The sequence below is a fragment of the Nicotiana tomentosiformis genome, chromosome 2 (genome assembly GCF_000390325.3).
Source record: "Nicotiana tomentosiformis chromosome 2, ASM39032v3, whole genome shotgun sequence".
Lineage (NCBI taxonomy): Eukaryota > Viridiplantae > Streptophyta > Magnoliopsida > Solanales > Solanaceae > Nicotiana > Nicotiana tomentosiformis.
The window spans coordinates 60256133-60328221 of NC_090813.1; the positions used below are offsets into that span (position 1 = coordinate 60256133).

The 72089-nt window shown below is 36.8% G+C and overlaps 3 protein-coding genes across 4 annotated transcripts; 2 read left to right on the forward strand and 1 right to left on the reverse strand.

Annotated features, from left to right (window-relative positions):
• Window positions 1-9272: 9272 nt before the first annotated feature.
• On the forward strand, window positions 9273-15130 carry LOC104097810 (mannosyl-oligosaccharide 1,2-alpha-mannosidase MNS3). Its single transcript, XM_070195421.1, has 6 exons — window positions 9273-9593; window positions 10786-11744; window positions 12724-12976; window positions 13521-13718; window positions 14158-14306; window positions 14402-15130. Exons 1-6 carry the CDS (start codon window positions 9516-9518, stop codon window positions 14652-14654), a joined length of 1890 nt encoding a protein of 629 aa, XP_070051522.1. The 5' UTR covers window positions 9273-9515; the 3' UTR covers window positions 14655-15130.
• On the reverse strand, window positions 15015-19117 carry LOC104097809 (potassium channel KAT3-like). 2 transcript variants are annotated; one of them, XM_009604428.4, is made up of 11 exons: window positions 18031-19117; window positions 17724-17942; window positions 17479-17640; window positions 17320-17377; window positions 16897-17214; window positions 16567-16806; window positions 16377-16475; window positions 16240-16272; window positions 15957-16142; window positions 15390-15825; window positions 15015-15301 (listed from the first exon to the last, which is right to left on the reverse strand). In XM_009604428.4, exons 1-11 carry the CDS (start codon window positions 18207-18209, stop codon window positions 15195-15197), a joined length of 2037 nt encoding a protein of 678 aa, XP_009602723.1. In that variant the 5' UTR covers window positions 18210-19117; the 3' UTR covers window positions 15015-15194. The 2 variants fall into 2 exon arrangements, with proteins under 2 accessions (XP_009602723.1, XP_009602722.1); XM_009604427.4 differs by having other exon boundaries at window positions 15390-15834; window positions 18031-19093.
• Window positions 19118-31316: 12199 nt separating this feature from the next.
• On the forward strand, window positions 31317-32415 carry LOC138904891 (uncharacterized). The gene is made up of 3 exons (XM_070193389.1): window positions 31317-31701; window positions 31747-31895; window positions 31987-32415. The coding sequence occupies exons 1-3, from the start codon at window positions 31317-31319 to the stop codon at window positions 32413-32415; spliced, it is 963 nt and encodes a 320-aa protein (XP_070049490.1).
• Window positions 32416-72089: the final 39674 nt, after the last annotated feature.

Below are 72089 nucleotides of genomic sequence, written 5' to 3' on the forward strand. Positions count from 1 at the left end.
CGTTGTCTATACCCTTTGACTACGAGCCTTGCCTTGAATTTATCAATAGTGCCATCATCTTTGATTTTTCTCTTAAAAATCCATTTAGAACCCAAAGGTTTATTTCCAGGAGGAAGATCAACCAATTCCCATGTATGGTTGTTCAATATGGATTCTATTTCACTATTGACTGCCTCTTTCCAAAACAATGATTCCGAAGAAGTCATAGCTTCTTTAAATGTTTGAGGCTCATTCTCCAATAAGAAAGTCACAAAATCTGGTCCAAATGAAGTAGACGTTCTTTGACGTTTACTACGTCTTGGATTCTCCTGATTACATGTACTTTCTTTTGTTTCTTCCCGAGGTCGTTTAGATCCTTCACCAAACGACTCACATTCCTTTTTATACGGATATATATTTTCAAAAAACTCAGCATTATCTGATTCTATAACCGTATTATTATGAATGTCGGGATTTTCTGATTTATGAACCAGAAATCGATATGCTTTACTATTTGTCGCATATCCTATGAAAACACAATCAACGGTTTTCGGTCCTATCTTTACCCTTTTGGGTTTAGGAACTTGCACTTTTGCCAAACACCCCCACACTTTAAAATAATTCAAGTTGGGCTTCCTTCCTTTCCATTGTTCATAAGGAATGGATTGTGTTTTGCTATGGGGCACTCGATTTAATATTCGATTAGCCGTAAGAATGGCTTCCCCCCACAAGTTCTGTGGCAAACCAGAACTTATCAACAACGCATTCATCATCTCCTTTAATGTGCGATTCTTTCTTTCCGCAATCCCATTAGATTGGGGCGTGTAAGGGCTGTTGTTTGATGAATAATTCCATATTCTAAACATATTTCTTCAAAAGGAGATTCATATTCACCACCCCTATCACTTCTTATCATTTTTACTTTCTTGTTAAGTTGCGTTTCAACTTCATTTTTGTATTGCCTGAATGCGTCTATTGCTTCATCTTTACTATTCAGTAAGTAAACATAGCAATATCGAGTACCATCGTCAATAAAAGTTATGAAATACTTCTTTCCACCGCGAGATGGTATTGACTTCATGTCACAAATATCTGTGTGAATTAAGTCTAAAGGATTTGAATTCCTTTCAACTGACTTATAAGGATGTTTAACATACTTACATTCCACACATATTTGACATTTTGATTTTTCGCATTCAAACTTGGGCAGTACTTCCAAGTTAATCATTTTCCGCAAGGTTTTATAATTGACATGACCCAAACGTACATGCCATAAATCATTTGACTCAAGTAAGTAAGAAGAAGCTGAAATATTATTATTATTTTCAACAACCATTACATTTAGGTTGAAAAGGCCCTCTGTGAGGTAACCTTTTCCCACAAATATTTCATTCTTACTAATTACAACCTTGTTGGATACAAAAACGTACTTAAAACCGTGCTTAACAAGAAGTCCAGTAGAGACTAAATTCTTTCTCATTTCGGGAACATGAAGGACATTGTTCAAAGTCATGACCTTGCCAGAAGTCATTTTTAGAAATACCTTCCCATATCCTTCAACTTTTGCTGTTGAAGCATTTCCCATATAAACTGTCTCTCCGGGTTCAGCAAGAGCATAGGTAGCAAAAGCCTCTCTAACTGCACAAACATGGCGAGTGGCTCCTGAATCAAACCACCACAGTTTAGGATTTCCCACCAAGTTACATTCAGAGAGCATGGCACACAAGTTATCAACATCATCATGGTTTACTACCATGTTTGCTTGACCCCTTTTCTTGTCTTTCTTCGGAGCACGACACTCCGTAGATTTGTGTCCGGTTTTTCCACAGTTGTAGCAGTTTCCACTGAACCGCTTCTTGCTTGGGTTGTATTTCGGACCAGAAGCCTTCTTCCTCTTTTTGTTAGCTTCAACAATATTTGCTCCCATTATTGTTGAATTTCCACGGCCTCTCCTTTCAGCAGCTTTATTGTCCTCTTCGATTCTCAACCGAACAATGAGATCTTCAAGGGACATTTCCTTTCGTTTGTGTTTCAAATAATTTTTGAAGTCCTTCCACAACGGAGGCAACTTCTCAATCATTGCTGCTACTTGGAATGCTTCGTTGATTACAAGACCTTCAGCAAGTAGATCATGAATAATCACTTGCAATTCCTGGACTTGAGTAATAACAGACTTGCTATCTATCATTTTGTAGTCCAGAAATTTTGCGGCAACGAATTTCTTCATCCCGGCATCTTCAGTCTTATATTTCTTTTCAAGCGCATTCCACAATTCTTTGGATGTCTCCATGCTACTGTATACATTATACAGATTATCATCCAGTCCGCTAAGAATATAATTCTTGCATAAAAAATCAGAATGCTTCCACGCTTCAATCACGAGAAAGCGTTCATTATCTGGAGTTTTATCCGGCAGATCAGGAACATCTTCCTTGATGAACTTCTGTAGACATAACGTAGTTAAGTAGAAGAACATCTTCTGCTGCCAGCGTTTGAAATCAATCCCGGAAAATTTTCCGGGTTTTTCTGCCGGTGCCAACGCCGGTGTTCGGCTTGTCGTTGCGTTGGCAGTCGCCATCGGAACAGCTTGGTTTTCGTTTTCAGTCATCATCTTTTCTGTAAAAGAATGACACAAACAAACGTTTAATACACGTTTTCAAACTGGAGTAAAAATCACGTAGATTTTAATATCCAACAAAACGCCACGAAGGCTTAACTCTCCAAAACGGGAGTACACAAACCACAAAGGTTTTAGTTTGCAGAATAATAAGAATAACACAAGTACAGAAATAAATATTAAATTCCTTAAGATTGTTATTCCCGGTCAATATTGCTGTATTTGTAAATATTAATTCTGCAAAATATAAGTTAACGTAATGAAACAATAATAATAAATTCGAGCCCACTGAATTCACAGTGTTTCCTTAAGGAATTTAATCCCCTCCTAGTACCCAAGGTAATGGATTATTTCCTCCCAGGATAGAACGAATAACACACTGGTGTAGCGGTACTTCAAACCCCAGTGTTTCGGCGAACACAAAGTTCGGTAGCAAATCACACTTACAGTTGCTTTGTTTGAAGTTAAAAAAACAATGCAGAACGAAGGAGTATATACTCAGAAAAACGTATGGAAGTTCTGAGAGGAAGGAGTGCAATGTATAGCCAATTTGTTGAGCGAATTGTATGTTGAGTTGAGTATCTTTCTTCAACATTTGCTGCTCATATATATAGCAGCCAAGAAGGAGTGCAAGACCAAACGTCCACCCTTCATGGTGGATCAAGCATTACATATTTGTGGAGCAAGCACTTCATATTTGTGGAGCAAGCACTTCATGGTGGGAAGACCATTATCCGGCTGCCAAATTATCAATACACGGATTGGAAAATATCCGTTTACAAATACGGATAATCTTACGTTAATATTTACTATTAACAAATAAATTTGGTCCAAAAAATTAATCAATCAATCGATCATTTGACCAAATCCAAATCCAAATCCGAAGCCGAAGCCGAAGCCGTAGCCGTAGCCGAAGCCGAGCCGAGCGAGCGACGACGACGACGACGCGAGGCTTGCTTTCTTCTTAACTCTTTAAGAGCTACAAGAAGAGCAATTATATATATACCCACCAAAAATGTCTTCCACTTCCAATATGGGACAATGTCTCATTGTTAAGAGGGGAAAACTTAAAATTTTACTCAAAATTTCATTTTCCCTCCATTTCCCATTCACCCTCATTTTAAGAATATTACATCTTAAAAATAGAACCTCAACAATTAAGTTGCTGATTTAATTCTGGGAATTAAGATCAATAAGACTCCTCAAGGTCTGGCATTGTCACAATCTCATTATATTAAGACAGTACTTGAAAAATTCAAGCACTTGGGCTTTAAAGTTGCAAAGACTCCAATTGACGTGAATCTTGCATTAGCAAAGAACAAAGGCCAAAGCATATCACAATTGGATTATGCTCGTGTATTGGGATGCTTAATGTATATCATGAATTGTACACGACCAGACATAGCTTGTGCTATAAGTAAACTGAGTCGATATACGAGCAATCCAGGCCAATCTCATTGGATGGCAATGAAACGAGTTTTGGGATATTTAGAACATACCTAGAACTTTGAATTGCACTACAGTAATTTCCCTGCGGTGATTGAGGGATACTGTGATGCAAATTGGATCACCGGTTCAACTGATTCTAAGTCCACGAGTGGATATGTATTCACTATTGGTGGAGGAGCGGTATCTTGAAAGTCGTCCAAACAAACATGTATTGCCCGCTCTACAATGGAGGCTGAATTCATAGCCTTAGATAAAGCCGGTGAAGAAGCTGAATGGCTCCGGAATTTCTTGGAAGACATTCCATTTTGGCCCAAACCGTTGGCACCAATATGCATACATTGTGATAGTCAAGCGGCAATTGGAAGGGCTGGGAGCGTCATGTATAACGGTAAATCTCGTCATATACGACGAAGACATAAAACCGTTAGGCAATTACTCTCTAGAGGAATTATCACAATTGACTATGTAAAGTCAAGTGATAATGTGTCGGATCCACTTACAAAAGGCCTAACTAGAGAGGTAGTTGAGAAATCATCAAGGGGAATGGGGCTATGGCCGAGAACAAGTCATTGTGGCGGTAACTCTACCTAGAAGACTGGAGATCCCAAGATCTAGGTTCAAAGAGATCAAACAAAGTCATTAATGACGGTTCAACATTGTCAAATAAAATTTTAGTCCATTCTCGTGATGAGACAATGTTCAGTACCAAGGATAAAGCATTAAGGCTTTTTAATGATTTCTAAATTTGATACGGGGTATATCAAATAGTGTATCTACAGGATGACACGTTTAGGAATCACCTATTTAAGTGTGAAGTGTGAGCCGCTTCAAGGAGAACTTTGTAAGGCCAGTTCTCTACGCACTTATGAAACCAGGCGGTGTTCATGGCTGAAACGAACACAACAATGAGAACCAAAGACGGTTAAGGGTTGATTGTGTGACTTATGGTTGTCTAGGTATACACCAAAGATCGACGGTTCAAAGATATCAAATCTACCGATTGACCGAGTATATCCGACATAAGTTTACTACGGAAAGTTCAAAGGGAAACCTACTTATCCAGATGCAATTAATCCTTGCTTGTAAATCACACAGTTTTTCATGCATACTTCCGTGATATAGCCATTCCCCATTCATGTGGGGGATTGTTGAGGTTTTATTTTTAAGATGTAATATTCTTAAAATGAGGGTGAATGGGAAATGGAGGAAAAATGAAATTTTGAGTAAAATTTTAAGTTTCCCCCTCTTAACAATGAGACATTGTCCCATATTGGAAGTGGAAGACATTTTTGGTGGGTATATATATAATTGCTCTTCTTGTAGCTCTTAAAGAGTTAAGAAGAAAGCAAGCCTCGCGCCGTCGTCGTCGCTCGCTCGCTCGGCTCGGCTCGGCTTCGGCTACGGCTACGGCTACGACTTCGGATTTGGATTTGGATTTGGATTTGGATTTGGTCAAATGATCGATTGATTGATTAATTTTTTGGACCAAATTTATTTGTTAATAGTAAATATTAACGTAAGATTATCCGTATTTGTAACGGATATTTTCCAATCCGTGTATTGATAATTTGGCAGCCGGATAATGGTCTTCCCACCATGAAGTGCTTGCTCCACAAACATGTAATGCTTGCTCCACCATGAAGGGTGGACGTTTGGTCTTGCACTCCTTCTTGGCTGCTATATATATGAGCAGCAAATGTTGAAGAAAGATACTCAACTCAACATACAATTCGCTCAACAAATTGGCTATACATTGCACTCCTTCCTCTCAGAACTTCCATACGTTTTTCTGAGTATATACTCCTTCGTTCTGCATTGTTTTTTTAACTTCAAACAAAGCAACTGTAAGTGTGATTTGCTACCGAACTTTGTGTTCGCCGAAACACTGGGGTTTGAAGTACCGCTACACCAGTGTGTTATTCGTTCTATCCTGGGAGGAAATAATCCATTACCTTGGGTACTAGGAGGGGATTAAATTCCTTAAGGAAACACTGTGAATTCAGTGGGCTCAAATTTATTATTATTGTTTCATTACGTTAACTTATATTTTGCAGAATTAATATTTATAAATACAGCAATATTGACCGGGAATAACAAGCTACACAGTGGGGACTCGATCTTGTCACCTATCTAATAATATGTACGGAGTAGTATCTTTCTCGCTGGACCAAAGGAACGTGTTCCTCCATTTATTATTGAAAATTTTATCTCGTATAGCAAATGAATATACCTTATTTATTATAAATCAAAATCATTTTAAAATATTATTTTCTATAGTTACCTTTTATATTTTATAGTAAAATAAGTATTTTATGGTATATACTACCATTGAGACATGAAATATGCTATTTATGATTTTCCTCTCTTAGATAACTGGACATACTTATTTTTAAGGGATTATCGTTACTGTATTTATTAATACATGGCGCGAATACATGTGAATACATGCACGTACAACTGGACTACCATGATTTTAGGCGTTTTTGCAAATACATGGTGCGAATACATGTGAATACATGCGCGTACAGCTGGATTGCCCTGATTTTAGGCGATTTTTATTGTTGTATTGATGAATACAGCAGCGTGAATACATGTGAATACATGCGCGTACAGTTGGACTGCCCTGATTTTAGGCGCTTTTTACTGTTGTATTCATGAATAGATGGCGCGAATACATGTGAATACATGCGCGTACAGCTGGACTGCCCTGATTTTAGGTGCGTTTTGCTGTTGTACATGTGAATACACTACCGTAACAACTGAATAGTAGGTATAGAAAGTAATTATGTATATGAAATTAATAGCCACTAAACAATAGTGATTTCTGAAAATTTCTCTTTATTATTATGTCGTTATCATTTTAATACATATAATTGACCAATGTAAATCCGCCCCTGGGTCTAAGGTTTTCCTTTTAGAGGTAAAACTAGATCGGATTTGGGGTAAGACCACCGAGAAAAATTGGAGGTTTTCTCCTCTTTTGTGTGTGGGGGGGAGGGTTTAGTTACGAGGTTTTAGGCCTTCATGGCCTTTTACAATATTGAATTTAAAAAAATATCTTTTTTAGATCTCTTACCTTCAAAAAAAAGATTATTTATGTGTAAAAACAAATCTATCATGTATTAAAAAAAAAGATATGGTCATAAAACTAAATAGAAGTTTGTAATGAGTTACCAACTCAATTACCCCTTAAGAGGTTTTAGACTTTGTAAGGAGACCGAGTCCAATAGATTCTAAAATGGTTTGTCATTAGAATTTCCAATTATGACAAACCAAACAGAGAGATTTGTGATCAACGATAAGATATTTTACCGTTACATTTTGTTTCAACTTCACCGTTTTGTTTATTCGTTCATACTTTATTAACAAGTCACTAGATATTCTAATGACAATCATTTTTTCGGGGTATTTGCAGACGTAATCTATATTTGTGCTATCTTTTAATCTGTATCATATTTTAAAAAATTATTGATTTGGTAGCCAGCTGACAAAAAATCCGTAATAATATGATAATTACACCCCTGACAAAAGATGTAAAACCTGCATCACACATTAATCGCGTGAGATCTCCTCCTCTCCTATCACCTTGAAGCTAAAACTTCATGCCAATATAGCATGAAGTTGTTTCACATTGAAGGCAAAACTTCATGCTAATGCATGCTGAAGTTATTTATCCTGTAGTCTACAGTTTTGTCATGAGTTTTATCCGAAACTTCAGTCTAAACATGCTGAAATTTTTAGTTCATTTGCTAAAATTTTAGACTAAACATGCTTAAGTTTTTTAGTTCATTTGCTAAAATTTCAGAATAAACATGCTTAAGTTATTTAGTTCATTTGCTAAAATTTCAGACTAAATATGCTTAAATTTTTTAGTTTATTTACTAAAATTTCAGACTAAACATGCTTAAGTTATTTAGTTCATTTGCTAAAATTTCAGACTAAACATACTTAAGTTATTTAGTTCATTTGCTAAAATTTCAGACTAAACATGCTTAAGTTTTTGTGTTGCAGTATATAATTTTCTAATGAGTTTTTGCTAATGCATGTTTAAGTTATTTAGGTCATTTGCTAAAACTTGAGACTAAACATGCTTAAGTTTTTGTCTTGCAGTATGTAATTTTCTAATTAGTTTTTTCTAATGTATGCTGGAGTTATTTAGTTCATTTGTTAAAACTTCATACCAAAACATGCTAAAGTTTTGCCCTGCAGTCTACAACTTTGCCAATAGTCTTTTATTAAAGAAGGATAAAATCGTTTTTTTAAAATGCTTTTAACAAAAAAAATGGGTACAGATGCAAACAGAAAAATAAAACGGGTATAAGTTAAAAAGAACGACCAAATAAGACGCTCCATGCAATTTTTACCATTTTTTACGTCCCAAAACCTACCCTATTTATTGACAGGATCTTTATAAAAATAGCCGATACTTTTCCTAGTTGGTATACGTAGATAATTCACTGATTTTATGCGACTATACATACTATTAAATTTGGATATGCATATACTATACATCATCTGCTATTTTTAATTTCAGCGGTTGAGTATACGGTTATTTAGGTTAATTCTTCTTTATTGGCCACGGTTTAAAGAGGGCCCCATTTGGGCGTGGACTGCTACTCTGTTAGTAGATTACCTCAATTTTCAACACTAGATATAGAAGAGGATGTGTACTATTAGTAGATTGCCTCAATTTTCAACACCACTCTTATTACTATTAATCGGATCCTGTTAGTTTTCGATTGAATCTGTTTACTTATACTATAAAACTAAACGCTTTTCATAGTTGGAGGCTGATTATTAGTGCTTCAAGTTGGAGAATATGAGATCTAAGGGCATGGTGAAATTATAAAAATTTTCTCTTTGAGTTTCGAACACTATATTATTTAAATAAAAAATAAATAATTTCATAAACCTTTTCCAAATCTCATTATAGATTAAAATATTACATTTACCTCTCATGCTTTGATTCCTTTTGTAACATTAATGTATCAAAATTTATAATTTAACTAGTTTATGCTTTCTAATATAATTTGGTAGTAATATTTATACAAATAAGCGGACATATTCACTATTTACTTTTTCTACCCAGTATTATGTTTACATATTATATATAAATTATAGGTATATCATATATTTGTTGGCTATTTTTATTTTAAACAGGTATTATAGTTAATTCTCTTATAATTTATTGTTTAATTGGTTTTGTAACTATTTTGGCCCTTTTCTCAAAGACCACCACTCACAAGTCTTTCACAACGAATCAAAAGCACGAGTCTTCCATCTTTGTCCACCTCCGAATTCCCGCAACACCGATTCTCATCTGGGCGAGTATAATAACATTCTCTATATACGCGCGCTTTAGTATAGTGGATAAATGTACACGCGTATGATTGTAGTTTGAGTCTGCTTTAAGGCAGAGCATAATTGAGAATCTGAAGTTGGTTGTAATTTGTTTTTTCTTGATCTAGAGATGTCGAATTCATTGCCTTACTCGGTGAAAGATGTGCATTATGATAACGCCAAGTTCCGCCAACGATCCGTATCTCAGGTCAGCTCAATCAAACTTTGTACCTTTGAATCTTGTTTTCATTTTCGAAATTATCTTGATTTCTCTGTTAAATGGATTACAGGATCGATTTTTTAATAAAAGGATTGGTTTTTCTGAGTTTGTTAAGGTTTATTCATAGGATATAGTGGAAATGCCCTGATTAGTTTGAAGAGAGAGAAAAATTGTTTTTTTGGTCTTATATGAACTAAAATTTGCTTATTATGACTGGTGCAATTGTGGAATTGAATCCAAAATTGATGCGGAAAGTAACAGCCAATCCGGTAAAAAGAGAAAAAATTTATATACCTCTAATACTGCAAGTGGATATAAATAGAGGCAAGTCAAACATTTGTTCTTCTTGAACTTGATTTGATATATAACTAGCGTAAAAGATTATGTTTAAATATTAAATTTCCTAATTTATGAAGAAGGCTCAAATAGGCTTTGACATTGAGCTGATCATATCACTTGTACCACTTGAAGCATGTTTTTTCCCTTTTTTGTGCTTAGTTAATTATTAATACCATCTTTTTAGCTATCTTATTGAATCTCTAAGTGGAGCTTCAGATTGGTATATTTTTATGCTTTTTAACCGTGGTCAATCTCATTTTGAAAGTTTTCTTTTAGTTCATCTTCTTGTGGGTTTGGGGGATGGGGGTGGGGGGAAGGATTTAGCTTTTGGACCTTGGTATGCACTTCATTTCATGAAAGGGTGCTGCAACAGTGTTGTACTTGCACGAAACCGCCTTTCTGCTACATAACTTATTTATGTTGTGAATCTTAGTATGCGGACACATTGAAAAGCATTATTATATCTCAGCCTATAAAAACTACAGACGAAAAAAAGATAGTAACTTTGGTTGAAGGCTGGTGATTACTATATTTTAATTGCCATTTCAACTAGTATAAGATTTGGACTTCATTGCCATGTGATAAATGCACGATGTTATTGCTAACATATTTGAGTAGACTACGTAAAAGCAATTAATGCAGCTATAGATAAGATCTTTTTCGTCTTTTATTATCTCTGACCATTTTCCTTGCAATGTTGATTCACCTATAAGTTCTTCCTGGTAAATTTGAGATAACTCCCAAGATCATTTTCACTCCTTGAAAAGAGTCTTTATATTTCTGCAGCAGAATTATGTATTTTCTTGTACACTGAAATTTTATAGTTTCCTCATTTTTTCAGGTAATTTCTCAGGTTCTATTAACCAGTAATGGAAAACGTGATTATTTAAAATGTAGCACTGGGAAATTTCTTGTGTTACTGATGATTGGTGGTTTAGCATATCTAATACTGGCTCATAAAAGTGATGTCCATCCTGTATCTGATGGTGTAGCAAAAAATGATGGATCTAAGGAAGGAGAAAATATCATGACTCATGGAAGCGGCAAATTCAGGAGATTTTGGAGAAAACCACCTAGACTTCCACCTCGGTTATCTCCCGATGAAATAAGTAGTAGGAATAGATCTATTCAAGAGTCTACGAAAAGAGCTGAGCCTGAATGGATAGCAAGACAACAGAAGGTTAAAGAGGCATTTATCCATGCCTGGTCTGGCTACAAATCCTATGCCATGGGTTTTGATGAACTTATGCCCTTGAGCCATAGAGGGGTTGACGGTTTAGGAGGTTTGGGAGCTACAGTTATCGATGCTTTAGACACGGCTATGATTATGGGAGCTGATGAGGTCGTATATGAAGCAGGCTCGTGGATTGAGAAACATCTTACTGAGAAGATTGAAGGGAAAGGCCAAGTTAATCTCTTTGAAACTACAATACGAGTTCTAGGGGGTCTTTTGAGTGCTTATCACTTAAGTGGTGGGAATCAAGGGGGAATTCCAGGACACAAGGGGCCTAAACCATCTATTTACCTGGAAAATGCTAGGAACTTGGCTGATCGTCTACTTACTGCTTTTACAACAAGTCCCTCCGATATTCCATACAGTGATGTTGTCCTGCGTGAAAAGTCTGCACATCCTGCCCCTGATGGTCTGAGTAGCACTGCTGAAGTTGCAACTCTACAGCTTGAATTCAATTATCTTAGTTATCTAACAGGTGATGCGAAGTATAGCATAGAAGCCATGAAGGTTCTACAACATATAAAGACTTTGCCAAAGGTGGAGGGACTGGTCCCTATATACATAAGGTAAGTAACTAAACTCCTATTTTCCTATTCCAGGACTTGTGTAGGCAGATGTTTGCCCAGCTAATATCTGAATAGTAATTATATCATGTGCTGCAATTATTCCAGTATCTTGAAATGTGTCTTCTTTACCTGTTATTATTGTTTTGGGAGCTATACATATCTCAACTTCCAACAATGTAGGGCATTCAACGCAATGGTAACAGAGCCATATGATAAAAGCCTTTTCTATGTTCTGTCTGTTTCTTATTTTCTTGTAAAGTATATATAGCTCTTCTGGCAAAATTAACTGTTAAAACCAAATTATGATGAAAACAGTTTGCAGTTCACTCTATGTCTCTAGAATCAATAAACTTCTTTTAATTATTCTTTTCCCCTCCTATTCAACATGCAGGAAAACCATAACAGTTTTTCTATATCCAGTTGTATCTATGTTGTTGGTTACTGTTTTATTTCCTGATTATACAATAAGATTTACTATTAAACTAAACTAATTAAACTAATTTGTTCCATTGCCAATTCCTTCTTCACTATCTATTATATTAGAAAGATGCAATCATGTTTTCCAGAAATCTCACCACAACCCTTCCAAAAAAAAAGAAGAAAAAAGAACATCTCTGCAATAGTTCAGTAGCTTTATTTGCATATCTACACTCATGATTCCCTAACATATAAAAGAGTAGCATTTAGTTGTGGTTAGGGTCTCTTAATGAGTCAATGTGCAAATATCTTGTTCACTTGCTTCAGACATGCTTCCACTACCACATCTTTTGTTCCTTGTTCTCAGCCACTTCCGTTGATATTTGTGCCATTTCTTTGCCACATAAATATCTCTCAGCCAAAAGCTGCAATTTAACCGTGCAGAGTACAAGTCTAAGAATGAGTGGAGTTTGGATTTTTTTCATTAGTGTTTACTGTTGGATTAGAAAATATAGAACTGTTATACCCATTGACTTTTCGTTTGTGCTTATGATGATGTCAGCCCTCAATCTGGAGACTTTAGTGGAGACAATATTAGACTTGGATCTCGTGGTGATAGCTACTATGAGTATCTTATTAAAGTGTGGCTTCAGCAGCGAGGAACTAACTGTTCATACTTGTACGATATGTATGTCGAAGCAATTAAAGGTGTCAGGCACCTTCTTGTACGCAAATCTGTTCCAAACGGCTTGCTCTTTGTGGGAGAATTGCCTTATGGGCGAGAAGGTGGTTTCAGTCCAAAGATGGATCACCTGGTATGCCATTTCTGTTATTATTCTTTTCTAGCTGTGATTCAGAAACCAAAGATGGAAAAGTCGAAATGGGACTGACAAGGAATCAGCTGCATGATGCCAAATTTATCTGCAGTAAAGAAAGAAAGAAAAAAAGATCATCCCAACCTACATTTCAATACTCTCCTTAATATACTTAGCCAATTCTATAATTTAAATTTTGTATGTTTATAGAAGGTTTTCAAATTTATCAATCATTTTTCTCACTCAAGAGTTTAACGTACTAAAATCGCTGGCCATAAGTTTCACTTTTCTCTTCTGCCTGTGTTGATTTATGATGGATTACAAGTGGCAGACATTGAGATACCTTTACCTACCGACCTAGCTATATATTTTAGTAATGTGTTTTTTATTAAAGTGTCTAGTCTTGATTTAGAGGAAAACATACTTTTCGTGCCTCTTTCTTTTTTATTCACAATGAAATTTACATTCCTAAATATATGAAAGTTTGATTTTAGATATTGATGTCTGTTCTTATAAGTTTGATATCATTTGACATCATCCTCAGGTGTGTTTCCTTCCCGGTACCCTGGCCCTTGGCGCTACAAAGGGGTTCACAAAGGAAAGGGCTATGAAAGAGAACTTGCTCACTTTTGAAGATATGGAAAACCTAAAGCTTGCTGAAGATCTGGCTAAGACATGCGTGGAAATATACTCAGTAACCTTTACTGGCCTTGCTCCAGAAATAGCTTATTTCAATATTGAGGTGAGTTAAACATTTTTTATTTCTTTCATCACTTTTGGCAACTGTTATGTAAAGTGCTGCTTTCAGTTTTCCCCTGTCGATCTTCAAATTATTTTTTGAGGAGGGGGAGTTTGTGAAAATTTGAAAAATCTTGTTTCATACTCTAAACTTCTTATGTATGTATAATGTCAATTATTCTAGATGCAACACATATTTAGTGGTTGTAAAAGATGTAAGAATAACTTAATGCTAGTCCAATCAATCAAACAAATCTGGCACACAATCAGAGTGAGATTGTGCCTATTACAACTTGAATGATCTAATTTCATCAATAGAGAGACGTAAGATAAATTGACGATAGTGTTCATATATCAAACCCGTCTTGAGTATTCTCTATTTTGACATAATTGGAAAATTCTTGCATTCTAATGTTTTTTGTTATCTTGTTTTCTTCAAGCAGGGAAATTCTGAAGGTGGCCCTGGTGGTGGAAACAAAAGTTCGAAATATTTGAATGACATAATCATAAAGCCTGCCGATCGTCACAATCTTTTGCGTCCCGAAACCGTTGAATCATTGTTTGTACTCTATCGTATTACTGGCGATTCAAAGTATGTTCTTATTTTTCAGTTGATTTATGAACTTTGATATATATATATTCACTTTATGTTTTTTTACAGATAAGTTTTGTTGATTTGGTGGATAGGTATCGTGAATGGGGGTGGCAAATTTTTGAGGCATTTGAGAAGTACACAAAAGTCGATTCTGGAGGTTACACTTCTCTTGACGATGTCACTGTGCTTCCTCCACGAAGAAGAGACAAGATGGAGACATTTTTCTTGGGTGAAACACTCAAATACCTCTATTTGCTGTTTGGTAATAGCACCACAATCCCGTTGGATGAGTATGTATTCAACACAGAAGCTCATCCTATCCCAATAATTTCTAGAAGTCAGTGATACTACGTTTGCGAGAAGAATTTTTTCAATATTGGCGGATGCAGAGGACCCATGAGAACATTTTTCAGCAAGCGCAGATGGAATTCGAACTTATTTTAATCGGTTTATTAGGTTGCAAGTGACCTCATGGAAGCTTATTCATAAATGTTAATTTAGATGGAGCTCGCTGAAATTTTCATCTGAAGCTTGTCAATTGATACTTCTGGAACTTCTATCAAGAGCAAGACTTGAGGCAGGAAATTCTTGTTAAACATCTTGTTTGTGTAGAGCACACGAGATAGTTGCAATTTTAAAAGTTGTATGTTATTCATGAAAAGAACAGGGTATATAGTGTAATCCTTCTGTAGTGAGTCGAAGATATTCTTGAAACTGATGTATTAATTTGCAATTTTGATTTCTCCCTTTGGAGATACAAAGATTGATCATTTAGCCTAACATTTACAAAATGAGATCAATATACAATTGCTTGTATCCTCTGAGCATTCTCTAAATTTCTCATAATTTTCCTTTAGGATTATATTCAATGCTCAAGGATTCTTGTTAAAGGAAAAACAAATGGTCGCCATCTCTGATGACATCAATGTCATCTATTTCAGCATCCTCTGCACTTACAGCTCTCTTGAAATTGTAGCCTCCAAATCTTTGACCTGCAGTTGCACAAAATTGCAGTGTGAGATAAAAAAAATGGCATAACAATGTGGTTCTTTAATTTTCCTAAAATGAAAAGTAATTTACCTGCTACTCTGAATAGCTCTTCTAGTGAATCAGGTAGAATTATTAGCTTCCCAAACTGGCCTTGCAATGATTCGTTCTTTTTCATGTGAATGGTTACTCTCTTATTGGTGGATTTTGTCACTTTAGAACCACTTGAAATGGTACTACAAGAGTTAGAACAACAGGGGACCTCAGGCTTCAGTTGACAGCTCTTTGTTCCCTTCTCATCTGGTCCAATGAGCTCAACTTTCTGCTCATTTAGTTCCTTCTTATTTTCAAGATTTAATGACACATCATTCATGCTTTTGTTTATTTCTTGTACATCATCTCCCTCTTGCTTCTTAACTCTAGCTTCCAAATTGTTTATATCTATGCTAGTCAGTGCTGTATTATGATGTCTTTTGATTTCTGGCCCTCCATTTGTTTGGTGGTCCACATAACCAAAGCCTCCGAATCCCTGCAGATTCTGATGTTTTTTAAACAAAAAGATATGTTTTGTGAATGTCGTTTTTCCTAAGCAATAACAATAGTGGATTTACCAGGAAAAGTTGCGTGAGAAGGAAGTTGTTCATAATCTGGGAAACTTACCAGCAAAAGATTGTTCATAACTACCCGTTCATCTTCTGGATTTGCGCGAAGAATGTTCATCAATGCTGTCCTGCTTAGCCGTAGAATTTGAGAAATCTCAGTAGTTCGAACAGCAAATGGCTGTGGTCTCCCACATAAAACACCTATTTCTCCAAATAGTTCCCCTGCAACAGCCTTTCCTATTATCTGTTTCGAAACAAGATTGAGTCAAGATAAGTTATATGCTAAACTTGTGACTTTCTTGTTGGAAAAATGGATATATTAGTTGTGTATTAATACATACTTGCTCTAGCCCTTCAATTTGTGCTATCAGTTCCTGCAGCAATGATTTATAAAATACTGATATAAGTACATGAAAAGCACAGTTTTTCTAAGGTTTCAAGTAACTATATACATACTCAATCTATAAAACTAACTTACCACTGCTCCTGAAACTATTATATACAGATCTGTTGGAGCCTCATTCTGCAAAATCACATCTTGCTTGGGAGGGAAGTATTCAGCTTCCATTTCAGGAACCTTAAAGAGGGAAAATTTAAGTATCACACTGTTAAACTCCAATGCAGACATCCACAAAAAGAAAAAGAGAGAATGGAGGGGAGAAACTTACTAGTTGGAAAAGGAGGTTTGGTGAAACACCTTGGAACAAACGAACATTTTGAACTATAGGAAAAAAAAGGTGATGTGCAATGCTTGTTCGGATAGCTTTGGGCAGGCCATTGAGAGTCTCATCTTGTTTCAATGCTTCAGTTCTGAACTTGAGACATATGTGAGACAAAACCTGATCTTGTACCCTTGGAGGCAACTGATTCCTTTTCGCAAATTCTTGGGCTGCTTTCACTGTATCCCTCTGCAAAACAAAAATTCCCAAGTTTAATTTCTATTGGAGAAGTATGAACTTTAACACACGATTTGTGGGGAGAGAGGGAGAGAAGCGTACAAAGTTTCTGGTGCGGCTGGTCCAATGAACAACAAGATTAGTCATGTTTCCAATGATGTAAGAAGTCAATCCCAAGTTGAATAACATGTAAAAAATGTCAAACAACATTTCCCTTGAGTTCTCAGCATGCAAATCCCCATAACCAGTTGTTGTCATCGTTACAATAGACCAATATAGTGAAGTTATATATCTGTCCCCAACGCTTTGTTTCTTGAAATCAGGATTTACAGCACCAATCCATGTTTTTCTTGGATCAGGATATCTATCTGCAATCATATAGTTAAAGCATCCAGCACAGTGCACTGCAAACAATGTTACCTGAACTCAAAAAACAACCAAATACTAGTGGTCAACATGCTATACATATAAAAAAATTCATTTTTTTTTTGGATTCAAGAATAAATCAAGGCATTCAGGTCTTACTGATATGAGTTTTGTGCATCTTGTCCAGAAGTAGTTAAACCGGATATCCTTCTCAAGTCTGAAGGAAAGCAAACCGGCTTATATGTGAGAATTGGTTCCAGCATTAAAGCATTTCATAATTCATGTGTAGAAGAAACCAAATACAGGTGGTGTTTGGACCTTGCAAACAGGGCACTGACTCGTCTGAGACGCCAAAGTCTGAGCATGCTGAGCAACTTGAAGCCAACTCCACCGCTTTCTTTGTGATCCGTGAAAAGGAGGATCAAGGATTGAAATGGTACAGTGGAGCATACATCAAATATGAACCAACTTGACAAGTACCTGTTACGATTTACATGTTACAACTATATATCTATTTTCTTGAAGTTAGACATGTAAATACTGACTTAGAACTACAAGTTTACCTTATTGCAATTTTCTTAGGTTCATCAACAAGAAGATAGGACTCTCGATGAAGATACGCGACGAAGAAGGTAAGGAAAATGTCAATAGCAAAGAAGCAGTTGACAATGTGGTCAATGATGAATAAAGCATCATCTTCCTTGTATGACAAGAATGCAAACTCAAATGGAGAAATCCAGGCTGAGTATATGACCAAAACAACTAGAAACATCTCCCAACACCTGAAATAACTCTCCAAAAAACTCAATTACAATCATAAGCTTGACTAAACTTCTATGTAACAGGGGTGAGAGATAAATTAGTTATTACCTATAGCGGGGATTGAAAGGCGAAATGATGAATTTTCGAAGCTTTGTAGCATAGTTAATTCTAGCTCCAAGCGAAGGGAGAAGATCACTTGAGAAGAAACCATTACTGGTTTCTGTATTCATTTGGAACTCGTCCACACAAAACCGTTGCAAGCAGTTTTTAGCATAAGAAAAAGACATTATATTACTTCTTTTTGGTGAGGCCTGTGATGTGGGAGGTGGGGTTTTACACTTTCTTGGAAAGGCAAATGTATAATAGAGAGTCTGTTAAAAACAACAAGTCTTTTTGGTGGTAAACTCCCTAGTACAAGGAGCCTTTATATATATAGGTGAAGAAGCGGTTGGCACACACGGGTCAAGTCTTCTTTAATATGATTCTTTTAAAAAGCATTCAACTTTAAGAACGTGACTATGCTGCTTCTATGGTATCATTAAGGAAAGGAAAAGAAAAGAAAAATTAGGAAGAAGGTGAAAAGAAATATAGTAATATTTGTTGAGTTATTTTTTAACCAAGAAAATGTAATGGAAATACAGACAGATTTTGATTGATAAAACTGAGCAAATACGGCTGTTAAAGTGGCAGACATGAGTTAGCTTCATTATAATGCAGCAGCAGCAGAGAGAAGTTAATTTCTAAGATAATAAGGAGGGAGAGGAAGGAAGGAAAATGGGGTTGGCTTGTAATGGTAATAGTAATGGTGGTGGGAGCTCCACCATTTTTTAAGAATAAGCATTTCTTGAAAGGACAGATTTTGAGTGAAAACCAGTTGGGTGTTTTCATATCATTTTCTAGAATTGGACCAACAAATTTTAGTAGGATTCTGGGAGGGGACTATTTCGTGGAAAACACGTGGACCAATAAGATGAAACTTTAGTTTTAACAAAACTCTCTCTCTCTTTTTTTTTTTCGTTTCCCTCTCTCCTTCCTTTCTTTAAAACTTAAAGACACAATTTTTCTAACCTTGAGTTTGATAATGCTGCTACGAAAAAGAGAAGGAAAAAAAAGGATGCTAGTGTTGTTTTTTGCAGTACAATCAGAACCATACGTGCTGGAATAGATGCCCTCCATATATCCAGCCGTTCTCTCTCTCTCTGTTTCGTATCTCTTCATTATGTATTGGGCCTCTTAGTGATAAAGCAAAAGGGAATTCGAAGTTGAAAAAATGAGTATCTAAAGTTGAAATTGGAAGAGAAGAGTATTTTGAAGTTAAAATTGTGTTTAGATATGATTTATTTGAAAAAAAGAAGTGATAATTCTCTATTTTAAGTTGAAGACAAATTAATGGACAGAATTGTAAAATAAATGTTGACCGCAAAATGATATCTTATTATTTGCATATTGAAAGTATGTCCACACCAACATGTTGTTTGTTGATATTTGCCCGACCATTGTCTTCTCCATATATAGCTTCAAAGTGATAGATGTTTGGAGTTCATTAAATCCCTTTTCTACACTTATTGTCACAAATCTTTGAATTTGACCATATGTTACTTAGTAATTTTGTTTAGTTCTTCTTAGTAGAAGGCGAAATGATAGAGACAGGTGCAGAGGTGGTTCATACAAATAAATCACACGCACACATGCATGAAATTTCTTCGAAAATGAAGTTTTGTCTAGGTGGAAGATATTAAATGGAAAAGGTATCGTTTTTGTTTACTATTTGTTAAAGGGAAAGACCTAAGGCACAAGGAGAGAGGACCCCGTTTTGTTTTTTATTATAGTTTATTCAACATTGTTTTACTATATTTAGAATAGTAGATCTCACCCGTAGAATAGTGGGATTGCCACATGTAATTAATCTGCACTACCATTGAGCAAAACTGGACCCAAAGTCATTGGAGCGGATCTCATCCCGTTTTGGTAGGCCTTAAGAAGGAATTTTATCCAGAAAATCACACTATTTGTGGTAAGGATGAAAATCTTTTGCCGACTTTGCATTATAGCAAAAATCAAACTCCATTTAATTGGGACATGTCACATGTGTGTTGTATTTGGTGGATTGGAGAAAAAAGAGAAAAAGAGACAATAATTTTCTTTTTCTTTTCATTCTCTTTTATGTTTCTATAACATAAATTAATAAGGACTCACATCAGTGGCGAAACCAGAAAATTCAACAAGGGTGTTCAAATCTTTGTCAGTGGGCTATGTAAGGGTGTTCAAAGTCTATTTTTAATCAATAACAAGTAATATTTTACCTTCGCCGAAAAATTATACTCCGTATAAGATATGTAAGGGGCATTAGTCGGAAAACAAGTAATTGATTATACTCCGTAATCAATAACAAGTAATATTTTCCGGCCATTATTCTCCGTAGCTTCGCCCCTGACTCACATATACAGTGTTTGCATGCGTGTATTTGCCATAAAAAAGAGGCATTAGTCGGTTCTGGAAATTAACGGGATGGTACATTTTTTTTTATGGTGATGATTTATCACAAAGAAGCCATTCATCTAGTAAGAAAATTTGGTGAAGCAGTATAAGGCAAGAAAGATCGACTTCTACATATTGTTCGTTGACCTAGAAAAAACTTACGATAAAGTCCTAAAGGAAGTTCTATATATGGAGATGGTTGGAAGCTAAAGGTGTACTTGTAACATACACTAGGACACTTAATGACATGCATGGTGGGGCTAAGACCTGGTTAGGACATTCGGAGAAGACATTCCCCATTCGTGATGGGGTTGCACCAAGGATCACCCATAGCCTATTTTTATTTGCCTTAGCGATGGATCAATTGACGTGACATATTCAAGGGGAGGTGCTATGGTGCATGTTATTTGCAGATGACATAGTAATGAATGACGAGACGTGAGGCGGGGTTAATATTAGGCTGAAGGTTTGGAGACAAACCCTGGAGTCTAAAGGTTTCTAGATGAGCAGGACTAAATACTTGGAGTGCAAGTTCAGTGACGTCACTCGTGAGGCTGGCGTGGAAGTGAGGCTTGATACATAAGTCATCCCCAAGAAAGGAAGTTTCAAGTATCTAGGGTTAGTAATCCAAGATAATGAGAAGATTGACGATAATGTCACACATCGTATTAGAGGGGTGGATGAAGTGGAGGCTCGTATCAGGTGTCTTGTGTAATAAGAATATGCCACCAAGACTTAAAAGGAAAGTTCTTGAGAGTGGTGGTTAGACCGACTATATTGTATGCGGTAGAGTATTGGCCAGTCAAAAACTCTCATGTCCAGAAGATGAAAGTAGCGAATATGAGGATATTGAGATGTTTGTGTAGGCACATTATGAGAGATAGGGTCAGAAATAAAAATATTTGTAGCAAGGTGGGGGTAGCTCCATGGTAGACAAATGCGGGAAGCAAGACTAGGATGATTGAGGCATGTTAAGAGGAGATGCGCATATGCTCTATTGAGGAGGTATGAGAGGTTATCAATGGTGGGTCCAAAGAGAGATAAAGGTCGTAGGACGAAGAAGTACTGAGGATAGGGCTGTTTATCGGGCGGTTATTTACTCTTAACGGTTCGGTTTATCGATTATCGGCTTTTAAATATATTAATCCGCTAGTCACCCGATAAGATATCAAGCAAATTGGTATCGGTTTAGCTATTATCGGGCGGTTTACCGGCCTATTTGAATCTGTATTACATAGGCCTATAGGTAGTTGGATACTGGATTTTTCCAAATACTTTACTTCTACTTTTATTACCAGTGAAACTTTATTACATGGCAACTGACCAAGGATTTGAACATCCCATTTACGCATTGAATCTGACTACAGATAATAGCATGTTCTCTGCTAAATGGAGTAAATGATAAATACATCTATGCAACACATCAGAGAAGCTAAAATTATAGCAGATATGTTTTCTAAAAGCCCGTTTGGATATAAGAAAAATTTTACTTTTTTTCAAAAAAAAATTATTATTTTTCGAAATCAGTGTTTGGCCATAAATTTTTAAATTTTCACTTGAAGATGGATTTTGGAATTTTTCGAAAAATTAAAAAATTTCAAAAAGCTTTTTTTCAAAATTTTCACTCAGATCACTCACAAAACTTCAAAAACAAACCAAAATTATATTCATGTCCAAACACAACTCTAGTTTTTAAATTTTTACTTGAAAAATAATTTTACTTTTTTTCGAAATTTTACAATGTAAAAAATGTCCAAATGCCCACTAAATATGTTTATAATAATAACTGTACAATAGTCGCCTTGTTTAGTATTTGACTATTACATGTATTAATGACCTTTAAATTAGGTACTAAGGAAAAGAGTTATATTTAATATCTTGTACCAATATTTAGTCTTTATATATAAAGCATATCCACTTTACCTTCTGCTGCTCTGGCTATGGCCGTAACTGACTGTTGGGTTCTGAGATTAGAGGAAACGAGGAAAAAATTAGAGAAGAGAATGGGAAGCGAGGCGTTGTGGTGTTGTGTTGACTGTTTCCTCAACCTTCAGAGAGTAGAGAGTCTGAGAGTGTGAGGCGACGCAAGAGGGAGAGGCGAGAGGGCTGGGTTTTGAGATCTCAGGAAAATTAGAAATTAGGAATTTAGATTTTAGGGTTTCTAATAGTGGATAAGTGGAAGGGATATTTAATATACATATGGATAAGAATATATAAATATAAAAATTCTTCGCGGGTTAACGGTTTATCCGATAAGAAAATTGAAAAATTTGCTCCCAAACCGATAAGCCGTTAATAATAAAATTTCAATCCGTTCCCTACACGTTAATCCGATACCAATAAGCCATTAAGACACTTTTGCGGTTCGGTTTTCGGTTTCGGTTCGGTTTTGAACACCCCTAATTGAAGAGAGGTGATTAGGTATGACATGACATATCTTCAGCTTACTGATCGAGGACATGACTCTTAATAGGATGTGTGGAGGTCGAGAATTATGGTAGAAGGTTAGTAGGTAATCGAACATTTTTCCTGCCCATGCATGTAGTTTTAGTATTATTCTCATATTTCTTATTTTTAGATTGTCTATTATTACCCGATGTTGCTTTTACTTCGGTTCTATTATTATTTGTTGTTGTCATTGCTTCTTTTTCCTTGACTTCCTCATTACTGTATTTTCTTTTCTAAATTGTTGTATTTACGCTTGTCTTGAGGCGAGGGTGTATTGGAAATAGCCTCTCTACCTGCACAAGGTAGGGGTAAGGTCTACGTACACACTATCCTCTTTAGATCCACTTGTGGGATTACACTACGTATGATATTGTTGTTAATGTATGATGATTCATCATGAAATTTTTAAATAGATTTATATGATAGACTAAAACATAGTAGTGATTGTTATTGATGTAGTACATTATTTTATTATACGTTCTCGAATTATGAGGCCAAAGATCGTAGGTTATAGAATGCCTTGAGACTGTTACCTAACCATGAAGGTTCCTGGAATAACTTGTGCAAACCAACTTTAATTATATGAAGAAAATCTTGCGTTGTTTGCGATATATTTTGGGTGAATGGGCTATATTTCTCATTTGTTTTTATGTTCCACTTTTAGTTCTCTTTATTATTTAATAGTACAATAAACTTCTTCAGTTAATTGCTTCTAATCTTTTATACTAAAAGTATTTCGTTTAGAAAAAAACTTTATCAATATACCACTATCAATTTTCGGATCGATTTAATTAATTTCTGTTAAGAGAAAAAATTAAATGGACGATCAATAGACCGTGACTTCATATAGTCACCGATTGATCAGACGCTTATAACTTAATCATATACCACTTATTAGTACTTTTTTGCTTTACTTTTTAGTCCGAAAGTAGTGATTTTTATTTTCGAATCTAATAAAAATGAGTGAATTGCAGGCATGCCGGAGGATGTGAGCTCAATGAAGAAATCTAACTCAAAGAGTAGAAGTTCCAACTCAAATAGTCAAAGAAGAGAAGTGCAAAGAGTTGTGCGGTCCGCAAAATTTATTATGCGGCCGCAAAGAAAAATGTGGCCGCAGACTAACTCTTGAAGCTTTAGAGGATCTTAGCAAAAGAGTGGTCCGCATTCCAAATTGTGCGGCCGCAGAAGCTGTTCGCACTGACAAACTTGAAAGATTAGAGAAGATGCAAAAGACCAAGTCTGAAGTCTCCTTGAAGCGCGGTCCGCAGCCAAATTGTGCGGCTGCAGAAGGTGAAGTATGGCCGCAGAAGTTATTGCACGGTCGCAGAATCGCTCGTACTACAAAAGCAACAACTGCAAGTACGGACCGCAGATGAATTGTGGCTGCAGAACTTGTCGAAGGGCATTTTTGTTAACGAATTTTAGAGCACTATAAATAAATGAGAAACACTTTTTTAGGGCAACTTTTGTACTGTAGCAGCCGGTAGCGATTAGGCTTTAACCATTTGGGGCAAGTTGTGACTACAATTAGAGAAGACTCATAAATTTCACCTTTGAATTTTAGTTTTATGTCTTCAATTACTTCTTCTTTTCCATTTATTATATCTATGATTATGGGTAGATAGATTTTAACTAGGGTTGTGACCCAACTCTAGTGTGTAGAACTTATGGTTATCTAATAATAATGCTTGTTATTGATTGGATGTATGTTATTTAGCGTTGTTTATGATTTATTTCTAGAATTAATGGTTGCAAACATTGATTCATGTCTATTTGACTTAGTTCTTACTTGAGAGAAAGGAACCTAGTCTATGAAAACTTGGCTAGCAAGAAATTGAACTATTTGAAGTTTTGATTAGTTTGATTAAATGATTTGAACTAGAGATAGGGATAATCCCACTTGGACTCATATCAATTGGTTAGAATGATTCTCATTTGGTCTTGAGAAAGCTAATTTAGGTATAATCACTCTTTGATCGAGAGGTATTGAGTGGGTATTTGAGCATTAGGAGTCATAATACACCCCGATCTACCAAACAAGTATTGATTTACTCTACCCATTAGGTTTACACCTAGGTGAAGGTTACATCCCTAAGCTTTTCCCTTATTTCATAAAAACATCAAAAATATTTCACTCACTATTTGCTTGCTTGTTAAGTTAGTTCAATCTCTTAGCAGTCAATTTAGATAATAATTTTCCACTATTGTTTGAAAGTTTAATCTAGTTATTTCAATTATTCTCTTAAGTATTTACCTTAGCACCAATCTAAATTTCATGTGAATTCGACCCGAACTTGTTTTGTTTTTTATAATTATAACGATCGTTTCATACTCTTTAATTGGGTGTGAATTGGACGTGATCAATGTTCTTAAGGACGAACGAGCAAATTGCACATTGGAGCTAATGAGCTTTTTACTTTGGATTGAAATCAATATTATTAAAACATGATGGATATCCTCTACTTGTGGTCCAAAACTTACAGAAGAATAAATGAGTAAAGTCTTCTTCTTCCTCTTCTTCTTCTTCTGTAAAACGAATTAAAAGATGTAAAGAATCACGTGAGAATATCCTCTACTTGTGGTCTAGTATATATAAAATCTTACCCACCAAAGAGACAAAAAACTTTACCCACCCAGTTGCTTCATCCTCTCAAAAGGAACAAAGCAAAAGGAGCTAAAGGATATTGCATAGAGAGCTCAAATGACGATAGAACTCTCTATAATAGTCATGTTTGTTTTGATATTTTTAAGTTTTTATAGTGAATAATTGTTATACATATATAAAAGTATTTAATATTTAAATATTTTTTAATTGTTATAGATAAAACGTATCTAAAAATCCAATTTTTTTTTAATACTACATATAAAAAATAAAAAAATTATTTAAATTTAAAAATTCAAAAAATATACATATCTTATTAGATAAATATTTAAAAAAAAATATGTTATTAATAAATTCATAACTAAAAGGTCTGGAATAGAGATAGTGATCTAACTAGTTTATATCCAGAAGAGAACTAGCTACAAATAGTATTCGTATTGTTAACATCCACAGCTAGGAATACTGGTCCTTATCTTTTTTTTCGTTTTTTATTGCTATTTTTGTATTATTCTATCCGTTTTAATTTTGTTAGTAGTGGCCGTTGACGGATTCGGCAAAGGGCAAAGAGGGGCTTTCTTTGATATATAACCGCCACGTGCATCACATGTGAATTAGTGGGGGGAGGACCTATAGAGTTTGGCTAAGTTTGGGTGTAATTAGGTGATATCCACACCACTCGTTTCCTCAGCTGCAAATCCATTCATGTTTAGTACTCCCTCCATCTTAAGTTCACATGATACTTGATCCCTTTTAATTTTTTTTAACTTATTTTCTTTTTAGTACATATTAAAATAATGATTCTTTTTTATTTTTAAAAATAATTTATCTTATACAATGATTTATAGCCATATAAAATATATATGTGCCTCATTTTACGGCACAAGTTCAAAAGAATGATGATGTATACAAAAGTAAATTAACTTTAAATTTTTTATTTTATTCTTAATGACATACTTTTATAACTACAAAAATGACATGACATGTTTAAAATTACAAGTTCTAAAAATCTTTTTTTCTTTCTTAAATTGTATATCCAGTCGAATTGTGTACACAAATTGAAACAAAAGAATAATATAAGAAAAGAAAATGAAGGACAAGTATCACTTTTAGTCCGCGGTCGAAATTATTTATATCCTGTAGCCGCAAAAACATATAAAATTTGTATATTTTAATATATATATATATATATATATATATATAAACACAATTATACAATGTCATTCTCTAAAAATGAAAAAGAATATACTTACCGGCAACTTGGCCTCACCCCTCCCTAGCTAGATTCTATATACGGGCAAAATCTTCATTGCACTTTTTACTTCAAATTTGGTAGAACCTACTCATGATCCCTGTGAGTCTCTTAATTGACCATCAAACTCCCTCCCTCCACCCGTCGCGGGGTCAAAAGAAAAAATAATTTATTATATTTCAAAAATATATTTTTTAAATAGAATTGTATTTAAGGTGAATGTCTATATTTTAAAGAGATTTTAGGGTTTGTTACTTTGTGGCTAAATTATTTTTCACTTTTTTCCTATAAATAGAGAAGTTATATTTCATTGTAATTTATCCCCAATCAATAAGAACTCTCTCTACTTTTCTATGCAGTAATCTTCTTCTTCTCTTATTATTTCATAACACGTTATCATCACGAGATTCTAACCAATTGAGTAGAGGCATCTGCTTTGGTCATCAGGCTTTGAGATACATGCATTGTGCTCAACGTGTATGTAATATTGAGCATAATGATTGTCAATTGTTCCATGAACTTCCTTGAGAAATAAATTCTGGATTGAAGGTAAGTATTTTACCTTAATTTTTTCTTCTAAACTCTTGAAATTTATAATTTAATTTTAAATACAAGCAAAGACAACAAAGTTTGATTATAACTCTAATAGAGTTTGTAAGAAATTATAACTACTCGAAGTGGTAAAATTTCCTTGTCCTGCCATGATCAAATTCATGTATCATTGTGAGCACAAAAAGTGAAAATCCATCCCATTGAATTTGTTTCATTCTCATTTCCTTAAGAGAATGTGGTAGCAATATATAATAAATCTAAAAGAAGACGAAATTATTACCGTGGAGGTATCAATGGACGTGGACGTGACAATAGACGAAATTATAATCGTCATCATTATGGTAATGAGAATAATACAAATTCTCAAAATAATCCTTCACTTTGTGAAAGTAATATTTGTCATCGATTTGACATGAGATTTTGTAAAGCACATATAGATGATTATGGTCCATTCATGATGTGAATATGATAACATATGATTTATGAATACATATTTATTCTTGGAAGAATATGAATGTGCTAGTGGTAGTGAATATGCCACACTCACCTCTAGAAGAAGGTTTAAGATATAAAATAGGAGAATGGCATTATTATGACATGAATGGTCATTGGTTCGTACCTATTATACGCCAAAATATTTTGGCAATGCGATTATTAAATGACAACTGTAATGCAAGAAACAGATCTTGCATATAATTTGACCATGACCATAATGGTATAACTTTCTCTTTAAAAGATATTCACCAAATAGATGTTGATGAACATATGGTAGTACAAAATTAATTGAGAGCTCTGGAAGAGCCAATTATTACTATTTTTGAGGAATAAAATTGATTATTAATAAGGCATTGTGTTGTAATAAGTCTCAAAGAAACATATTGAGTTTCTAAAGTATTCGTGAAAGCGGTTGGTTATATTGAGACTATAAATAATGAGAAGATTTAATATCATTATATTATTACACTGTAGCAGGGCAATATGTATATAAAAATTATCCGCTTTATTTTCTGATTTGTACTACATAAATAAAAATATAGTAAAATTATATTACACAGTAAACTGGATGCTTATTGATATAAAATACCCATGTCATAGTAAACTGAGAGTTTAATTAATAATTGCACATGTCACAATATAAATCTAAAGTTTACTGTAATTTATCAAGCATGGCCTATTGAGCAATCTTGATTTAAGGACGATGTGCAAAATAAATAAAAATTCACATGAGTAAGTGTTAAAGAAGATTTTCCATGAATTCTCATGTGTTTCTTGTTCTTGCAATTGTTATACCAACTAAAATTGAGATTGAATCCCTTGAATTCTGAAATTTATCAAAGGTGAATATGAGTCCATCCACCTGCCATATAGACCTTATAAAGATGTATCTATGAGATGGATACATGTGTGTTTATTATCAACCCTCAACTTGAATGCCAAGTTTCTTGCTCGGTAATTTAATTTAGAGCATAATTTCTAGATTTTCAATTCAAAAAAGTTCATTTCATAAGATGGTTTACATCATAGTTGGTTTAGCAAAATGATTTATTGACTGCATCCACTTAATAGCTAAACTATTGCTTATGAGAACAAAGTTATCTATATCTGTTTGATATACGTTATACAGGAAAGTATATTACATTCTTCCCTCAAAACTGGTTCAGGATCATGATCCAAATAATTTTATCTTATTATTATTGATGTGCGGTGTATATTTTGATTAACATCATAACGCATAAAGATGGGTTCCCAAAGTTGAGGAAGCAAGTTAGTCTTTATAACATGAGGGGAAAAGATGATAAACATTTGAGAAAAAATTACGTGGAATGAATTATCATTTCAACATCTAGATCCTCGAATAAAATAATATGAACTTGAAGTCATAAAAAGATAATTCATCTGCAATATATTACAAAGCATGGAATTTGCTGACCTAAAGAAAGTAACTATATTCTCAATGCAAATGCTCCTATTAGAATAACTTCTAGAAGGACAAAGTCTATAATACGCTTAAAACGTATAGACCAATCGGTTTCAAATAAAATTCTTGATAAAGAAGATGAGTAAATGACCAAAATAATCATAATAAGGAGGCAAGTGATCTAGATGATCACATGACATAACACTTCATAAAATCTTAGGAGAGGTTCCAGTACCTAAAAATATAAATGAAAAAATCTCTATGTTATGTCTTTATGGAAAAGAAATGAGGCTGGAACCGACATAAAATATTTGTCGACAACATCTACGATTGCGCTAAGTATAGATGAGGATCTTAAATCTGTCGCCTACAAACACAAAAATATTGGCCAAATGGAAGAGACACAATTATAATACCCGATCGGTCATTTTACTTTCTAGATCCCTATTTCCCTAATTAAGGCTCCATGTATGTACTTTTACTGTTTTATGACTTGCGGGAATGGTTAGTTTGGGTTTGGAAGGGTTCGGATTGAAATCGGAACACTTAATTCCTTAATAGTGGCATAAAATAGCTAAGTTTGACTTGAGTCAACGTCTTGCGTAAACGACCTCAGAACTGGGATTTGACGGTCCCAACAGGTTCGTATGAAGATTTTAGACTTGGGTGTATGCTCGGATTGGGTTTTGGATGACCCGGGAGCGTTTCAGTGCTTAATATTGAAAGTTGGCGCATTGAAGATTTTCAAGTTCTTTAAAATTTGGTTTGAAGTAGGATTTGATGTAATCAAGGTCTGATTGGGATTCCGAGCCGGAGAATAGCTCCGTATGGTAATTTAAGACTTGCATGCAAAATTTAGCATCATTCCGAGTTGATTTGATAGAAATCGGACGCGCGAAAGTGTTTGTAGAAGTTTTTGAGCTTCATAATTCGATTCGTGCATTTTGTCGTCTGATTCGTATTTCAAGATATTATTTTGGTGTTTCGAGAGCGCAAGTGGGTCCGTGTTATGTTTTTAGATGTGTGAGTGTGATTGGATAGGGTCCCGGGGGCCCCGGACGTGAAACGAATTGGAACCAGACTCGAAATTTGACTTAGGGGAGCTGTTGGTTCCCCAGTTCTGGTGCGTTCGCATCTGCGAGATATTGGATGCAGGTGCGACCTCGCGGAAGCGGCCCATCGACCGCAAAAGCACCCTAGAGCAAGCTGCCTAGTGGTAGAAGAAGCTGAGGGCTTCCCGCACCAGCGAGCTCGCATTTGCGAGGGAGATGGTCGCAGGTTTGGGCAAGGCCAAGGAGGCCTGGGTCCGCAGGAGCGGGGGATCTTCCGCAGGTGCGTATGCGAAGATGTGACCCAGCTCTACAGGAGCGCATGCTTCTCCACAAATAGGACTTGGCTAAGCTAAGCGAGGATGGATTTTTCGCATATCCGGCGTTGCAGGTGCGCCTCAGCTTCCGTAGGTGCGAAAACCGCTGGGAGTGAGGTGCATTTAAGACAGTAGCTTAGCGTTCTGTCTACTCTATTTCAGAAAGTAGCTTAGCGTTTTGTATATTCTACTGGTTGCTCATACACTTGTGACACTGGGTCTTGGAAATATGCTAGTAGACTTTATGGCTTTTGAGAATTTGTTTTACTGCATTTGTTCTTTCATTAGTTTTTGCTTTACTTCATTATATTTTCCACTTCTCACTTATTTAAAAATAAATTAAAATCAACTATTTTGAATTTTTTATTTTAAAAAAAAAGAATAATTACACGACTAATTCATCGTTGGTTTGCCTAGCGGCGACGTTGGGCGCCATCACGACCTAAAGGGAAACTGGATTGTGACAACATGGTATCAGAGAACTAGATTCACGTAGGTCTCACAAGTTATGATCAGGCCTAATAGAGTCTCGTGGATCGGTGTGGAGACGTCCATACCTATATTCCAGAGGCTATAGGGTGTTAGAAAATTACTCTTTCTTCATCTCCGATCGTGCAGTTGATTTTGTGCTAACTATATTTCGCTTATTCTCTAACATGTGGTGATAACGCACGCGATAGATGTACCCGACCATGGAGGAGCTACTCCCCCTGTTGCTAGAGGCCGAGAGAGGGTTCCAGCTCGTGGTAGAGGACGAGAACGTCCTAGAGTTGCTCCAGTTATGCCACCAGTGGATCCAGTGGAGGATCCTATTATTGAGGAGTCGGGCGAGGTGCCTATAGCAGAGCCGACCCCAGTAGACTTCATGTCCGCATCGGGATTTCAGGAGGTCGTGGGCGGAGCTCAGCCAGTTGCAGAAGTTATACCTGAGCCCAGACCAGCTGCAGCCAGTGAGCCGCAGAAGCTATTGGATAGATGGACCAAGCTACATCCTGCTGTCTTTGGATGTGAGCGACATGAGGACCCCCAGGACTTTATTGATCATTACAAGGACAGACTGCAAAACATGAGGATATTGGAGTCCCCCGGGGTGGACTTTACCACCTTACAGCTGAAGGGCAGGGCTCGGAGATGGTGGCAATCCTATCTTCTCGGCAGGCCAGCAGGTTCTCCTCCCTTGACTTGGGACTAATTCACACGCCACTTTCTAGATAGATATATTCCACCCTCTCAAAGAGAAGAACTGCGATTTCAGTTCGAGCAGCTTCAGCAGGGTCAGATGTCGGTGACCGACTATGTGGCGAGGTTTTTTGAGTTGTCTCGCCATGCACTTATGATACTTCCTACCGATGCAGAGCGAGTGCAGACGTTTGTTGCGGGTTTGCACTCTAGTATCCAGGCCACTATGTCCTGAGAGGTTAAGATGGGGACTTCTTATAAGCTGGTTGTAGAGATATCTCGGAGGATCGAGGGTGTTCATCAGCAGAGCCGAGAGCAAACTACGAGGGACAAAGCGGTTTCGATATTCTGGAGGGTTCAGTGGTGCTCTATCTGAGGGAAGTGGTCAGTTTGTGAGGGGTTACTCTAGCAGGCCCACATATCCAGTACCGCCACCTCCTCAGGGTTTTCCAGTGCGGCCTTATTTCAGCGCTATTCTAGAGAGCTCCTACCATCCCCCAGTTATTCAGGGTTCCTCCAGTGGGTATTCAGGCCATCAGGGTCAGACTTCAGGTCAACAATCCACCGTTTTGAGGGGTTGTTTTGAGTGCGGGGATCCTGGCCACATGAAGAGATTCTGCCCCAAACTTCGGGGCAAGGTAGTACAACAAGGTCATCAATCTGTGATTACAGCACCAGCTGCCGCACCAGTCATCCGGTAGCCTAGAGGCGGAGGGAAGGTGGGTAGGGGTCATCCTAGAGTTGGAGGCCAGTCAGGTGTAGGCCAGTCAGGTGGCGCTCCAACTAGGTTCTTTGCCTTTCCAGCCAAACCAGATGCAGTAGCCTCAGATGTTGTGATCACAAGTATCATTTCTGTCAGCGGTAGGGATGCTTCGGTACTACTTGATCCATGGTCTACGTATTCATATGTTTCATCTCTGTTTGATCATTTTCTAGGTGTTCTTCGCGATTCCTTGGGTACTCCTGTATATGTGTCCATGCCAGTGGGCGATTATGTTGTTGTGGATCAGATCTATCGGTCCTGCATCATGACTTTCTGTGGTTAAGAGACTAGAGAGGATCTTCCGTTGCTTGATATGACCGTCTTTGAGGTCATCATGGGCATGGATTGGTTATCTCCATATCATGTCGTCTTTGATTGACATGCCAAGACTGTTACCTTGGCGATGCCAAAGTTACCTAAATTGGAGTGGAAGGGTTCATCTGTCAGTGCATCTAGTCGAGTTATCTCTTCTCCGAAGGCTCGACACATGGTCGAGAAGGATTGTTTGACTTATCTATCTTATATTCAGGATACTATTACAGAGACTTTGGCGATTGATTTAGTGCCCGTGGTCCAGGAGTTTTCCGATGTATTTCTTTCTGATCTTCCAAGCATGCCACCATATCGTGATATCAATTTATGTATTGATTTGGCTCCAGGTACCCAGCCTATCTTTATTAAACATGATGAATGATCTACCCAGTCCCCAATGAGCACACATGAACTTACCCACATAATTTCAAGCACACATGAAGAACATTTGACATTTTAGGCCTAAAAATAGCTATACTAATTAAGAACAAAAACTAAAAAATTGAAAATCTAAACATGAATTGAACATATCAGTGATGAAGGATGCAGGCAAGAATCTACACTGATAAAATAAATGTGTATTGTGAGGTACTTTGTATGTATTGTGCTTGCTTAGGTCTCAAAAGTTCAGAGTGTGTAAAGTTGTGAATAGTGCAATGAGGTCCTACTTATAGGTTAACCAAAGTCGGTCAAAATTGAATCTGAGTGTGGCCGCACAATTTTGAGTGTGGTTCACACTCTTTACCTGAACCTTGCTGAAGTTTTGCGGTCCGCACAAAAGTGAGTGCGGTCGCAGAAATTTATGCGGACTTCACAATTTTGTGTGCGGCCGCAGAATGGCCTTTTCTCTGCAATTCAAAACTTTAAAGAGTTGGATTTTTGGGTCTCCAGTTGTGCGGTCACACAAAGAATTGTGCGGCCGCAGATTCTTCTCTGTTGTGGCATACAAAATTGTGCGGTCCGCATTTTTCAACACTTGGCCAATTTTTTCGAACACAATACCTGCAATGCACACTCATTCTTGCAATTCACTTCAAAACCAGTTAGCTCAATACAAAACCTATCTAAAGAAGAAAATAAAAAATGAAAAGAAACATGGGTTGCCTCCCAAGAAGAGCTTGATTTAACGTCGCGGCATGACGCAGATTACCATTAATCACTTGAAATGAATTAACGCCACGACATGGCCATCATCAACTTTGCCAAGATAATGCTTTATCCAGTGACCATTGACTCTAAACACTTCATCATTTTTGTTCTTCAAGTATAATACACCAAAGGGTGTCACATTCACAACCTCAAACGGACCACTCCACTTAGACTTCAACTTTCCCGGGAATATTCGTAATCGAGAATTAAACAATAACACAAGATCACCTTCTTTGAACTCCTTGTTTCGGATGTACTTATCATGGAGGTACTTCATCTTGTCCTTGTATAAGGACGAACTTGTATAAGAATGGTACCGGAATTCATCAAGCTCATTCAATTGTGCCACCCTTAAGTTGGCGGCGACATCCCATTCAAGATTAAGCTTCTTCAATGCCCATATAGCCTTGTGCTCAAGTTCCACCGGAAGGTGACAAGCTTTCCCGAACACTAACCGGTATGGAAACATACCAATCAGTGTTTTGTAAGCCGTCCTATAAGCCCAAAGAGCATCACCAAGTTTCTTTGACTAATCCGTCCGGTTGGCATTCACTGTCTTTGACAAAATACTCTTGATCTCTCGGTTGGAGACTTCTACTTGCCCGCTTGCTTGAGGATGATAGGGGGTCGAGACTTTGTGAGTGACACCATACTTGGTGAGTAAGGTATCAAAAGCTTTGTTGCAAAAGTGCGATCCTCATCACTAATAATGGCCCTTGGAGTACCGAATCTTGTGAAGATGTTCTTTTTCAAAAATGCCACCACACTTCGAGCTTCATTGTTGGGTAAAGCCGCGGTTTCAACCCACTTTGACACATAATCCACGGCTACCAAAATGTAAGTGTTACCACAAGAGCTCACGAACGGACCCATGAAATCAATGCCCCACACATCAAAAATGTCAATCTCCAAGATGGTGGTGAGGGGCATCTCATATTTCTTAGAAATCCCACCGGCCCTTTGACATTCATCACAACGCTAGACGAGATCGCTAGCATCCTTGTAAAGAGTAGGTCAATAGAATCCACAACTCAACACTTTTATTGCTGTTCTAGATCCACCATGGTGACCGCCATATGTTGAAGAGTGGCAATCCTTAAGAATTTCCACTTGTTCTTCCTCCGGTACACATAGTCGAATCACACCATTGGTACAAATCCGGAAGAGATACGGCTCATCCCAATAATAGTCAAGGCAATCCCGTTTGAGCTTCTTCATTTGGTTTGAAGAGAACTCATTCGGTACAATACGACTCACAAGATAATTTGCTAAGTCAGCGAACCATGGAATCCCGATCATTGAAATGGCTAGAAGCTGCTCGTCGGGGAAGGAATCATTTATCTCAAGGCCGTCATGTGGCCTCCCCTCCTCCTCCAAACGAGACAAGTGATCCGCCACTTGGTTTTCACTACCCTTGCGGTCTTGAATCTCTAGATCAAACTCTTGCAATAGAAGCACCCACCGCATTAACCTTTCATTTGAATCCTTTTTGCTCATTAAGTACTGAAGCGCCGCATGATCGGTGTGGACAATCACCTTTGTACCCATCAAGTACAGGCGGAACTTCTCCATAGCAAAGACAATAGCAAGTAGCTCTATTTTGGTCACTGTGTAGTTGACTTGGGCATCATTCATGGTCTTGCTAGCATAGTAGACCGTATGGAAGATATTGTTGATACATTGCCCCAAAACTACTCCAACCGCCACATCACTTGCATCACACATGAGCTAGAAAGGCAAGCTCCACTCCGGTGCGGTGATAATAGGAGTAGTAGTCAATTTGAACTTGAGAAATTTGAATGCCTTCATACAGTCCTCGTTGAAATGGAACTTGGCATCCTACTACAATATTTTACACAAGGGGTTCACCACTTTGGAAAAATCCTTGATGAATCGGCGATAGAACTCCGCATGACCCAAGAAGCTCCTCACTCCCTTCACGGATGTAGGGGTGGGAGTTTAGAGATAACATCTATTTTGGCCTTATCAACCTCAATACCATGCTTTGAAATTTTGTGGCCGAGAACAATGCCTTCCTTGAACATGACGTGACATTTCTCCCAATTAAAATCCAAGTTTGTCTCCTCACATCTTGCCAAGACCTTATCCAAGTTGTTCAAGCAATCATCAAAAGAATTTTCGACCACAGAAAAGTCATCCATGAAGACCTCAAGAAAATCCTCCACCATGTCAGTGAAGATGACCATCATACACCGTTGAAAAGTCGTTGGTGCATTGCATAACCCAAATGGCATTCACGAGAATGCAAAAGTACCATAGGGACAAGTGAAAGTAGTCTTCTCTTGGCCCTCCGGAGCAATAAGAATTTGATTGTAGCCGGAATATCCATCAAGGAAACAATAGAAAGCTCGACCGGCCAACCTATCAAGCATTGGATCAAGGAATAGGAATGGGAAATGATCTTTCCGAGTGACTTTGTTGAGCTTTCGATTGTCCATACACACTCTTCACCCGGTCGCCGTTCTTGTGGGGATCAACTCGTTCTTATCATTTGTGACCACAGTCATGCCCCCTTTCTTTGGGACACATTGCACCGGAGAGGTCCACGAACCATCGGAAATGGGGTAAACAACCCCGACATCCAACCATTTTATGATCTCCTTCTTCACTACCTCTTGCATTGCTTCATTTAATCTTCTTTTATGTTCAACGGAGGGTTTAGCATCCTCCTCTAAAATAATCTTGTGCTTGCAAAAAGAGTGGATTATACCCCGAATGTCCGCTAATGTCCATCCTATAGCTTTCTTCCTCTTTTGTAGCACTGCCAAAGTATAGTTTACCTGCACGTTAGTCAAACAAGAGGAAAGAATAACTAGTAAAGTAGAACATAGCCCAAGGAATTCATACATGAGATGGGGAGGCAATGGCTTTAACTCCAAAGTGGGAGGCTCCTCGATTGAGGGCTTTGTTGGAGGAGTCTTCCAGTTCTCAAGATCTAAGGATAATTTTCGAGGTTCATAAGTGTACGACCCCATTCCTTGCAATGAATTTACACATTCCACATAACCATCCTTCTCTCATCATAATGATTAAGCAATACGGCATCCAAAGTATCATCAACATTCATCATTGCACTAGCATCATCAACAATCACCTCGGTCACTAAGTCCACAAACGAACAAACTTCATTGCTATTCAGTTGCCTCATAGATTTGCATACATGGAAAACCACCTTTTCATCGCCCACCCGGAAGGTGAGCTCACCGACTTCCACATTAACAAGAGCCTTGCCCGTAGCATGGAAAGGTCTACCCAAGATAATAGGCACCTCATATTCCACTTCGCAATCAAGAATCACAAAGTCCGCCGGGAGGATGAAGTTATCAACTCGAAGAGTAGCTATATGCCCGAGAGAAAAGAACTTGGCAATGAATTTTTCCGCCAATTCATCCCATGTATGGATAGAATGGTTTGGTAATCTTTCTAACCAATCCAAGGCTTTCCCCCGTAGAGAGAAGGGAAATAACCTCAACCTTAGAGCATCCTCGGAGACGTTGGTCTGTTTACTCCCCCAGCAAGTGTCCACATACCACTTCAAATGTTTGTATGCATATTTACTCGGAACCCCGGTGAAGAATCCATGTTGCTCTAGCAATGTAAGAATAACATTGGTGACTTGGAAGTTGCCCGCCCTAATGCGGGGCAAGACTATGGCACTTGCGTATCCTTCGTTTGGCAACACATGGTGTGGAGCCGCTCTTGGTGGAGGTGAGGGAGGGACGAGAATATTGTCATAAGGCGGTCGACCTCGCCTATTTGCTTGAGGTTCAAGAGCAACCTCATCACTTTGGTCATAGTCCATTTCCTCCCCTAAAGGCAAGTTTCCGATAGGATCATTGTTGAGAGCCATTTTTGTACCTACAATCGATTCACAAAAAGGTTAGTAACTCGGAAGGAAAAGAAGACAAGTCACATACAAAACCAAATATATAGCTAAATTCATTTTTTAGTTCCCCGCAACGGCGCCAAAAAATGATGTCGCCCAAATTCACACCACTGATTGGGATCGTGAAGCGGTCAATGCAATTATAATTACCCAACTTTGAGTCGGGGTTGATTCCTCAGAGAGCTTATATTGGATTAGGTATATACTTAGACTAGGTGTATGACGTGCCTAAAATGCACTTCCACATACTTGGTTGTTTCTTTCTACTTCTAAAATGTATGCTATTGTTTGTAAATGTAAAGCTATAGAATGCTATTTTTAGTGTTGTTGTTTTTCAAGTTTATAAAAGATCTAGGGCTGTAACTTCTACCTAGGTGGTTACCTAAGGGGTTGTGGGATTTAGGGTATATTTCGTTGGTCGGGTTGTAATATAGCAATCAACACGCAGTTACCCACTCGATATCTCTCGGTAGTTAGAGTGGTTTTGCCCAGTTTGGCTTTCTCAAGTCCAAATGGGTAATTCACAAAACCGTTGATATATGATCAAGTCGGGTATTACTATCTCTTGATTCTACCCTTTAATTGGGGCTATCAATTTTTTGAGTTCACCCCAATTTCTTGTTAGCCAAGTTTTTCTAGACTTAGTCTCTCTTTCTCAAGTATAGACTAAGTCAATTAGGCATGAATCATTGTTTTCAACCATTAATTCCTAAATTCAAGCAAGAACTAAGCTAAATATCATACACCCAGCGTTAAACAAGCCCTAAATCAAACACCCATTAGGTACCCACACTAGGGTTGGGTCACAATCCTAGCTAGAGATTTAGCTACTCATAGGCAAAAATGAAGAAACTAAGGAAGAAAATAAGATTAAACTCATAATAGATGATAAAGGGATGAAAATCCAATGTTAAAATGATAAACTAATACAAAGTTTCCCAAAGCAGTAAAGGAAAAACGGCTATCCACTTTCTGGAGTTCAAACTTGACCTAAATTTGACAAAAAGAACTATTTATACACAACTAAAATTATCGGACAAAATTGCCCCTGTGGAGGTTCTACGGCCGCATAATTCTGTGTGTGGTCCGCACTTTGAAGCTGGGCTTGACAGGATAGACTTCTGCGGCCGCACAATTCTGGGTTGAGGCCGCACGTCTTCAGATTCTACGGACCGCACATTTCTGAGTGCGGCCGCACTCTTGAATTTGAGCTTGATAGGAGGGACTTCTGTGGACCGCACATTTCTGAGATGCAACCACACTCTTGAATTCTGTGGGCGCACAATAATAGTGTGGTCCGCACTTTTTCATGGACTCAGAACTCCATCTCTCAGAACCTCATCTTCTGCGGCCGCACAATAATTGTGCGGTCAGCACTTTGCAAAGGAATTCTATCAGAGGTCCTTCATAGTCTGCGACTGCACTCAATATTGTGCGGTCCGCACTTTGCTCTTTTTTGCTTGGTTTTAGTCCTTGTCCAAAAATACTCCTTCTTGAGTTGAATTTCATCGTTTTGGCTCTTTTTTCAATGTTCCTGCAAGTAAGCACATTTTATCAGTTTTCGGGAATACCTTTAAGCATTTTTGAGCTAAAACTAAAGTAAAAGAGTGCAAATAAATAGTCAAAATCCATACTTATCAATATGCTCAGAGCATGTGTGATTGATGTCGGAGGACAGTGGGATCAATTATTGCCTTTGGCCGAGTTTGCTTATAACAACATTTATCAGTCCAGCATTAAGATGGCTCCATTTGAGGCTTTGTATGGTCGGCGATGTCGCGATGTCGTTCGCCCATCAGATGGTTCGAGCCCGGCGAGGCTAGGCTATACTGTACTGATTTGGTGAAGGATGCCTTGGAGAAGGTAAAATTGATTCAGGAGCGACTTCGCACAACGCATTAGTCTAGATAGAAGAGTTACGCGGATCAGAAGGTGCGCGATTTATCATTTATGGTGGGCGAGAAGGTTCTCTTGAAAGTCTCGCCGATGAAGGAAATTATGAGGTTCGGGAAGAAGAGCAAATTGAGCCCAAGGTTTAGAGGTTCATTTGAGGTGTTGAGGCGAGTTGGGAGGTTGCTTATGAGCTTGCTTTGCCTCCCAGTCTATCGGGAGTTCATCCGGGTTTTCATGTGTCTATGTTCAGAAAGTATCATGCCGACATATTGCATGTGTTAGACTACAACACGGTTCAGCTAGATGAGAGCCTGGGTTATGAGGAAGAGCCAATTGCCATTGTTGATAGACAGGTTCACCAGTTGAGGTCCAAGAAGATTTCTACTGTAAAGGTTCAGTGGAGGGGTCAACCAGTTGAGGAGGCGACTTGGGAGACCGAGGAGGACATGCGGAGCAGATATCCACTCTTATTCGGTACTCCATGTACGATTCTACACTCGTTCGAGGACGAACGTTTGTTTAAGAGGTGGAGAATGTAACAACCCAATCGGTTATTTTACTTTCTAGATCCCCGTTCCCCTAATTAAGACTCTGTGTATGTGCTTTTACTGTTTTATGACTTGTGGGGATGGTTAGTTTGGGTTTGAAAGAGTTTGGGTTGAAATCGGAACACTTAGTTCCTTCATAGTGGCATAAAATGGTTAAGTTTGACTTGAGTCAACGTCTTGAGTAAACAATCCCGGAACCAGGATTTGACGGTCCCAATAGGTTCGTATGAAGATTTTGGACTTAAGCGTATGTCCAGATCGTGTTTTGGATGACCCGGGAGCGTTTCCGCGGTTAATATTGAAAGTTGGTGCATTGAAGACTAACCTCAAGACTAACCTCAGTGGAGTAGAGACTAGGTACAACCAAGACACTCAGTAGTCTAATAACATGTGCAATATAGTATACAAAATAATAGGAAACACATAACAATAAGGGCAACATAAAACAACCAGTGATGTGCACAGTAAGATAATAAAATTACCATTAATATCGCTCAACAACTGATAAATACAATTACACCCAGTTAAATCAAGTTCTTCAATTAAATATCTTTCACATATAATTCTTACAAATAAAACTCTTTTTCAAATATAATTTCCTCAAATAAACAACTTTCGAATATAAAATTATTTCAATAAATCTCTTCTAATATAATTTCCTCAAATAAATATATTTCAAATACAATTCTTTCATATAATTTTTTTTGAATAAAAATTCTTCCAAATAAATATTTTGAATATAATTCTTTCAATTAAAAAGGACACCATGTGGCACCTCGTTTCATAGTCATAAAAATACGGGTCTCAGCCCATTTTCATATTTTTCGTAAACACGGGTCTCAGCCCATTTTTATATTTTCACGACACTTCGTGCCCATAATCAAATCATATTATTTCCCCAGCACCTAGTTCCCTCATTTCATATCACAACTGCACGGACAATTCACGTGCCAAATATCATTATTATTTAATCATAGCACCTCGTGCCCACATTTCATTTTATAATCTGCCTGGCAATAGCCACAAGCTCCCAATTTCAACATAAGTCAGATTATTATCAATTTACCAACAACAAGATAAATTGCACAAGACATAAAAATAAACACAAGAAAATCACAACATCACATGAAAATCGCCAACACCACAACTCCACATCATCACATATCGTCCCTGACAATAGCTACCCTTATCGCTCCTATTGCCACCCTTATCGCTCCTACAGCCACCCTTATCGCTCCGCCCAGACAATATTCCAACAAACACAACAACAGTAAAATATCACCCTTATACCCACATAATATCAATCGTGAAATGCCACCCTTATCTCCCCAAAATAATAACTCACACAACACAATAATTTACACAGAAAATTATCACGGCAACATAACAAAATCAATTCATATCACAATTTGCCCAATGGCCACAACCAAATTTCAAAGATATAACAAAATCAATTAATTTTACAATAAATAGCCCGAAGCTCCACACATATATATATATATATATATATATATATATATATATATATATATATATATATAACCTCAAAAACAATCAACAGATATAGAAAAATAATTAACATAGGGCACACCTTCATTAATCCAAATTTAGATAATTATATTAACACTTCTTTTTAATCTTGCTTGCTTAATTATTTGCATAGGAAAAATTCATATGGAAATTAAATTCCAAGAAATATCAAACCAACAATACTCACGAAATTACATAAATTTTCAAGAAACAATCACATCAAATTATCATATAAACAAATTCAACAACAAGGATTTAGGCATGGCAAATAGATGATTTAATAAATACTAACAATTATCCAAATTGCTACACAATTTGGCCCAAGACTTTAACTCAATGAATTTTGCACATATAAGTCCGAGTACATACTCGTCACCTCGCGTACATGACTTATTTCACATTTCACAAATGTCATATAAGACTCGATGCCTAAGGGGTAATTCCCCCACTCGAGGTTAAGCAATACACTTACTTTTTTGAAGTTAGGCCGATATTTCGGCCTTCTTGCTTGAATTGACCTCCGGACAGCTCAAATCTATCCAAATTAATTGTATAACTCCATTAAAATGCATCGGAAATAATTCCGGATAATAATATGTCGACTTAAAAATTTATTCCAAAAAGTCAACAAAAGTCAACCCAGGCCCCGCTCCTAGTAACCCGACATAATCTTTATGAAATCCGAACACCCATTCTGATACGAGCTCAACCATACCAATTTTATCGAATTCCAATTACAACTCGACATCCAAATCTTAAATTTTTGTTTTTGGAAGATTTTGTAAAAATCATGATTTCTTCCATTTAAATCCAAATTAAATGATGAATATAATCATGAATTCATGAAATATAAATACTTTAGGATATATAATACTTACCCCAACCAAGTTTGTGAAGAATCCCTCCAGAATCGCCCAAATCCGAGCTCCAAAAATTCCAAAATGAAATGCCCTAAAATGACCATTTTTGGTCCTTATGATTCTGCCCAGTTTCGCACCCGCGGTACTATTCACGCACCTGCGGTACTGTTCATGCACCTGTGGCACTGTTCACGCACCTGCGAAAAAAAAAGCTGCTGCCCAGAAATTCCAGCAGTTTTTCTTCAAGTCCGAATTGATCCGTTAACCTCCGAAATTCACGTGAGGCCCTCCGAACCTCAACCAAATATACCAACACGTCCCAAAATATAATACGAACTTAGTCGAGGCTTCAAAGCACGTCAAATAATGCCGAAATTATGAATCACGCATTGAATCGAATTATAAGTTTTCAAATCTTCCAACTTCTATAGTTTGCGCCGAAACGTATCAAATCATTCTGGAATGACTTCAAATTTTGCACACAAAGTCATAATTGACTTAATGGAGCTATTCCCATTTCCGTAATCGAAATTCGACCCCGTTATCAAAAATTCACCCTTCGGTCGGACTTTTCCAAAATCTTATATTTTCCAACTTTCACCAAAATGTGTCGAATTGTCCTACGGACTTCCAAATCCAAATCCAAATCCGAACATACGCCTAAGTTCGAAATCATCATACGAAGCTATTTCCATCCTCGAAATTCTATTTCGGGGTCGTTTGCTCAAAAGTCAACTCTCCAGTCAACTCTTTCCATTTAAGCTTCTAAATAAGAATTGCTCTTTTAATTAAATTCCGAATCTTCAGTAAATCAAACCCGACCACACCCGCATGTCATAATACATATTGCGAAGCTGTTCGAGACCTTAAGCCACTGAACAGGGCATTAATTCTTAAAACGACAAGTCGGGTCGTTACATTCTCCACCTCTTAAACAAACGTTCGTCCTCGAACGTTCTAAGAATTATTCCGAGGTTACAAAATTGATGATTTTACTTTTATACATATACTCACGGTTGATTCCACGCTACCGCATTTGAGATAAGCCCGACAACACCATCTCATTTGAGATTATTTCTTTTATCCATATTTGTAAACTTTAAGACTAATTTCTTACACTCTAAATCTTTTCAAAAGGCTTGATTTTCACAATAACGCACGATTTTAGTCTCTATCGGCTATAGCAACTCGTGCCTATGCACGCATCAGCTTTCTTGATAGTGTGGAAGTAATTCAAAAATTTTCTAGGGTGTTACATTCTTCCCCGCTTAGGATCATTCGCCCTCAAACACATAACATAATTTATCTCTTCTTTCGCACATATCAATCTCCTAAACTTTTTCTAACTCCCAAATTTTTCAGAAATTTCGGCAGAGTTTCCCCTGTAATTGGGCCTAACCATCTGCCAGAGTAACACCAAAACAACTCCTAACAACACATCCACAACCCAACAAAACACCACAATATATATATATATATATATATATATATATATATATATATATATATATATATATATATATATATATATATATATATATATATATATATATATATAACACTAATCTCATCATTACAAGCACTGCATTATCACAATGATATCAGGACACGAAGCACATCATATGTATGCTCATCACCACATCTCTGGTCTTATAAGCTGTTCATAATTAATTCCAGCGTCATCAATTAATCTCATATTAACCACCACCTTGTTTCGAATTTTTACAACACTGACAATAGAATGTGAGGTATGAAGATCTCATGATTACTTACTCGGATTAATGAGTCACATTTAACGCCACCTGGTCACTCACCTCATAGGCTAAAACTCAATATTTACAGCACAAAATGGCTAAATATGAACAGAAAAATACACAAGAATTATCAAATAAGCCTAACAGGCATGACTCCCTATTAATACTATTGTACAAATTAAATTTCACAAGGGAGAATTTAAACTCATAAATATTTCACCACAAGGACCTCGTCCTTATATAACTTCTACCGCGGCTTGTAGCCCGGTATAAATATTTTACATCATATATAAAATGTGAGGATCTCGTCCTCAACTCCGAATCACAAGTATTTGCATATTGTGCCAACTGAAATTTCAATTTCCTTTCTTTCTTCTTTTCAATAATTTTCGTAAATATTTTTCATCACACGAAACGAACCCTCATACCGGTAGGGCATATAATTCATAAAAATTAGAATCAATTATTCCGAAACACATTAAACCCACTGTGATGACTAATAAAAATTATTTTTGGATTTATAGCCCTCAATGATGCACAAAATAAAAATGACAGACACGAGCTCACATCCTAAATTCTCCCAACAGGGATAATATATAAGTAGGTCGCAGGGTTACGAAGCTCACCCATAAGCGGTGCATAATAGGAGGTCTCACCTCAATATTCAGAACTGGATCAAATTAAGGGAAAATATCCTTTTATAACAAAATAAGGATCGTACCTGTAACATTACCATCTGGTGTATTTGCCTCAGCCAAATCATGGCAATTATATCAGCGGGTCGGGTTTTCACCTCTTAGGCGCCCACTACCCGCCTGTCCTCCACCTCTAGCTGACTGTGCACGTAGAGTAGCAACTGTAATAAAGCTTGTAGCTGGAGTGTTCTAACAAAATCCACCCCTCACAAGTCTGGGATAATCTCTCATGATGTGCCTAGTATCACCACACTCATAACAACTCCTCTAAGGTCACGACTGCTCGTACTAAGTCTGTGCCGGATAACTGGAATAATCACTGTAAGAATCTCGTGTCGATGGTGCACTATAAACTGGAGCACCCCGAGTAATCTGATGTGCGGACTGAGCTGACCGACTGCTCGAGCCTCCGCTATAATGGGTCCTAGTTGGAGAGTAAAATCCACTAAACCCTCCAGATCTTCGAGATCTTTTGGCCTCATTAGACTCCCTTTCCTCGCCTAAAACACCCTCAATCTTTCTCACAATCTCCATTATTTGTTGAAATGGAGTATCAGTTTGCAATTCTCGAGCCATGCATATTTTAATATCATATTCGAGCCCCTCAATGAATCTGAGGACCCGCTCTCTGATTGTAGGAACCAAGATAGGTGCATGGCGGGCTATCTCACTGAACCTGATAGCATATTCTGACACTGTCATAGTGCCTTGACGCAACCGTTCAAACTCTGTGCGCCATGCATCTCGGAGAGTCTGGGGAACAAACTCTTTCAAGAACATTTTCGAAAATTGAGCCCAAGTTGGTGGTGTTGCATTGGTTGGTCTACCTTCTTCATAGATTTGCCACCACTGATACGCTGTGCCTGATAGTTGAAATGTAGTAAAGGCAACTCCTTTCACTTCCACAATACCCATAGTGCGGAGAATACGGTGACAATTTTCTAGAAATCCTTGGGCATCCTCTGTAGCTGTGCCACTGAAAGTAGGTGGACTATACCTCTTAAACCTCTCAAGTCTCTTTTGTTCTTCTTCTAACGCTTCTGGCATGACTTTAGGCCGAACCGGAATAACAGGTTGTACCGGTACTACACCTGTAATCTGACCAACGTGAACCTGCTGCTCTGAAGTTGTGGTAGGAGCGTGAGCTACTCCCCCAATCTGCGAAATATTTGGTGCAACAGAGATCAATCCCGCCTGAGTTAATGTACCAAACATACTTAGGAACTGTGCTAAGGTCTCCTGAAGTTCGGGGGTAACAACAGGTGTTTCTGGTACCTGTCCCCCAACTGGAGCTACTAGTGGCTCCTCAACTGTTGTTCTGACAGGTGCTCTAGTCCCAGCACGTGTCCTTCCCCGACCTCTACCTCGACCCCGGCCTCTTGTAGCCCTAGCAATATGTGCGGGTGTCTGTTCAGTTAACCCGGTAGCACGTGTCCTCACCATCTGTGAGATAATAGAGATACAAAGGCTCAAATTCCAAATTCAACAAATTTCGCACGACAGGAATGAAAGAAATGAAAATTTTCTAGCAGTTTTGTAGCCTCTCGAAGATAAGTACAGCCGTCTCCATACCGATCTGCAAGACTCTACTAGACTCGTTCGTGACTCATAGAACCTATGAGCCTAGGTCTCTGATACCAACTTTTCATGATCCAAAATCCCACCACAGGCGTCGTAATGGCACCTAGTCTCTAAGACTAGGTAAGCCGATTACAATTACATTTCAAGCCATTGGTTTTATATATATATAAACCAATAGCGGAAATAATCAAAAATATAACAACCTCCCAATACTAGTAGTACTGAGTCACGAACTCTAACGGAATACATAGAATGATCACGAGGATCGAATATACAGTACCGTTTGATTAAAAATTAACAGTACAATGAAATTAAAAGACTCTAAGAGACTGCGACGACCAAGCAGATCTACCTTGAATCCTAGCGATCCCACTCTAACTCTGTCCGAGTCCGATACCTCCAATACCTGGCTCTGCACAAAAATATGCAGAAGTGTAGTATGCGTACACCACGATCGGTACCCAGTAAGTATCAAGACTAACCTCAGTGGAGTAGAGACGAGGTACAACCAAGACACTCACTAGTCTAATAACCTGTGCAATATAGTATACAAAATATTAGGAAAAATATAACAATAAGGGCAACATAAAACAACCAGTGATGTGCACAGTAAGACAATAAAATCACCATTAATATCGCTCAAAAATTGATAAATACAATTACACCCAGTTAAATCAAGTTCTTCAATTAAATATCTTTCACACATAATTCTTACGAATAAAACTCTTTTTCAAATATAATTTCCTCAAATAAACATCTTTCGAATATAAAATTCTTTCAATAAATCTCTTCTAATATAATTTTCTCAAATAAATATATTTCAAATATAATTTTTTCATATAATTATTTTTGAATAAAAATCCTTCCAAATAAATATTTTGAATATAATTCTTTCAATTAAAAGGGTCACCATGTGACACCTCATTTCATAGTCATAAAAATACGGTCTCAGCCCATTTTTATATTTTTTGTAAATACGGGTTTCAACCCATTTTCATATTTCCACGGCACTTCGTGCCCATAATCAAATCATATTATTTTCCCGACACCTCGTGCCCTCATTTCATATCACAATTGCATGGACAATTCACGTGCCAAATATCATTATCATTTAATCACAGCACCGCGTGCCCACATTTTATATCACAACTGCACGGACAATTTACATGCCAATATCCTCATTATTTACTCACGGCACCTCGTGCCCACATTTTATTTTATAATCCGCCTGGCAATAGCCACAAACTCCCAATTTCAACATAAATCAGATTATTATTAATTTACCAACAACAATACAAATTGCACAAGGCATAAAAATAAATATAAGAAAATCACAACATCACATGAAAATTACCAACACCACAACTCCACATCATCACATATCGTCCCTGACAATAGCCACCCTTATCGCTCATATTGCCACCCTTATCGCTCCTATAGCCACCCTTATCGTTCCGCCCAGACAATATCAATAGCCACCCTTATCGCTCCTATTGCCACCCTTATCTCTCTTATAGCAACCCTTATCACTTCGTCCAGACAATATTCAAACAAACACAACAACCGTGAAATGCCACCCTTATACCCACATAATATCAACGGTGAAATGCCACCCTTATCTGCCCAAAATAATAACTCACACAACACAATAATTTACACGAAAAATTATCTCGGTAACAATACAAAATCAATTCATATCACAATTTGCCCAATGGCCACAACCAAATTCCAAAGATATAACAAAATTAATTAATTTTACAACAAATAGCCCGAAGCTCCACACAATGTATATATAAAACCTCAAAAGAATCAACAGATATAGAAAAATAATCAACATAGGTCACACCTTTATTAATCCAAATTTAGATAATTATATTAACACTTCTTTTTAATCTTGCTTGCTTAATTATTTGCATAGAAAAAATTCATATTGAAATTAAATTCCAAGAAATATCAAACAAATAATACTCATGAAATTACATAAATTTTCATGTAACAATCACATCAAATTGTCATATAAATAAATTCAACAACAAGGATTTAGGCATGGCAAATAGATGATTTAATAAATACTAATAATTATCTAAATTACTACACAATTTTGCCCAAGACTTTAACTCAATAAATTTTGCACATATAAGCCCGAGTACGTATTCTTCACCTCGCGTACATGGCTTTTTTCACATTTCACAAATGGCATATAAGACTCGATGTCTAAGGGGTAATTTTCCCACTCGAGGTTAAGTAAGACACTTACCTTTTTGAAATTAGGCCGATATTCCAAAATAGCCTTCTTGCTTGAATTGATATCCAGACATCTCAAATCTATCCAAATTAATTGTATAACTCCATTAAAATTTATCGGAAATAATTCCGGATAATAATACGTCAACTTAAAATTTTATTTCAAAAAGTCAACAAAAGTCAATGCGGGTCCGGCCCCTCGGAACCCGACATAATTTTTATGAAATCCGAATACTCATTCCGATATGAGTTCAACCATACCAATTTTATCGAATTTCTATAACAACTCGATCTCCAAATCTTAAATTTTTATTTTTGGAAGATTTTGTAAAAAATTTGATTTCTTCCATTTAAATCTGAATTAAATGATGATTATAATCATGGATTCATGAAATATAAACACTTTAGGATATAGAACACTTACCCCAACCAAGCTTGTGAAGAATCCCTCCAGAATCGCCCAAATCCGAACTCCAAAAATTCCAAAACGAAATGCCCAAAAATGATCATTTTTGGTCCTTATGATTCAGCCCAGTTTTGCACCTGCGGTTACTGTTCACACACCTGCGGTACTGTTCACGCACCTACGAAAAAATAGCAGCTGCCCAGAAATTCCAGCAGCTTTTCTTCAAGTCCGAATTGATCTGTTAACCTTCCGAAATCCACCCGAGACCCTCGGAACCTTAACCAAATATACCAACACGTCCCAAAATATAATACAAACTTAGTCGAGGCTTCAAACCACATCAAACAACGCCGACATTACGAATCGCGCATCGAATCGAATTATAAGTTTTCAAATCTTCCAACTTCGATATTTTGCGCCGAAACATATCAAATCAATCCGGAATTACTTCAAATTTTGCACACAAGTCATAATTAACTTAATGGAGCTATTCCCATTTCCGGAATCGAAATCCGACCTCGTTATCAAAAATTCACCCTTCGGTCGGACTTTTCCAAAATCTTATATTTTCCAACTTTCACCAAAATGTGTCGAATTGTCCTACGAACTTTCAAATCTAAATCTGAACATACGCCTAAGTCCGAAATCATCATACGAAACTATTGCCATCCTCAAAATTTTATTTGGGGGTCGTTTGCTCAAAAGTCAACTCTCCGGTCAACTCTTTCCATTTAAACTTCTAAATAAGAATTGCTCTTTTAATTAAATTTTGAATATTCAGTAAATCAAACTCGACCACACCCGCAAGTCATAATACATATTGCGAAACTGTTCGAGACCTTAAGCCACTGATCGGGGCGTTAATTCTTAAAATGACAAGTCGGGTCGTTACAGGCAGTAAGGTGCATTTAAGTCGGGACTTGGGCTATTTTTGGCTCATTTCTTTCATCTCTTGGGCAATTTTTGAGCTCTTTGAAGAGGGGTTCTCACTTAGCTATTGAAGGTAAGTAATATCTATCCAATGTAAGTTAAATACATAGGTTGTGGGTAGATTTTAACATGTAAAATTGTGGAAATTATGAGTTTAGTTGAAAAACCCAGGTTTTGGATAAAAATGGGATTTAACCACAAAAATGATTATGGAGTTGGGTGAAAATTATATATTTGAATTCGTGAGGTTATGGGTAGCTATTATCTTTGAAAATTTTCGGAATCCGGGCATGTGGGCCCGGGGGTGAATTTTAGAAATCTTTCAAATTGGGTTGGGTAATCATTCTAATAGCTAAATTATTAACTTTTGAGTTTATATTGATTAATTTATATAATATTTGGCTAGCTTCGGATTGTTTGGTACCAAGTTCAGGTCTTAGAGTAAATTTGTGGGCCAGAAAGTGAGCTTTGAGATGAGGTAAGTCTGTTGCCTAACCTTGTAAGAGGGAACTCATCCCTTAGGTGTATTTTGTTGTGTATTACTTGCGCGGGGAGCTACGTACACACTAGGTGACGAGAGTCCGTATGTAGCTATATTCCATGATATGTCCGGGTAGTCTTAAATTTACATCATGCTTTAATTGTACTGTCATGTTTGTTAGGCATATTTATTATCTTAAATAGAGTTGAGACTAGAGATTTTAAAGTTGCAAACTTCCAATTTAGATTTCTTATTTTTGGAAAGAATTGAGGAATACATAATAACTCTAAGAAATTCATGTTGTCTCGCGTCGCAAGTACTTCCGCGGGCGAGGTAATCTTCTCTACTCTCATGGGAGAGGGCCGTTCGCCTCGGCAGTATAATAGATGCATCTATGGTTCGTGTCGTTCGACCCTTGGCAGTGCACACAGTATTATTAGATCGGGTCGTACGACCTCGGCATAAATCGTGCGCGATAATACTCGGAGCCCAATTACACTTGATATTATTTTATGGCTTGAGAGGTTATAATTTATTTAATGAAAGAAATTAATTTGGATTTAGTAGGTGTTGGTTGGAGATTTTGGAGTTTACTATCAGTTAAAGAATTATTTATTCACTGCTTGCTATTGTGTTATTATTATTATTCACATATTCCATGCTTATTTAGAATTTCTGTATTTTAATTGTTGGCCCATAGTAAGTATCGATGTTGACCCCTCGTCACTACTTCTTCAAGATTAGACTGGATACTTACTGGGTACATGTTGTTTATGTACTCACAGTATATTTCTGCACTAACCGTGCAGGATCTGAGGCAGGTGCATCTAGCGGTCATCCAGGCATGCATCCACTTTACCCCGAGACTTAGTGGTGAGCTGCTCTCTGAGGCCGTTCTGCAGCACCCACAGTAGCTTAGTGTTTTGTATATTCTACTAGTGACTCATAAACTTGTGACATTAGGTCTTGGAAACATGCTAGTAGACTTTATGGCTTTTGAACATTTATTTCACTACATTTGTTCTTTCATTAGTTTTCGCTTTATTTCATTAAATTTTCTACTTCTCACTTATTTAAAAAGAAAATCAACTACTTTGATTTTTTTAAACAAAGAATAAATACACGGCTAATTCACTGTTGGCTTGCCTAGCAGCGACATTGGACGCCATTACGGCCTATAAGAAAAATTGGGTCATGACATTATGTCTTTATGGAATAAAAATGAGGTTGGAACTGATATAAAATATTCGACAACGACATCTATGATAGCGCTAAGTATAGATGAGGATCTTAAGTCTGTCGCCTACAAACACAAAAAATATTGGCCAAATGGAAGAGACACAATTCGAATAGAATTGGTTTCATATGAAAGACATGTGATTTTGGCTATGTAGTTCAAACACTTAAAAGTATAAAGTCAATGATGTGTGCAATCACTTTTATCTATCTTATATGTCTAGCATGACATAAAAACTTGATATGCATCTAAAGTCTATTTATATGGCTTATATGACTTAACTTATATGACAATCCCTGAAGGATTTAAATTGCTTAAAGTATATAGAATTCTTGGTCATGATAATGTGATATTGTGCACATTGTATCTTGCTATAACTATAAATATGATAATGTGATAACGAGAAACTTTTACCCCTGTGAAGATATTGAAAAAGTCATTCCACGACATTACATATCGATCACGAATGATGATTTCAACGTGAAACAAATTCGTTCAAGTTAATATGACTGATTTGTTTATCAAATCTCTACCAACGATCTTTTGAAGATGGTGCACAAGATTGGAATACAAAGGCTCAAAAATATAAATTGATGCTCTCATCAGGGGATTAATACACGTTATACTCTTTTTTTCTTACAAGATTTTGTCCCACTGGATTTTTCTTGCAAGGTTTTTTACGAGGCAACCAAAAGTCGTATCGTTAGATAAGTGTACTCTTTTTCCTTTACTAAATTTTTTCCCACTGGATTTTATTTTAGTTAAGATTTTAACGAGACACTTTATCTGTTGAATAGACATTCAAGGGGGCGTATTATAAATAGAATTGTATTTAAGGCAAATGTCTATATTATAGAGAGATTTTAGGGTTTGTTACTTTATGGCTAAGTCACTTTTTCCCTATAAATAAAGGGATTCTATTTTATTATAATTTATCCCAAATCAATAAGAATTCTCTATCTTTACTTTTCTCGGCAATACTCTTCTTCTTTTATTGTTTCATAACAGTTCTAATGTTTAAGCCTTTTTCATGCAATAATTACACAATGAAAGGCTTGAGTTAGAAAAGCCAACACTAGTCCCCCCTAAATGATAAAGAAGATAGACGCGCGCTTGATCCTTTTCGTGACGTTTAAAGAATAATTGAGAAAGCCAATTTTTTCTAGAGCTTTCTGTTAGACCAATATATTGGGGAATAAAAGAACTTTGTGAGAAAAATCTTCACAACTAGACCCCAAAAGGAATGTAAACGTCCTAGAGATAACTTATAAAATAACATGTTTATTTCATAAGATAACTAGACCTTAACGTAGTGTAAGATCTACGTACACATTATCCTTCTCAACTCTTATGGATATGATTATACTAGGTTTATTTCTTGTTATCAGTAACGGATCTACATGGCCACTTGCGGGTGCTCAAGCACCCATTATCTTTGACAAGATTTAATCAATTTGCACAGACAATTATAATAATATTTAAATAAATATTGAGTGAGCACCAACAACTAAATTTTTTTTCCTTTTTCTTTCAGAATTTTTATTTGCGAGCATCCACGAATTTAAAATTCTGAATCCGTCGCGCTTGTTGTCGTATTTGCGGCTTAGATTATGTACGATGAGATTATGTATATATCAAGAGTCAAGAACGTACTCTCACTCGTATTCTCTTGTAAACCCCAGTAAGTATATATGAGATGATTAAAAAAGAATATGGCTATTGACCTGTGTGTGCTAATGTGAAAGTCAAAGTCTATCTCCACTTTAAATTTTCCTCCCAATCATGTGGGAACCAAAGATAGCAAAAGGACAAAAAGAAGAAACATAATACGAATTTTAAATTTGAAAAATGTCACTTCCAGCTTTTTTTTCATTATTTGTTTGTTTTCAACTTTCTGGATCGGGTCTTAATTTCCCCTATTTCGTTAAGGATCATACTACTCAACTTTACAGTTCTTGAACAAAGTATGATATATAATTCAAAATTGGTGCCTTTTCAGATTAAAAATTAAAGAATATGTTCGATATTTTAGCTATAAATTAACTTCAGTATTTAATCGTTTTAATGATTTTAACCAAACACTTTGATAACTATTATCCGGTATATGCGTCAGATATGATGGGTTGGTATGTAGAATGTCACTCTTACCTAATTCATAAATATGATCAAACTTAATTTGCTAATTCATAAAATCCTTTTTTGAGGAAATCTCTTTTCTGAAAGCAAAGCAAAGAAAAGAAAATCTCGTGAACGAAGTAGAGATAACCACGGGCCAAAAACGGTAACTTTGCATGCCGTGGTCCTTAGCAAAAGGTGGTCCTAGATATATATCTCTATGAAACTTCCCAATAGTTCTCTATATCCACCATTTTCACGATCTTGTGGTCCTTCAGTAGAAATGCTTAACTAAATCAAAATGTATTGGTAGAGAATCTAAGAATAATATTTTTGACCATTAACTATATTTAGGGGTTCCAGGTCGAAGAATAATGCTTAACATCAATTTATTTATTTTTTAAACTTAGTTCAGTGTAACTACGCCGTATAAATTAAAATGGAGGGAGCATACATTATTCCCCTCCGATCCAAGTAAACTAATGATATAGTGGAAGATCGAACATAAAAGAAAAATAAACTAGCCTTTGTCAGTTTGCCTTATTTGAAAGGTCCCCATTCAGATAATCTCAGACTTTTATGATGGTCAAGTTGTATATATGTACTAGAAAGACAGTAATACAGAGCTCACGAGCGACCATATGTAGTGTCATTCCTCTGCCTTAATACATTATTTCTTTCAACTTCCTATCTGTATTATCTTTTTCATTGAAAAGAAATCAATGGCACCTTCACTCCTGTATATATTATTGAAAGATAGATACACCCAAATATGATCTATATTACTAATAATAAACACCAAATAACTTTATTGTTGGTTCCATGATATAATTTACTTACATTTAATTGAAGATAAAAAACTAGTAGTCAAACGTATACATCACTGAGTACGATATAAAGGTACATTTGTGCACCCTCTAATCTTCTTCTAGTGTGAAATCGACCCTGCCTTTTTACCTGTACATTTTATGCATCTTCCAAAATAGAAAAGATTCGAATCAAAAATAATAATTCAGCTGAAGCATACCCCAGTCTCAAGTGAGGACCAAAGATCATATTCACCCAATTGCCTTCTTTCATCTATTATTATAGTAGTAGCAAATAAGGGGGCATATATATATATGGTGTACCCACAGATTTAGTGTGTACTCTGATTTTTAGTGTCAGTTCATGTGAAGACGCACTTTCATGGTCCACGCCTTTTATTTTACACGTTTTTGAGTGATTTGGGGTTTGTACTTTCTAATTGTCAACAGTTATCCTTTCACTAAGATCAAAATCTAAAAGGGTCAACAATAACAATAATAATATACTAAGTGAATTCACATAAGTAAAATTGGGAAAGAGTAGCGTGTACGTAGACTTTATTCTTACCTTGTAAAGATAAAGAAATTATTTCTGCTAAATTTTCAGCTCAAAAAAAATATCTAAAACGGACTAAACTGCATTGCCTAGCCATCAGAATCTCATTAAAAACACCATTCACACGTAACATTATTTTTGCCTTTTGTTACAATAAGTTCTCATTCTTGCAATAGAATATTGAACACATTTATATTTGAGACAGATAAAAGATTTTACCTCAAATAAGGTGATCATTAGGAAGTACTTACCATAGTAATATAGATTCGAACCAACAAAAAAAACTACCGGAAAGCAATGTATTTGGTATAAAAGATCAATATAAGCTGACGAAAACTCATTCTACAGGATGAGAATAAATGGTGCTTTTTTATCTTGAAAGAAATCGCTAAAGAAAATTTCAAACATAATGAAAATGAGTGTTTATTATTGTCATATGGCTTTCGCGTAAAGCTTTCTCCTCTTCTCCAATTTAACGAACTTAGACAAGACAAAAAATGAATATTCTTGGGCTAAGTAGGTGATGACCGAGGAAAGTCGACTTGTTAGTCATACCTTGGTTTGTGGTCCTTTGCCTTAACCAATGAACATTAACTATAAGTGCAAAATGATTGGAAACGGGAGCAATTTTTTTATTTTTTACCACCACCAATAAAACCACTTTATAAATCGATTTTATCAAATTAAATTAAAGTACGTATGCGAAAATTACTAAAAAGGGGACTCTAAGAAAATGGAGTTTTAAAAAGAAAAGAAGGGAGAACTATTGTAAAAATCTTGGAGGGATATGCATTTTACATATTCCCCTTTGGAGAATTTCTTGAAAAATTTCATTCCTTAATATATATATATATGCGAGATGGATAGGTAAATTATACTAATAATTATATTTAAGGGGTTCTTTCATTCAATTATCTTGGTTGGGTTGAAGGTGGCCGATGGGCAACGGAGCCCATGTGTGAAATCCAATAAGCTGAAGCACGTGCCAGATGCTCCACTACGTCAATCTTCTTTCATGATTTGAGGGTCCATAGACTGTGACATCAATTAGGAGTAGTTTCAATAGAAATTGTGATGATACTAATAAGTTTAGGCTCCAAATGTATGTTAAATGATTAACTACGTACGACTAGGATTATCTTTCCTAATTATAACCACATTTTTTAAAGGGAGAGAGGGACCTTTAAGTTGTTGATTTCACTGTGGCTAGTCATTTCACTTGTCCAAAATCCAAGCATATATGTAGTAGCCAGTATGTTTTAGGTAATGATGCTGAATTCCCTTAATTCAAATTCTTGGTTATTGCTTAATTACCTTCTCAAAATTAGGAAACTAGTTGGGCTAAAGGCACAAGGTACGTCTTTCCTTTCATTCTTTTGAGTGGATTGCCGCGTTGTAAGTTACTAGTAGTAATCATAGTACTGTTAACATAATACAAGTTCACATTCTATTATATACCGGATCGGCTCTAAGGCGTGAGGCACGCTGCCTAAATTTGAAGACCCCTAATTTATTTTAAACTATTATTATTATTATTATAAATAAAAGTATTACAATATATTTTTTTGTTACTTGATTGAGGTTATTTTATACCAATAAGTTCATAAGTAATTATTTTCTTCACTCATTAATTGGTATCTTTCCTTCACTTTTTAATTTTAATTTTATCCTTTTTATATAGGAATTAAGTTATATACAACAACAAAATAATAAATTTCTTTTACAATCTTCTCTAAAATTGCATGAACACAAAAGCATTGACCGGTTTCCTTTTAGTGTTATTCAATATATTATATTAGGTTATTTACAATATATTTTAGATATTCACTTATAAGTGCTACTTAATATAATGATCTACACTTATCGTTTAAATTGATCAAAAGGTGTAAATATTTTTGATATTGTCAATGCTCAAAACACAAACTATTACGTTATGTATGTTCATTTCTTTTTCTTGTATGTGATTATAGCCAAATCAAAAATTTCACTTTGAGTTGCGGACCTCAACATTCGATGGTTTAAAAAATTGCTATTGTTTGTATTAAATGATTAATTTGTTATTTAAAAAGTAATTTTTTTGTTAATGTACAAGTTTTGTAAAATAAATTTAAGGGCCTCTCAATATGGTTTTACCTCCATATATCGGTTCAACTTTTTGGATCCACAAAGTTTTTTGACTTGAGATTGGAACAATGTTTGCCAGGAGTTTCAACCCCTCCACTACTTTTTTTTTTTTGGAGAGAGGGAAAACTCGCAGCTGCTACAACTGTTATTCCCGCCAATATTGCTGTATTTGTAAATAATAATTCTGCAAAATATAAGTTAACGTAATGAAACAATAATAAATTCGAACCCACTGAATTTACAGTGTTTCCTTAAGGAATTTAATCCCCTCCTAGTACCCAAGGTAATGGATTATTTCCTCCCAGGATAGAACGAATAACACACTGGTGTAGCGGTACTTCAAACCCCAGTGTTTCAGCGAACACAAAGTTCGGTAGCAAATCACACTTACAGTTGCTTTGTTTGAAGTTAAAAATAATGCAGAACGAAGGAGTATAAACTCAGAAAATCGTATGGAAATGCTGAGAGGAAGGAGTGCAAATGTATAGCCAATTTGTTGAGCGAATTGTGTGTTGTGTGTTGAGTGTCTTTCTTCAACATCTGCTGCACATATATATAGCAGCAAAATGTTGAAGAAGACCAAATGTCCACCCTCCATGGTGGAGCAAGCATTAGCTTGTTTGTGGAGCAAGCACTTCATGTTTGTGGAACAAGCACATTCATGGTGGGAAGAGCATTAGGCGGCTGCCAAATGGTCAATACACGGATTGAAAAATATCCGTTACAAATGCGGATAATCTTACGTTAATATTTACTATTAACAAATAAATTTGGTCCAAAAAATTAATCAATCAATCGATCATTTGAGCAAATCCAAATCCAAATCCAAATCCAAATCCGAAACCGAAGCCGAAGCCGAAGCCGTAGCCGTAGCCGAAGTCGAGCCGAGCGAGCGATGACGACGACGGCGCGAGGCTTGCTTTCTTCTTAACTCTTTAAGAGCTACAAGAAGAGCAATTATATATATACCCACCAAAAATGTCTTCCTCTTCCAATATGGGACAATGTCTCATTGTCAAGAGGGGGAAACTTAAAATTTTACTCAAAATTTTATTTTTTCTCCATTTCTCATTCACCCTCATTTTAAGAATATTTTATCTTAAAAACAAAACCTCAACAATCCCCCACATGAATGGGGAATGACTCTATCACGGAAGTATACATGGAAAAACTGTGTGATTTACAAGTAAGGATTAATCGCATCTGGATAAGTAGGTTTCCCTTTGAACTTTCCGTAGTAAACTTATGTCGGATATACTCGGTCAATCGGTAGATTTGATATCTTTGAACCGTCGATCTTTGGTGTATACCTAGACAACCATAAGTCACACAATCAACCCTTAACCGTCTTTGGTTCTCATTGTTGTGTTCGTTTCAGCCATGAACACCGCCTGGTTTCATAAGTGCGTAGAGAACTGGCCTTACAAAGTTCTCCTTGAAGCGGCTAACACTTCACACTTACATAGGTGATTCCTAAACGTGTCATCCTGTAGATACATTATTTGATATACCCCGTATCAAATTTAGAAATCATTAAAAAGCCTTAATGTTTTATCCTTGGTACTGAACATTGTCTCATCACGAGAACGGACTAAAATTTTATTTGACAATGTTGAACCGTCATTAATGACTTTGTTTGATCTCCTTGAACCTAGATCTTGGGATCTCCAGTCTTCTAGGTAGAGTTACCGCCACAATGACTTGTTCTCGGCCATAGCCCCATTCCCCTTGATGATTTCTCAACTACCTCTCTAGTTAGACCTTTTGTAAGTGGATCCGACACATTATCACTTGACTTTACATAGTCAATCGTGATAATTCCTCTAGAGAGTAATTGCCTAACGGTTTTATGTCTTCGTCGTATATGACGAGATTTACCGTTATACATACCGCTCCCAGCCCTTCCAATTGCCGCTTGACTATCACAATGTATGCATATTGGTGCCAATGGTTTGGGCCAAAATAGAATGTCTTCCAAGAAATTCCGGAGCCATTCAGCTTCTTCACCGGCTTTATCTAAGGCTATGAATTCAGCCTCCATTGTAGAGCGGGCAATACATGTTTGTTTGGACGACTTCCAAGATACCGCTCCTCCACCAATAGTGAATACATATCCACTCGTGGACTTAGAATCAGTTGAACCGGTGATCCAATTTGCATCACAGTATCCCTCAATCACCGCAGGAAAATTACTGTAGTGCAATTCAAAGTTCTGGGTATGTTCTAAATATCCCAAAACTCGTTTCATTGCCATCCAATGAGATTGGCCTGGATTGCTCGTATATCGACTCAGTTTACTTATAGCACAAGCTATATCTGGTCGTGTACAATTCATGATATACATTAAGCATCCCAATACACGAGCATAATCCAATTGTGATATGCTTTGGCCTTTGTTCTTTGCTAATGCAAGATTCACGTCAATTGGAGTCTTTGCAACTTTAAAGCCCAAGTGCTTGAATTTTTCAAGTACTGTCTTAATATAATGAGATTGTGACAATGCCAGACCTTGAGAAGTCTTATGGATCTTAATTCCCAGAATTAAATCAGCAACTCCCAAGTCTTTCATATCAAACTTGCTATTGAGCATACGCTTAGTAGCATTTATGTTGGCAATGTCATTACTCATTATCAGCATATCATCCACATATAGGCAAACAATGACTATGTGATTTGGAACATTTTTAATTTACACGCATTTATCACATTCATTTATCTTAAAACCATTTGACAACATTGTTTGGTCAAATTTCGCATGTCATTGTTTGGGTGCTTGTTTTAGTCCGTAAAGAGACTTAACAAGTCTACATACCTTTTTTCCTTTACCTGGAATCACAAACCCTTCAGGTTGTTCCATGTAAATTTCTTCCTCCAACTCTCCATTTAAGAAGGCCGTCTTAACATCCATTTGATGAATTTCAAGACCATACACTGCAGCTAATGCTACTAACATCCGTATGGACGTAATTCTTGTAACTGGAGAGTATGTATCAAAGTAGTCTAGACCTTCTCGTTGTCTATACCCTTTGACTACGAGCCTTGCCTTGAATTTATCAATAGTGCCATCATCTTTGATTTTTCTCTTAAAAATCCATTTAGAACCCAAAGGTTTATTTCCAGGAGGAAGATCAACCAATTCCCATGTATGGTTGTTCAATATGGATTCTATTTCACTATTGACTGCCTCTTTCCAAAACAATGATTCCGAAGAAGTCATAGCTTCTTTAAATGTTTGAGGCTCATTCTCCAATAAGAAAGTCACAAAATCTGGTCCAAATAAAGTAGACGTTCTTTGACGTTTACTACGTCTTGGATTCTCCTGATTACATGTACTTTCTTTTGTTTCTTCCCGAGGTCGTTTAGATCCTTCACCAAACGACTCACATTCCTTTTTATACGGATATATATTTTCAAAGAACTCAGCATTATCTGATTCTATAACCGTATTATTATGAATGTCGGGATTTTCTGATTTATGAACCAGAAATCGATATGCTTTACTATTTGTCGCATATCCTATGAAAACACAATCAACGGTTTTCGGTCCTATCTTTACCCTTTTGGGTTTAGGAACTTGCACTTTTGCCAAACACCCCCACACTTTAAAGTAATTCAAGTTGGGCTTCCTTCCTTTCCATTTTTCATATGGAATGGATTGTGTTTTGCTATGGGGCACTCGATTTAATATTCGATTAGCCGTAAGAATGGCTTCCCCCCACAAGTTCTGTGGCAAACCAGAACTTATCAACAATGCATTCATCATCTCCTTTAATGTGCGATTCTTTCTTTCCGCAATCCCATTAGATTGGGGCGTGTAAGGGGCTGTTGTTTGATGAATTAATTCCATATTCTAAACATATTTCTTCAAAAGGAGATTCATATTCACCACCCCTATCACTTCTTATCATTTTTACTTTCTTGTTAAGTTGCGTTTCAACTTCATTTTTGTATTGCCTGAATGCGTCTATTGCTTCATCTTTACTATTCAGTAAGTAAACATAGCAATATCGAGTACCATCGTCAATAAAAGTTATGAAATACTTCTTTCCACCGCGAGATGGTATTGACTTCATGTCACAAATATCTGTGTGAATTAAGTCTAAAGGATTTGAATTCCTTTCAACTAACTTATAAGGATGTTTAACATACTTAGATTCCACACATGTTTGACATTTTAATTTTTCGCATTCAAACTTGGGCAGTACTTCCAAGTTAATTATTTTCGCAAGGTTTTATAATTGACATGACCCAAACGTACATGCCATAAATCATTTGACTCAAGTAAGTAAGAAGAAGCTGAAATATTATTATTATTTTCCACAACCATTACATTTAGGTTGAAAAGGCCCTCGGTAAGGTAACCTTTTCCTACAAATATTTCATTCTTACTAATTACAACCTTGTTTGACACAAAAACGCACTTAAAACTGTGCTTAACAAGAAGTCCAGTAGAGACTAAATTCTTTCTCATTTCGGAAACATGAAGGACATTGTTCAAAGTCATGACCTTGCCAGAAGTCATTTTCAGAAATATCTTTCCATATCCTTCAACTTTTGCTGTTGAAGCATTTCCCATATAAACTGTCTCTCCGGGTTCAGCAAGAGCATAGGTAGCAAAAGCCTCTCTAACTGCACAAACATAGCGAGTGGCTCCTGAATCAAACCACCACAGTTTAGGATTTCCCACCAAGTTGCATTCAGAAAGCATGGCACACAAGTTATCAACATCATCATGGTTTACTACCATGTTTGCTTGACCTCTTTTCTTGTCTTTCTTCGGAGCACGACACTCCGTAGACTTGTATCCAGTTTTTCCACAGTTGTAGCAGTTTCCACTGAACCGCTTCTTGCTTGGGTTGTATTTCGAACCAGAAGCCTTCTTCCTCTTTTTGTTAGCTTCAACAATATTTGCTCCCATTATTGTTGAATTTCCACGGCCTCTCCTTTCAGCAGCTTTATTGTCCTCTTCGATTCTCAACTGAACAATGAGATCTTCAAGGGACATTTCCTTTCGTTTGTATTTCAAATAATTTTTGAAGTCCTTCCACAACGGAGGCAACTTCTCAATCATTGCTGCTACTTGGAATGCTTCGTTGATGACAAGACCTTCAGCAAGTAGATCATGAATAATCACTTGCAATTCCTGGACTTGGGTAATAACAGATTTGCTATCTACCATTTTGTAGTCCAAAAATTTTGCGGCAACGAATTTCTTCATCCCGGCATCTTCAGTTTTATATTTCTTTTCAAGCGCATTCCACAATTCTTTTGAGGTCTCCATGCTACTGTATACATTATACAGATTATCATCCAGCCCGCTAAGAATATAATTCTTGCATAAAAAATCAGAATGCTTCCACGCTTCAATCACGAGAAAGTGTTCATTATTTGGAGTTTTATCTGGCAGATCAGGAACATCTTCCTTGATGAACTTCTGTAGACATAACGTAGTTAAGTAGAAGAACATCTTCTGCTGCCAGCGCTTGAAATCAATCCCGGAAAATTTTCCGGGTTTTTCTGCCGGTGCCAACGCTGGTGTTCGGCTTGTCGATGCGTTGGCAGTTACCATCGGAACAGCTTGGTTTTCGCTTTCAGTCATCATTTTTTCTGTAAAAGAATGACACAAACAAACGTTTAATACACGTTTTCAAACTGGAGTAAAAATCACGTAGATTTTAATATCCAACAAAACGCCACGAAGGCTTAACTCTCCAAAACGGGAGTACACAAACCACAACGGTTTTAGTTTGCAGAATAATAAGAATAACACAAATACAGAAATTAATATTAAATTCCTTAAGATTGTTATTCCCGCCAATATTGTTGTATTTGTAAATAATAATTCTACAAAATATAAGTTAACGTAATAAAACAATAATAAATTCGAGCCCACTGAATTCACAGTATTTCCTTAAGGAATTTAATCCCCTCCTAGTACCCAAGGTAATGGATTATTTCCTCCCAGGATAGAACGAATAACACACTGGTGTAGCGGTACTTCAAACCCCAGTGTTTCAGCGAACACAAAGTTCGGTAGCAAATCACACTTACAGTTACTTTGTTTGAAGTTAAAAACAATGCAGAACGAAGGAGTATAAACTCAGAAAATCGTATGGAAATGCTGAGAGGAAGGAGTGCAAATGTATAGCCAATTTGTTGAGCGAATTATGTGTTGTGTGTTGAGTGTCTTTCTTCAACATCTGCTGCACATATATATAGCAGCCAGTGTTGAAGAAGACCAAACGTCCACCCTCCATGGTGGAGCAAGCATTAGCTTGTTTGTGGAACAAGCACTTCATGTTTGTGGAGCAAGCACATTCAGGGTGGGAAGAGCATTAGGCGGCTGCCAAATGGTCAATACACGGATTGAAAAATATCCGTTACAAATGCGGATAATCTTACGTTAATATTTACTATTATCAAATAAATTTGGTCCAAAAAATTAATCAATCAATCGATCATTTGACCAAATCCAAAGCCGAAGCCGAAGCCGAAGCCGAAGCCGTAGCCGAAGCCGAGCCGAGCGAGCGATGACGACGACAGCGCGAGGCTTGCTTTCTTCTTAACTCTTTAAGAGCTACAAGAAGAGCAATTATATATATACCCACCAAAAATGTCTTCCTCTTCCAATATGGGAAAATGTCTCATTGTTAAGAGGGGGAAACTTAAAATTTTACTCAAAATTTCATTTTCCCTCCATTTCCCATTCACCCTCATTTTAAGAATATTACATCTTAAAAATAAAACCTCAACAATCCCCCACATGAATGGGGAATGGCTATATCACGGAAGTATGCATGAAAAACTGTGTGATTTACAAGCAAGGATTAATTGCATCTGGATAAGTAGGTTTCCCTTTGAACTTTCCGTAGTAAACTTATGTCGGATATACTCGGTCAATCGGTAGATTTGATATCTTTGAACCGTCGATCTTTGGTGTATACCTAGACAACCATAAGTCACACAATCAACCCTTAACCGTCTTTGGTTCTCATTGTTGTGTTCGTTTCAGCCATGAACACCGCCTGGTTTCATAAGTGCGTAGAGAACTGGCCTTACAAAGTTCTCCTTGAAGCGGCTAACACTTCACACTTACATAGGTGATTCCTAAACGTGTCATCCTGTAGATACACTATTTGATATACCCCGTATCAAATTTAGAAATCATTAAAAAGCCTTAATGCTTTATCCTTGGTACTGAACATTGTCTCATCACGAGAACGGACTAAAATTTTATTTGACAATGTTGAACCGTCATTAATGACTTTGTTTGATCTCCTTGAACCTAGATCTTGGGATCTCCAGTCTTCTAGGTAGAGTTACCGCCACAATGACTTGTTCTCGGCCATAGCCCCATTCCCCTTGATGATTTCTCAACTACCTCTCTAGTTAGGCCTTTTGTAAGTGGATCCGACACATTATCACTTGACTTTACATAGTCAATCGTGATAATTCCTCTAGAGAGTAATTGCCTAACGGTTTTATGTCTTCGTCGTATATGACGAGATTTACCGTTATACATAACGCTCCCAGCCCTTCCAATTGCCGCTTGACTATCACAATGTATGCGTATTGGTGCCAATGGTTTGGGCCAAAATGGAATGTCTTCCAAGAAATTCCGGAGCCATTCAGCTTCTTCACCGGCTTTATCTAAGGCTATGAATTCAGCCTCCATTGTAGAGCGGGCAATACATGTTTGTTTGGACGACTTTCAAGATACCGCTCCTCCACCAATAGTGAATATATATCCACTCGTGGACTTAGAATCAGTTGAACCGGTGATCCAATTTGCGTCACAGTATCCCTCAATCACCGCAGGAAAATTACTGTAGTGCAATTCAAAGTTCTGGGTATGTTCTAAATATCCCAAAACTCGTTTCATTGCCATCCAATGAGATTGGCCTGGATTGCTCGTATATCGACTCAGTTTACTTATAGCACAAGCTATATCTGGTCGTGTACAATTCATGATATACATTAAGCATCCCAATACACGAGCATAATCCAATTGTGATATGCTTTGGCCTTTGTTCTTTGCTAATGCAAGATTCACGTCAATTGGAGTCTTTGCAACTTTAAAGCCCAAGTGCTTGAATTTTTCAAGTACTGTCTTAATATAATGAGATTGTGACAATGCCAGACCTTGAGGAGTCTTATGGATCTTAATTCCCAGAATTAAATCAGCAACTCCCAAGTCTTTCATATCAAACTTGCTATTGAGCATACGCTTAGTAGCATTTATGTTGGCAATGTCATTACTCATTATCAGCATATCATCCACATATAGGCAAACAATGACTATGTGATTTGGAACATTTTTAATGTACACACATTTATCACATTCATTTATCTTAAAACCATTTGACAACATTGTTTGGTCAAATTTCGCATGCCATTGTTTGGGTGCTTGTTTTAGTCCGTAAAGAGACTTAACAAGTCTACATACCTTCTTTTCTTTACCTGGAACCACAAACCCTTCAGGTTGTTCCATGTAAATTTCTTCCTCCAACTCTCCATTTAAGAAGGCCGTCTTAACATCCATTTGATGAATTTCAAGACCATACACTGCAGCTAATGCTACTAACATCCGTATGGACGTAATTCTTGTAACTGGAGAGTATGTATCAAAGTAGTCTAGACCTTCTCGTTGTCTATACCCTTTGACTACGAGCCTTGCCTTGAATTTATCAATAGTGCCATCATCTTTGATTTTTCTCTTAAAAATCCATTTAGAACCCAAAGGTTTATTTCCAGGAGGAAGATCAACCAATTCCCATGTATGGTTGTTCAATATGGATTCTATTTCACTATTGACTGCCTCTTTTCAAAACAATGATTCCGAAGAAGTCATAGCTTCTTTAAATGTTTGAGGCTCATTCTCCAATAAGAAAGTCACAAAATCTGGTCCAAATGAAGTAGACGTTCTTTGACGTTTACTACGTCTTGGATTCTCCTGATTACATGTACTTTCTTTTGTTTCTTCCCGAGGTCGTTTAGATCCTTCACCAAACGACTCACATTCCTTTTTATACGGATATATATTTTTAAAGAACTCAGCATTATCTGATTCTATAACCGTATTATTATGAATGTCGGGATTTTCTGATTTATGAACCAGAAATCGATATGCTTTACTATTTGTCGCATATCCTATGAAAACACAATCAACGATTTTCGGTCCTATCTTTACCCTTTTGGGTTTAGGAACTTTCACTTTTGCCAAACACCCCCACACTTTAAAGTAATTCAAGTTGGGCTTCCTTCCTTTTCATTTTTCATATGGAATGGATTGTGTTTTGCTATGGGGCACTCGATTTAATATTCGATTAGCCGTAAGAATGGCTTCCCCCCACAAGTTCTGTGGCAAACCAGAACTTATCAACAATGCATTCATCATCTCCTTTAATGTGCGATTCTTTCTTTCCGCAATCCCATTAGATTGGGGCGTGTAAGGGGCTGTTGTTTGATGAATAATTCCATATTCTAAACATATTTCTTCAAAAGGAGATTCATATTCACCAACCCTATCACTTCTTATCATTTTTACTTTCTTGTTAAGTTACGTTTCAACTTCATTTTTGTATTACCTGAATGCGTCTATTGCTTCATCTTTACTATTCAGTAAGTAAACATAGCAATATCGAGTACCATCGTCAATAAAAGTTATGAAATACTTCTTTCCACCGCGAGATGGTATTGACTTCATGTCACAAATATCTGTGTGAATTAAGTCGAAAGGATTTGAATTCCTTTCAACTGACTTATAAGGATGTTTAACATACTTAGATTCCACACATGTTTGACATTTTAATTTTTCGCATTCAAACTTGGGCAGTACTTCCAAGTTAATCATTTTCCGCAAGGTTTTATAATTGACATGACCCAAACGTACATGTCATATATCATTTGACTCAAGTAAGTAAGAAGAAGCTGAAATATTATTATTATTTTCCACAACCATTACATTTAGGTTGAAAAGGCCCTCGGTGAGGTAACCTTTTCCTACAAATATTTCATTCTTACTAATTACAACCTTGTTTGACACAAAAACGCACTTAAAACCATGCTTAACAAGAAGTCCTGTAGAGACTAAATTCTTTCTCATTTCGGGAACATGAAGGACATTGTTCAAAGTCATGACCTTGCCAGAAGTCATTTTCAGAAATATCTTTCCATATCCTTCAACTTTTGCTGTTGAAGCATTTCCCATATAAACTGTCTCTCCGGGTTCAGCAAGAGCATAGGTAGCAAAAGCCTCTCTAACTGCACAAACATAGCGAGTGGCTCCTGAATCAAACCACCACAGTTTAGGATTTCCCACCAAGTTGCATTCAGAAAGCATGGCACACAAGTTATCAACATCATCATGGTTTACTACCATGTTTGCTTGACCTCTTTTCTTGTCTTTCTTCGAAGCACGACACTCCGTAGACTTGTATCCAGTTTTTCCACAGTTGTAGCAGTTTCCACTGAACCGCTTCTTGCTTGGGTTGTATTTCGAACCAGAAGCCTTCTTCCTCTTTTTGTTAGCTTCAACAATATTTGCTCCCATTATTGTTGAATTTCCACGGCCTCTCCTTTCAGCAGCTTTATTGTCCTCTTCGATTCTCAACTGAACAATGAGATCTTCAAGGGACATTTCCTTTCGTTTGTATTTCAAATAATTTTTGAAGTCCTTCCACAACGGAGGCAACTTCTCAATCATTGTTGCTACTTGGAATGCTTCGTTGATGACAAGACCTTCAGCAAGTAGATCATGAATAATCACTTGCAATTCCTGGACTTGGGTAATAACAGATTTACTATCTACCATTTTGTAGTCCAAAAATTTTGCGGCAATAAATTTCTTCATCCCGGCATCTTCAGTTTTATATTTCTTTTCAAGCACATTCCACAATTCTTTTGAGGTCTCCATGCTACTGTATACATTATATAGATTATCATCCAGCCCGCTAAGAATATAATTCTTGCATAAAAAATCAGAATGCTTCCACGCTTCAATCACGAGAAAGCGTTCATTATCTGGAGTTTTATCTGGCAGATCAGGAATATCTTCCTTGATGAACTTCTGTAGACATAACGTAGTTAAGTAGAAGAACATCTTCTGCTGCCAGCGCTTGAAATCAATCCTGGAAAATTTTTCGGGTTTTTCTGCCGGTGCCAACGCCGGTGTTCGGCTTGTCGATGCGTTGGCAGTTACCATCGGAACATCTTGGTTTTCGCTTTCAGTCATCATTTTTTCTGTAAAAGAATGACACAAACAAACGTTTAATACACTTTTTCAAACTGGAGTAAAAATCACGTAGATTTTAATATCCAACAAAACGCCACGAAGGTTTAACTCTCCGAAATGGGAGTACACAAACCACAAAGGTTTTAGTTTGCAGAATAATAAGAATAACACAAATACAGAAATTAATATTAAATTCCTTAAGATTGTTATTCCCGCCAATATTGCTGTATTTGTAAATAATAATTCTGCAAAATATAAGTTAACGTAATGAAACAATAATAAATTCGAGCCCACTGAATTCACAGTGTTTCCTTAAGGAATTTAATCCCCTCCTAGTACCCAAGGTAATGGATTATTTTCTCCCAGGATAGAACGAATAACACATTGGTGTAGCGGTACTTCAAACCCCAGTGTTTCAGCGAACACAAAGTTCGGTAGCAAATCACACTTACAGTTGCTTTGTTTGAAGTTAAAAACAATGCAGAACGAAGGAGTATAAACTCAAAAAATCGTATGAAAATGCTGAGAGGAAGGAGTGCAAATGTATAGCCAATTTGTTGAGCGAATTGTGTGTTGTGTGTCTTTCTTCAACATCTGCTGCACATATATATAGCAGCCAGTGTTGAAGAAGACCAAACGTCCACCCTCCATGGTGGAGCAAGCATTAGCTTGTTTGTGGAGCAAGCACTTCATGTTTGTGGAGCAAGCACATTCATGGTGGGAAGAGCATTAGGCGGCTGCCAAATCCGAATCCGAATCCGAAGCCGAAGCCGAAGCCGAAGCCGAAGCCGAAGCCGAAGCCGTAGCCGTAGCCGTAGCCGAAGCCGAGCCGAGCCGAGCGAGCGACGATGACGGCGCGAGGCTTGCTTTCTTCTTAACTCTTTAAGAGCTACAAGAAGAGCAATTATATATATACCCACCAAAAATGTCTTCCTCTTCCAATATGGGACAATGTCTCATTGTCAAGAGGGGAAAACTTAAAATTTTACTCAAAATTTTATTTTTCCTCCATTTCCCATTCACCCTCATTTTAAGAATATTTTATCTTAAAAACAAAACCTCAACAACAACCTCTGTCACAGCCTCTGCCCTTTGGGTGAGCACTCTGTGGTGAGCACTTTGTGTGCACTGGGTAAATCTCCTCCTGTGTAATAGCTCGCAAACCACACAGGGGATGTAAACCATACTAGGCAAGCCCTGTGCGACATGCTCAACCTAGAAGACATTGAGGGAGAAATCGATCCCAGCCCGCCTCGCCCTCCAAACTAACTGGGCAACCCCGAAGGGTTACCTCTCCACTACTTTAAAGTAACATCTTAGTCAAGTTTTGTCGAATATATCACAATACGGGGCCTTGTCAAGCTAAATATCATGAAAAAACTTTCTAATCAATCTAGAGTCTTTTTTTCTAAAGTAATTCTCATGACTATCTATTGTTTGACACCTCCCTCATTCGGTCCATGCATCCTATTTAAAATGAGTGAGAGCTTGAGATTTGATAAGTTCATATATGATTGGAATATATAGTTCAAAACGTAAATGGTAGGATAATTCATTTTATCGACTAATTGAGATATATAATACATGTTAATTAAAGTGTGAATAAGAACGGGATAAGTTGATAATGAGTTAACAATAAATTCCTAATACATATCTTGAGGAAAGAATGATCGCATATCACCCCATAAGAACTACTGTATATAAATATAAGTTCCATATGAAACACGTAGGTGATTAACTAGCCTTTGGGACCTTTAATTACACATATTCGGTTGGATTCATGAGATAGTGCTTTCCAAAAAGATTTTATATTTAAAAGAAATATAACCACCAAACGACTTAAGCAATATATGACTCCCTAGGTCTTCCAAGTTATAATATCCAGAGTGTTCTAGCAGACATGAATCGACAAGAGAAAAAGTGAAGAGAAAAAAGTACTCCATTAAATGAGAAAATGTTAACTATATAGTACTATGTTTAGAGAACAGACCATAAGAAGGGAAAAGACACCCCCATTGTCACATAGTATTCACTGTTGCATTCAAATGTTCATGATTCAATGTTGCGCAATAATGAGATACATATATAATTGGAAACTGAAGAAGCTGGTGTGTATTTGTTTTGCCCAGCAGAACATGTAGGATATGCATTTAGCAAACAACACCATGCAGCAAATTGGAGAATATAACGAAAGGAAAAGGCAAACAACATGTGTGATGTCAAGAAAGTGCTTCTTGATTTTCATGTCTCTACACAAAATTCAGCTACATATAACATGCATGCGTGCTCCTGATCAATGATTAACCAACAGAGTAATTAAGTTGTGTGGCTTTTCTGGCCCCAAAAGGTCGAATAATTCATTGATTGCTAAGGGCCACAAGGGAGAGAGACAAATACATAAGTACTTCATACTTGGGAGAGAGACAAATACTAGTCCAGCAAATAATGTCCGAAATAAACGCTAATTTAAAAGTTACATCAAATATACTTCAAACCATCATTCATTGGCTCGAGCATTACCATCAAGACTCGTCGTTTAGGTATAAAATGTTTTGCTAAATATTTTCAAAAACTGAAACGGATGGTGTTTCTTTTGTTCTTAATTGACTTAATTATTTCAAAACTGGAAAAGAAATCTTTTTTAGATACCGAAAATTATGCCAACTTACGTTTATAGAGAGGTAGTGTTGTAATTCCGCCATTACATTGGCTCTAACTCCTAAATTATGTTTAATCGTTTTAAATTAAAAGTCCTGAATAGCTATAGAACAAATTAGTTGATATAATTGATAATCAATAATGCATAACAGCTGCCTACACTACAGTGCATCCTGCTCCCTGTACTGCTACTCACTTTTAGTGTTTTAATATACTAGACGACGTGGTACTGACCTATCGCAAAAAAAAAAAGGTGCTGCGAAACTGTAGGTAGTTGTTTACACCATAGACGAACAAAATTTCATATCCCAATTGACAAGCGTATAGTGTATTGCAAGAACTTTGCACTACTGGTAAATATTTTATCCTTTGTATTTGCCCTCAAGAATCAAAAGAAGTTACATTATAAAATAAAAACAAAAGAGAAAGTTTCACTAAATTATAACGACCCGACTTGTCATTTTGAGTAATTACTCTTCTCTCTACTATTTGAAGTCTCGAATAACTTCATATGATGTATTATGACTTGTGTGCAAAATTTGAGGTTAATCGGACTTGATTTGCTATGTTTCGGCATCGAACCTAGGATATTT

What these genes read in the sequence shown, in the direction of transcription:
- LOC104097810 (XM_070195421.1), top strand. Translation starts at nt 9,516, where the DNA reads ATGTCGAATTCATTGCCTTACTCGGTGAAAGATGTGCATTATGATAAC. An exon ending in GTCCAAAGATGGATCACCTG is followed by an intron (nt 12,977 to 13,520) that starts GTATGCCATTTC and finishes CATCATCCTCAG; the next exon opens with GTGTGTTTCCTTCCCGGTAC. An exon ending in CGTATTACTGGCGATTCAAA is followed by an intron (nt 14,307 to 14,401) that starts GTATGTTCTTAT and finishes TTTGGTGGATAG; the next exon opens with GTATCGTGAATGGGGGTGGC.
- LOC104097809 (XM_009604427.4), bottom strand. Translation starts at nt 18,209, where the DNA reads ATGTCTTTTTCTTATGCTAAAAACTGCTTGCAACGGTTTTGTGTGGAC. An exon ending in GTCAGTGCCCTGTTTGCAAG is followed by an intron (nt 17,378 to 17,478) that starts GTCCAAACACCA and finishes GCTTTCCTTCAG; the next exon opens with ACTTGAGAAGGATATCCGGT. An exon ending in CCAGCCGCACCAGAAACTTT is followed by an intron (nt 16,807 to 16,896) that starts GTACGCTTCTCT and finishes TTTGTTTTGCAG; the next exon opens with AGGGATACAGTGAAAGCAGC.
- LOC138904891 (XM_070193389.1), top strand. Translation starts at nt 31,317, where the DNA reads ATGCCACCAGTGGATCCAGTGGAGGATCCTATTATTGAGGAGTCGGGC. An exon ending in TCTTCTCGGCAGGCCAGCAG is followed by an intron (nt 31,702 to 31,746) that starts GTTCTCCTCCCT and finishes GCCACTTTCTAG; the next exon opens with ATAGATATATTCCACCCTCT. An exon ending in TTCCTACCGATGCAGAGCGA is followed by an intron (nt 31,896 to 31,986) that starts GTGCAGACGTTT and finishes AGCTGGTTGTAG; the next exon opens with AGATATCTCGGAGGATCGAG.